The sequence below is a fragment of the Sprattus sprattus genome, assembly GCF_963457725.1.
Source record: "Sprattus sprattus genome assembly, chromosome: 8".
Taxonomy (NCBI): domain Eukaryota; kingdom Metazoa; phylum Chordata; class Actinopteri; order Clupeiformes; family Clupeidae; genus Sprattus; species Sprattus sprattus.
Window position 1 is genome coordinate 20248309 of NC_137927.1, and position 71639 is coordinate 20319947.

Below are 71639 nucleotides of genomic sequence, written 5' to 3' on the forward strand. Positions count from 1 at the left end.
TCGCTACCTGTCATAACTTCACTCTCCTATCCAAATAAAGGCTATAAAAAAAAGAAATATGTGTATATATATTTTTTTTTATGTTGCGTTAACTGCGTTAAAAAATGTTATTGCGTTTATCGTGGTCGCATTTATTGCATAGATTAACGCGTTAACGTTGACAGCCCTAGTTTGTATCCCTAGGTGTGCCTTGCCCTGGGTGTTAGCGCCCCCTGGAGTGGAGAAGGGGTCAAAGCACTTTTTGGGGTATAGCCCACCTCTAGGAGACACATTGACCAATCACATTATGATTAATTTGTGGAGTGGCGCCACCTAGTGAATAATTGTCAATGGCAATGGTACAATTGTTATGTAAAGGTTCAATTATCACGAAAATTGTCACCCTGCATCAGTACCACATTTACGGCAAATAAGATTTCATTCATGGGGGGAATTTTAATGTCATTTTGTGGGCTCATTCATAATGTATTCACTTCACGTATTATTTACAACATTCAAATGGTCCTCTTTTAACAGCTGAAGCTATCAAATCATTCAATCTGACGATACTTAGGGCCTGATTTACTAACAGGATTGCGCCCATTTCTGGCGTAAAATAGCGGTCGTAAACATAAAACGGTATTTACTAAGGGGCCGCATTTGAGTAGAGTCGCATATTAATGCTTTGAGGGTGTGTACCTGCAAACAGGTGGGATGGTTCGGAAACGTGGGTGGTAACGTAGGCGTGAAGCGCTATTTAATGGGAGGAGTGCGCCTAATGATGAACTGCGTGGTATTTACTACACTGCCCGGCGAGTGCACATCTCTGATTTGCAGGCTAATTCTCCGCCTCATAAAAGCACGTCTTAAAGGTGCATTAAGGATTAATAGCTATTCGCTAAAGGTATGCTAGCAGCTAAAACTAACGAAATCTCTTGAAATGTGCTGACTTTGACATTATGACAAACTAATTACTCAACGACTGTCCTTACACAGTCAAACATCAATCATGTGCAACACAAGACTTAGCAAGACGGCAAATAAGCTACTTACTAGATCGGCAGAAGGTAATCAAAGTCAGGTCGGCGGGCATCGGCAGGCAAAACTACAGAAGGCAGTTATATGCCTATCGACCCTGCTATGCCATTGGCACGGACGCAATTCTCCATATTAAAAGTCATTGTAGCGCCCCAATTTTTTTTAAGCTGTTATTTTAAGGTTAAACTGCTTATCCTAACCCTAATCCTGAAGCATAATTGTTGCATATTGTGCCTTTAACCAGGAAGCGCATTTCCACTGAGTCTGAAAACGTTGATATGGCAGCAGGAAGGCAAAGACATAGACAGAGACAGCGAACAGAAATATTTTTTTCAACTCGTATAATTTATATATTTATATATATATGAAATTAAACTTTCCGAACGTAATTGGAGAAATTGATCGCACCCACATGCAAACAGTCCCACCTTCAATCCACGAACACGTTTACCGAAACAGAAAGCACACATATTCAATGAATGTCCAGGTCATATGTGATGCCAACATGACCATTACTTACGTGGTAGTGGTCTGTCCATAACAGTTCTATCTTCCGGAATAGTGCCATCTATCCATGATTGAGCAACGGTGATTTTGGAGAGGCCTGGCTACTGGTAAATGTATTTGTTTCAGTGGGGATATATTGTAGTGAACCCATGTCCCTTGTAGAACGTATTAATCTCGCCATGTACACATCTATATTGTTATAATAGACAGTTTATGCATTAATGCCACCAATAGCATAATATTTATAATCGTGTTCTTTTAAACATCTCGCTGTAGGTGATGGCGGGCAAAACAACAATATAACCCATTGAATCAGGTTCAGTGATTGAGCGAACGTGAACCAATATATCTATCTCGCTATCTATTCGCTGAACCTTAGTTTTTTCTTCCTCGAATCTCCATGGTGGCAGTAACTTGCTGGCAAGTTCTCCAGTCTTTTAACGGTGCGCTAAATAATGATTGCCCAGCGCGTATCTGGCTTGATAAATATCACAGAAAATGCGGGGAATCACTGTGCGTTAATGTGCGCCTCGCAAAGGCGCAGATTAAGATGCGTTCGCAAATCAATCTTAGTAAATCAGGGCCCAGTTTCCCGAACGCTAAAAAGGACTTGAAATCGGTCGTAAGAGGGATATTGCAGAGCGGTTTCCCGACGCCGCACTTACGGCAATGATGAGTCTATGATGTCGGCAAAATCCACGTAGGCCGTTAAGATACGTCGTTATCGGGAAACTAGGCCCAGGCTCTTTAAAGCAGGGGTCTCCAACCTTTTTTGCACCACGGACCGGTTTAATGTAGGGAATTTTTTCACGGACCGGCTTCAAGGTGTCATTTTACACCACTTATTAGTCACGTCATCCATTCACATTGATGTGAGGCAAGCACGAGTTTGATACAATGAAGCCCGGTCTGCTCATATACAAAAGCTAACATTAACGTTAGGTTGACCAACACCATTGTATTACGAACGTTAAGTGCATGAAAAATACAACTCACCATAACTCTGAATCAGTGCTTGGTCTCCATGTGCCGAAGCAGTTTTGAAGGCTTCATTGGCTCGTTTGTTAGCTTGTCGCCACATATTAAACAGAGCGGACTTGGTGCTTGAGAATCACCTGTTGCAATAAACCCGTATTTTAAAGTAGCCTATGGCTCCTGGTATTGTCTGTTAAAAGAAGCTTTCTTTTTTTGAGGTCGTAGGCTCCTCTTCTGGCTCCTTAGTTGACCTTTTCACCTTTGCAAAGAAGCTCTCCAAAGATGTTTGTTTTATTACTAATTTTCGCTAGTTTGCAGGCTTTTTTTTTTGAGTGACATATCACGTGAACGAGACAAGCGTTTTTCAAATAAAACACCTTTCAGACTCCAATAATTAATACAGCGGAAATTATATAAATTATTTATTCTTTCTGTGCGGCCCGGTAACAAATGCCTCACGGACCGGTACCGGGCCGCGGCCCGGTGGTTGGGGACCACTGCTTTAAAGGGCGGAGTAAGCACAGTTTGCCCAGCGCAGATCTGGCTCGATAAATACCACGGAAAATGCGCAAAAACACTGTGCGTTAATATGCGAACGCAGATTAAGCAGCGCTTGCATATTAGTAAATCAGGCCCTTAGCGTGATAGTGTATACCCCTATCCGGTTCGAAATGGTCGATTCTTGTAGGCCTATATGTGGCATAACCTCTACATTTAGTATTGTATTTAAGTACACTCTTGCCATCAGCTAATAATTTTACATTTTAAATGTACATGCATAGTTTTAAAACAGTAGTACAAAGAATATTCATGTATTGTTGCTTATTTATACATGTTAATATCTCAAAATACTCAAATTTAGCACCAATACATCTGTTACAGCTGATACATCCACAAAATACAGCTCCTTAAATGTCTAGTCAGAATAAGCATACAAAATACATTTTAGTCTATTGTTGCCCAAAGCATAATCATTCAAGACGCACCTCTCCTGGAATATAATATAAAATATTTATTTCATACATGAAATTAATTTCACCTAAATATTAGCTTTTGGCTCTCAAGTAGTAGCTAATCTGAGCTTGTCTCACTTTCTCTGACAAATACATATAGTCCATGTATAGTTTAGAAGTATGCATTCTAGCCTTATTTGTTTAGCGTAAAAAAAAAATGTGTTTTAAAATATGTATCCATTAAAAATATGCAACAATGAATGTGTGCCTTCCACTGAAAGAGATAACATCCCATTTTACTTTAGGTGGATTTCCGCTACAAGAGCACTTTTCATTATTGCCAGGATTTGTCCTGGAGCTCCTGTTTAAGTGGAAACTGTGGAAGTCAGGCCAGCCTGGAAAGAGGACTGATACATAACACTGGTGGAAAGTATCCTTCCAGTTATAATTGGTGCCAAAAAGAAGGTGTTATGACAAGACGCCTTTTGAGTGATAAGCCTTTTGAACTCACGTAAGTCTGTCCACTTTGGCAGATATTTTCAAGAGACAGAACTAGAACTGGTACCTTTGTGACACCCAATTCAAATGTGGTTATCCAGTGGAACCTAAATGATCACAATTATTATATTATTATGATCAAAACATTTTTAACCATCCACAGGTTTAGCTTCACGGAACATCCATAATGACTACACAATATATAGACATTAATTTGGCTTCTAAGATTTGAGAAACAGTTGAAACAGTATGTTTTAGGCAATTATTTTCACAAACTTTACTCAAATGTGCAAAGGAAGTGATCTTTGTCTGGTATGAAAAAAATCAGTTACATCTAGAGACATACATTCTTTTTGTCATATAACATGATATTGTTTGTATCTGATTTTTGCAAGGCATAAGAAGAGTGGGTACCCACCACTTATAAGATTATGTTAGCTAGTATAACCAGCTCAGGTTAAATGTCACTTACCTTCCAAAGATGCATTTGTGATTTGAACTTAACATTTTGGAAACGTTTCAAACTGTGACAAGCAATATTATGGCTATTACTGCAAAACATATCTGAATTTGCTACATTTCAAAACCATTAGAGAGAAGACAGTTGTCATGTTGCATGTTTCTGCTGGCTTTTTTTTGCATGTTTAATATAGATGGCTTGTAAGGGAATGGAAGACAACATTTGAAATGGATTGTTTGCTAAAGTCAAGCCTTCCAAGACCTTTACAGAGCTAACCACCTCAAAAAATAAGAAACTAAACATCTTTACCAACAATGAACTGTTACTGCTTGGTAATCATCACATCGCTTCTTTTTATAGTGCATATAGCTGCTGTTGGGTGAGTTTGAGAAACTCTTTGGGATCTTGGAACCTTCCAATCCTAGTAGATCTTGGACTTCGATCTGACACAAATGAAGCAAACCGTTCTCCAGTCACAACCATCATATCATTTGTCCGGTATAGCCTTGTCCTTTTTATATTCATTGTCTTTTATATATCTTTCATAACTTATGATTTGTTTGATGTCACACAGGCCATGATATTGTACGTGAAACTCCATCAAATTGAAAGTTGTTGGACTATAGCTCACCCAAATCTCCTTTAGTGTACCACAGAACTGTCCTCGCACATACAACTTGATCGCTTTTGATCCAGATGATGATCACGTCAGATGTAGAAGCAACAGAGTTTTACCCTCAGGGTTCCACCTTGATCAAGTAAGAGTCACCCTGAAGAATGACACACTAACATGCACGTGTGTGCTCACTTACACTCACACACACACAATTTCATGAAGCATTTGTCAGGAGAAAAAGTGACATTTCCTTTTGATGTCTGTTTGTCCTAGGATTCTTGCGCTTTACACTATGTCAGCGCCAGCACTGGATCCTATGGTTTTGAAATGGTTTTAGAGGACTTCCCCAATCAGAGCATCATGCTTACCTACAATGACAAGACTACTGCTTTCAAGGGTCCAATCCATGCAGGCTGGCCATTGGTGCATTCTCCCTCAACACCTGGTCCTTCCATAAATAGTCCAACTGTGCAATCTCCCACACCTGGTCTTACCACAAGTAGTCCTACGGTACATTCTCCTTTAACACCTACTCTAACCATGCATACTTCCGCATTGCCTCATCTAAACACAAGTAGTCCAACGGTGCATTCTCTCTCAGCACCTGGTCTAGCCACAAGTAGTCCAACGGTGCATTCTCTCTCAGCACCTGGTCTAGCCACAAGTAGTCCAACTGTGCATTCTCCCTCAGCACCTGGTCTAGCCACAAGTAGTCCAACGGTGCATTCTCCCTCAGCACCTGGTCTAGCCACAAGTAGTCCAACGGTGCATTCTCTCTCAGCACCTGGTCTAGCCACAAGTAGTCCAACAGTACCATCTCCAACCCAAATGGCCTTTGAGTCCTCTACCCCTTGGTCACAGAACAGCACTCCTTTGAGCAAACTTCCACTGCAATTTGTAGTAGTGGGTAAGTGTTTAAAATATATAGATTGTGATTTATTTTTCAGTCAAAGAATCACAAATGAATCAGTCATCAATATTCTGTTGCCATTTCAGTTGACTCCCCAGCACCATCTTGCAGTGAGGGAGTGTACTTGCCCCAGTTCCTGCCCCCCACTCCACACAACGGAGAACGGCTCCATTCTGCCATCAACCAGGAGCTAGAAATCAGAATTCAGGCAAAAGCTTCTCACACAATGCAAGTAAACCTGTAATTCAAACTTGAATATATGACTGTGCATGTGCAAGTTTGTGTGTGGTTGTTTTTGTGTGTGAATGTTTGGTCACGTGAATAAACTCTTAAAGTACCTTGAATGATGACATAATGTTTGTTCTGTCCTGAAGGGTTAGTGATATCATAATAAGTGGACCCCTGAACATCACGAAGGACAAGGTCACATCTGGAGAGTTTGTCCTCAGATGGACACCCAGGAGTGATGACCTTGGCCAACATTTTCCCATCTGTTTCATTGCTGAGAGCTCAGTGAATAATACGTACGTTTTTCCCAGTGGCATCAGCTTATAAATGCTTGAATTGCTTAAAGTTGTGTTAATGATAGTTTTCTGTTGCCTACAGACACGATTTTTTATATATGATGTTATATGGTGTTTCATGATTTACATATTCGATCTCTGAATTGCATGTGATTACCATGGAGACTGTCAAGTGACTTAAACTTGGACGAATTACATTTTAGAGCCCTATTTAAAGGGCGATAAAGGCTGGCAGAAACGAAAATGTAAATTAAGTCTCAAACCAAAAGTGTAAAACACAACGAGGACAGAGGGTGCATCCATCTTGGTGTTTAGGCAGTCGGATGTTCCAGTCCCCACTGGAACATTCCACAGACTGTACGAAACGGCAACGCAAGAGTCAAGAGCAGAAAGAGAACGTCCATGGTGAAAACCCCAGTCTCTTATAGTCCGGCCCATTATCTGCACTCAGCACTCAGCACTCTGCAGGAGAGACAAACAGGCAACAATGTAGCACAGAGGGGCAGAGTCCCATGCCGGATTAGTAGGGTGGTAACAGTAAGATGTTCTGGGTTCTGGACAGTTTTACCAGGAATAAAGGCATCTGTTGTGTCAAACAAAAAGATTTGTTGAGATGTAATTGTAGTTTGTCAGACCTATTTGAAAATGCTCTAACACATCCCTTCGGACTGACTTTTATATTGTTAAACATGATAGGCTTTGTGATTTTAAAAGTATAACTCGTTTTCCTCTTTTAGATTTCATGACATCCCAACGTTATTTGTATTGAGATCAATAGCTGTACATTATTGAGAAATTATTTCAGAATAAAATGTAAAATGTTCAAACACCTGCGACAAGTGATAGGTTACATATTACATTTAATAATCTAATATACATTTAATGGAACACATTTGCAACTTCGGAACTTGGTATTGAAACGAAAATGTAGAGCTTACATCTCTGCTGAAATGTTTCAGCTGACATTTTGGCACTTGCTGCGATAGAACTTGTTGGAGCAGAAGAGGTATATTTTCTATGGACATGAACGTTTCGGATGGATATCTGGTTAGTTACTACTTTCAGTAATATCCCCAATAGCAGATGCTACTGTGTGGTGATGCCGAAGAACGATCTTAAACTCTATAGGCTACTGCAACAGCATATTATTTTCGCCTCTGGTAACTTATTTGAAGTTAATTAAATTAACATTTGATCCATTATCCTTTATTTGATACATTTACATTATATTATTCTGGGAACAATAGGCTATTTAATGCAGTTGGTGAATTCAGAACCCCAGCAGAACCGAACAGGTGGGAGGAAAACCTGTTTAGCTGACCAAGCTGGAGAGTGAGACAGTGGACATAGAGGCTGTCTATTCATTTGTTGGTGACTATATGTGTAGGTGTACTAACGATATGGGATATTCCAGAGGCAGGGGAATAACCATATGCGTACAACGCAAGAGTCAGTGAAGAATATTTTGCCACGGCCATATTTAAAAATTCAGAATCGGCGTAGAATATTATTTATCACAGGATTATAACACGGGTAGATGAAATCAAGCATTCTGATTGGTTGAGAGTGAGTCACGGGGTGTGCTTTATTGAGCGACAAAGGTACTGTACGACCTGTTTACATTTACCTGAGCGTTCCATATCAGTGCGCACTCAAAAATAACAGTAGATTCGAAATCGAACCAAGATGGCGGCGTGTTGGGAGCCTGTTAGTGGCAAATATTTTATGTGAATTAAGCTATCTACACGACTTTTTATATGTCTACATTGACTCGGTTAGTTGTTTATGTGCTACACGAATGTTGCAGAGTATTGTAGGTCTTAACTGAAGCTCTCGAATATTATTTGTAGGTTGCTGCTAACGCTTAGACCAAAAATCCATTGAAACACATAGTAGCTAGCTAGCCTCGCTGCTAATAAGTATAACGTTGCTCTCACACGCCTCCCTCATTGAGGCAGAGTTAGTGGCGCTATCCAAATCAATATAAACAAATATTAACAAAGTTGAAAGTGTCCCATTGTCGTTTTTGTTATTTTAATGGCAACTTTATAAAATGAGCAATGTGAATGAATAAAATGGTGCGAGATCAATATCGATCTCCTAGCTAATCATCAACAAACTTTTGGTTCTAGGCTAACAGACGTGACGTTCCCAATGCTGTTTGTCTGTTGCATAGCAACGGCCACACAAAGGGGGACTATTTTCTTTAGGCTACTGAAATCCGATACACAATGTTTGGTGGCTACAACTTTTTTGTGCTGGAAGGCAGCTTACTATTTATAATTTAATTGTTCTTAATAATTATAATGTCGCTGGCAACCGTGTTATCCCGCGGGTGGGTTGTCTACACTTAAGCAATAAGGTTCGAGAGGCATTACTGTATCGTCAATAATGTACTTGTAACAACACCTTCGAACAATTGCATTACCGTATCGTCAATAATGTACTTGTAACAACACCTACATTATTGACGATACAGTACTGCCTCTCAAACCTTATTGCTTAAGTGTAGACAACCCACCCGCGGGAGAAATTTGTCGTTTCCGCCAGCCGTCCTCAAAATAGGAGCCCTTTCATATCAGTTTCACTCTTTAGGAAAGTTGTTATTTCTTCAATAGTATACTGTAATACCAAACCATGTATTATTCAAAATATAGATCTCAACAATCAGTACACTCTGTTGTAGTAATTGACCGATCGCCAGGGCTCCGCCCCCTAGTTATTGTTGCTACGTCCGACACAATTCACGGAACTGTCCACCTGAAAGCCATGGCGAGTACGGGTACAAACGCTATAACTGTCAGTATGAGTGATGGTTTTTGGAGTAATACCTCCGCGATATCCTCCAGATCAAGCCAAAAGGGACTGCAATATGCAGTGGAAGGATATATTCAAAATATTAAGATCAACAACGAAGTGGACACAACAATAATTGAAGCAAAGGCATACAGGTTTCAATAAAAAAAATAAAAAATTGAAACCCTACGACCTCTTCATTGAAATGCAACCAGTACAACCTTGTAGACTAGTCATGTTATTTCACCACTGGGTAAGATCTGTATATGGTATTTCAAGCTAGCTAATAACCTCCAAAAGATTATTTATTCTTATTATGTATTCCGTCTCTGGCGAGAGACTGGAGGTATGTAGCTAGCTAGGATGGTGACTATTAGCTAGCGATGTTGATGTTACCGTCAGTAAAACCTTTTTTTAAATTGCACTCTGAGCTATCAAAGATGGCGATTGCGAACGCCAGCAGCATACATACATAAGTGTTCGTTAAAAGTTCTGTTCAATGTTGTATCAAGCATAAATACAAAGTGTTTGTTAAAAGTTCGGTTCAATGCTGGCGTTTGCTTTCGATAGCTACGACAGCTCTGCCTGCAATTACACAGACAGTACATTGACATTTAGACGGTCACATACATGAACATTTAAATGTTTAACATGAACACTTTAGTTGGAGAGACTAGTTTAAGTTCTTTTACTGGTAATAATACAAGTATTCATGAACCATAACGGTTTGGGGATTTTCTCTCTCAACTAGATGGTTAGCCATCAAACCTACCGATAGCTGGCTGCCAGCAAGCAGCTTAATTTACTTTGGAGCCGACATATGTGTATTTTGCGATATATTGAGTTGGGCGTGGGGTGACCACACTGTTTAATACACAGCTGGCACCTTTGCGCCTGTGTTTTGTGCTTTGGGGAAGCGGGGAAAAACGACATATCCCTCTTAATCTCTCAGGGTACCTTATGTCATACCACAAGTCCCGTAGGCACACTGTTTAACCATGCTGCTCAGACCTCAAAGTTGTCGGACTCTCTTCTCTTAGTAGCGGTTGCTAAGGTATAATTGGACAAGGGCCGTTCTAGGGAGGAGTTTCGCGATCGGTCAATTGTAAATTCAGATTCAGTAAGTCAATATTCTAAAGCTGTGCTGAACACTCCAAATTCCTCCATTAACTTGCATGGGCATTAACCAGTAAACATACTGTACTTACTTTCAGTTCCACCTTCTATCAGTCTGACATGAGATGTGTCATTGTTCATGTTGGACTTGATCATGTTGGACCTCACCAGGGTTTGTGTTTTCCATTTTCCCAAGCATTGAATAAATGGTAAAGGATACAAGTTTGTTTTCATATAATTAACTATAAATAACATCCACAGTTGCTTCAGCTAAAGTGATTTGCTCTGAGAATTTTATGGCGGTTGAAGTGGACAAATCACTATCAGACAGCATCCGACTAAATGAGGATCACCTACGACTCACCGACCCATCCTGCACACTCTACTCCAATGGCAGTCATGTCTTTGCCAACATGTCTCTCAACACCTGTGGCACTGAGATGGAGGTGAATAACCATATCAAGCCCTACCAAATATATGTCAAATCTATCTTCAGAAAAAGTATATACTATAAAATATATTAATTCCATTTCTTTTTAAAAGGAAGATGAAAACAATCTCATCTTCAGGAATGAAATTGTGTCATTTGATAACCCAAATGACATAATAACAAGAGACCAACAGGTGGAGCTGAGGTTCTTCTGCAAGTACCCTAAAGAAAGCCGTGTGTCCTTAGAGTTTGATGCTCACAGAGGCCCTAATGTATTCATACAAAAAGGATTTGGAACTTTCAGCTTTGAGTTTGAATTCTTCCAATCAAGTCAATTTCATAATCGTAAGGACCCCAACTCCTATCCTCTGGAGTATGATCTTGGTGAGATGATGTACCTGCAGATTGAAGCCGTCTCTCCAGTCAACAACACAGAGCTCTTTGTGGAGTCATGCACTGCCAGTCCCAGTGATCACTCTCAAGCCCATGTTTCCTATGCAATCATTCAAAATGGGTAAGCTTGACACATATTGTAGATACTGGGAATGTCTGTCATGTTATGTTCTAAACATGTCATGTTCTACACATAGGTGCAAGGAAGATGAAACAGTGCAATTCTACTCGAGCCATACTAATAAAGTCCAGTTTGGAATGAAGGCATTTAAATTCATTGGATGGCAGGACCAGGTAACAGATGGTGGAATCACAGACTTCTCTCTGAATGAACAAGCCTCATTTATGTTTAGATAGTATGTTCTGTATTCAATTGGTTTCTCTCCCAAAAGGTTTACATCACTTGCTCAGTCATACTGTGTGAGGCTGGCCATCCCAACACCAGATGTTCTCAGGGCTGCACCAATGCCACTGCCCCACCTGCAGTGCATCACCATCACAGGAGAGAGGTGACCATTCAGACCACCAGTCACTCCATCTCCCAGGGGCCAGTGCGGCTCAGCAGGAGTGCCGACATCAAGAGTGCTCCAAGCACAGGTGACTATCCTCCTGTGTACCTCCCAGTGTCTCTTGGGCACTCCCAAAATGCACTCAATAAATCACAGTTTGATGCAATAGTATTTCCTTTTGGCTAAGTTCTCTTACATGTACATACCAGTCCCATGCAGTGTGTAACTGTGACTATTTCTTCTGCTACTATTTTCTTTCAGTGATAAATGATGGATTGAACATGAATCTTGTTTTCCTCACTGGATGCCTGCTGGCAGTTGTTGCCATGGTGTGTGGTGTACTGATCTACACAAGGCGACCTAGGATTGAATATCAGTTACTACCTTCTTCCAACTAGGTAGCCTTCATGCATAGCACATATACAGAGACTTGTCTTGAAACAAACTATATACACTCCTGGGTTGTGTTTAAAAATGATTAGATAGATGCACATTATTTCCATATGAAATAATTACATATTTCTTTTATTGTTTAGGTTGTGTTTAAAAATGGCTTAAACATCTGATTAGATAGATACACATTATAGTTCCATGTGAAATAGTTACATATTACTTTTATTTTTTGGGTTGTGATTAAAAAAGGCTAAAAACAGCTGATTAGATAAATTGACATTATTTCCATGTGAAATAATAACATATTACTTTTATTTTTTTGGGTTGTGTTTGAAAATGGCTTAAACTGCTGATTAGATAGATACACATTATTTCCATGTGAAATAATTACTTATTTCTTTTATTTTTTGAGTTGTGTTTAAAAATGGCTTAAACAGCTGGTTAGATAGATTCACATTATTTCCATGTGAAATAATTACATATTACTTTTATTTCTTAGAAAATGTAACTGTTGGTTTTAAATGCATGTTTTTACCAAATTATGACTATATGATTCGTGTGTATAGTCAAGCTTATATACTTAGGTTTAGTTAGGATCACTACCCTTACTGCGGCTATTTTCTAGTAAATGTTCCATTATCTTCTCCACAAAAAACGGTCTAAACATGTATGGTATGGTAATAAAGGTTTCTTAAACTGGTTTAATAAAGTAAATAAACTCTCTATTTGAAAGACTGGCTGAAGAAGATCATGTCTAAAGACACTAAGGATAGCTATGTGTGGATCATCCTGTCTAGCATAGTACATTTGGTTTGCTGAAATAAATTCAAAAACACTTATGCCACCTTTCAAATGTACTTTTGGCGGGATTGACATCTCCTGACATCTCCGTCATTATTCCTCTGTTTTACAGCACATGGACACACTTTGTTTAATTTGCCCTCTGCTGTTCCACCCCGGTCTGTTGTAGGTGCAGGAGAAGGCACGGGGTGGTTCACAGTGTCACGTTTGACCCTCTTGGACCCTGTGGAAATTCCATGAATTCCAGGCATTCTCTGTGTACCCTACATATTGTCTGCTGTGATTAGATGGCTGTTTTTTGTCAGCCTGATTAGAGACTCAGAAAAACTAGTTGGTGATGTTTGTCCTGACAGTGGCAATCTTAAACATTTTCAGTTCTGTTTCAAGTCCGCAGTGTTAAAAAGAAAGAGTGAGAAGTGAGTTAACAACAATGGAAAAGAAGAGAACAACGAAGAGAAACAGGGAAGGAAAATGAAAAGGGCATATTTCAGCATTCACACTGACGATAATTAATCAATGGTATTGGTTGGCAATTTCTTTCATTAAAAAAAATCCAGATGACTTTACTGTGTTACAAAGGAGAGTACATTAATTTAATAAAAAAAAATCAGTTATGACTGTAAAAACAGTATACCAAAACCGTTAATTCAACAAAAAGCTCATTCACATGTGGGCAATTGCACATGAATACAAAGGAGAAGAAACAAGCAAATCCCAAAGTCAGACTCTTCAACTAGTTGGCAGGTCAGTTACAGGACCCATGTGACTTATGACTCAAACTCTACACAAACCAGCATCAGACTTCTCTTTCTTTCATATACGTAATGCCACAAAGGAACAAACACTTGGATGTGTGTTTTCTCCCCCGGGAAGCAGGGATATTCTGTTTTAATGAAATCGGATTGGTTGGCTTTTGATGAAAATGTATGCTAATGCTTACAGTCTGCCAGACAAAGGGTGGCATAGTCCCCATGTCATTTCTCAGGAACAGGCTGAAGTAAGAGTGATCTAATTTTAGTTGCTGAAATGGGGACAAAAGTGAGTGGGCAGGGGGTTGGGGTCATGGGCCACATGACTCTCTTGGGGTGAAGAGACCAGAAGACCAGACAGTGGTAGGGAGACGTAACCAGAGAGGGTCTGAGGGATGAGGACAGAAAGTGGCTCTGTCAGATAATTCTAATCTTGTTCTGCTTAAAGCGGTGCTTAAAGTGTCAGGAGAGAGAAAGAGAAAATGTAACACTATATGAGTACAAAAACATCTTCTATGCAATATATTTTTTTATAATAAAATAATAACAATTACAGCAAAAATAATAAATGTTTTACAAGTTGTATAATGCTCTTAGCTCACCTAGAGAGTATATTTTTTGTTCATATTTTAATCTGCTGTGCCCCGCACTGGCCTATGGCTATTCGCGTTGAGGAAGGCTGGAGCTTCTCTGCGTGTTCTCCCCCGAGTCGAGCCACGTACTAACGTCACCAGCACGCATTGACTTTTCCGGAGAGCAGGAAACGGCAGATAACAGCACAGTGACTTCTCCGCCGACTGGGAGAGGGACGGCTTCCATCGAACAGGGTTTCGGGAAAACTGAGATTCAAACGCTGTCCTATGCTGGATTTAATTATTTCAAAGTGGGCGAAACCAAAATGATCGCGGATAACTACAGGTTTTCGCGGTGGATCTTGTATTTAGGACACAGATAAGTTTTCCTGGTCTCCGGGAGCTCCAAGGTTTCTCCTGGATCTAGCCGTCGGCTTTTATTTTGCTCCGCTCTACTTGGTGACGCGGCTCAACAGCAAAGAAGTGATATTGAAGAAATACATTTGGATGTTTACTTTTCACAACGTTGCCTTGAGTACTCATTTACTCGTTTGCTGGTCCACCGAACGCACTTTTGGTGCCTTACTTGTTTCCACACCAGAATATTGTTGAGTATTCCCTCGCCATCAAATGAGTTGGCTAATGTTAGCTTGTTAGCGTCATCGCTAGCCTTGTTCAGCTCTTTAGCTTGGTAGCTAGCTGGCTTACCAAGTGAGCCAGCTTGCTAGTTAGTGGGGCACGGGGTTTAGCGAAATCTAAGTTTAAATACATGGTTACAGAGCTTTAATTCCTGCCATAATTGTTTGGCAGAACATACGACATCAGGACTACAATGGCAAGCAGTACTAGAAGTTGATATATGTCACACACAACTGCCAGCACAGCAAAATCATGCAATACATCCACATATCCAGATAGCAAGCTAGCACTTGATTCAGATAATTGTCCAATGTTGGTGTGGTTTATGAGGCCTCTGGATTTTTTTCCCTTCCTGTGGCGAAAATTTCACAGACCGATTTTTTTCTCAGTTGATGGATTTTATGATTTTTGATGGCTTTGAGGATTATTACAACTTCACCGTTATATTCGAGGGCAAAACAACTGTAGGATAACCGGTGTCAGATTACATTTCAGATAACAAACTGTTCATGAAAACAAAAGAAAAGTGGACTTGACGGAAATCTAAACTGTGCGAAGGTAAAACTACATGTTGATATTTGATACCATACTTGACTTTAACTAATAGTAGTTATGTTATCCATGCATTTAGGACTTACATTTATGTTACATACATGTATTTAAGCTTAAGGTGATGACAGAGCGTTAGCGTTTGTTGAATTCATTCTAGTTCGGTTATGTCTGACGTTTTAATCTGGTTATCCCTCTTCCCATAATTATATGAAATGTTTACAGATTTGTTTTTCAGTTGTAGTCCTGTGGGTATGCCATATACTTTTGCTTGACTTCTCCCCTATTTTTCTAATTGAAGTGATGAGAACAATATGTATTTTAACTCATCCTCATCCTCGTCTGAAGTGGGTTAGGTAGCTGCCTTCAACACTAACCTTGTTGTTTGTTAGCCAGGCCTGCTAATTTCCCAGTTTATGTGTGGTAACGTTATTCATTCAAGCTAAATCCCAGCACACGTTAGAGAGAGCATTGTCATTTCTTCCTTTTGTGTATTTCTTTTAATTTTGGAAGATAAAGTGAATAATTTATAAGTGTCATCATTTGAAAGTGGAATGAATTGTTGCTAATAGCGAAAATAGTAGTTTTCACGTACGTTAGAAGATTGCCAAACTAGACAATTTGCTTGTTAGTGAGTTTAATTTTACCCTCCACGGGGGCAAATTTTGTTTTCGTTTGCTAAAAAACATGACGTTGTTCACGCAGAGCTTGACTTGGGGCAGAACGATTTTTACTTCGCTAATACACATATATTTTAGACAAACTAAACGCTTTTTATAAAAGCGTTACAGATATTTGTCTTGAGGGTATGGATGATGCACATGTTACAGTTGTTTACTCTGGCTAGGAGGCCTCCCAGACAGCACCTCAGTGGTAAAGGTTTAAAAATGAATTCTTCAGTTTTTCCACATTATTCAGTAACATCGCCGCATGAAGACAAATCGATGGTTCGCCTCATTTAAAATTTCGGGGCTACAGTAGGGCATGACAGAATCTCAGTTTGCAAGGGAAAGACAAGCATCCTCCTAGTGCCATCTGTCAATCTGTCTCGTGCGGCTGAAAGTATAGCCCCTCCCCCTTCAGTGATCTTCATTCTGATGCTTTCGTCGCTTGACCTCGTTATGAGAGTCCATTTGCCTAGTGAAATTAGGGTAACCCTTTTTTCTCTCCAGGATTTGTGATACCCAACTGCTAGTCCTGCTGGATTTGTCAAGTCGGTATGGGTGTTGTGTTGTTGTTTGGTAGTGGGGGTGGGGTGTGCTATTGCCATTGCCAGGGTAGTCTCCTCAGTACACGTTAAATGGATGCTACGGCTGGGTTTCAAGTGGGCACTGAAGTGAAACGATGTCTTTTGAACGTTATTGGCGTTGGGATTTTTTTTCTCGCCCTTTAGCAACTTTGAATGCATCCATGCTGATTTGTTGAACCTCTGTCAGGCTCTGGTCTGCAAGTCTTCTCACATGATCTCTGAATGTCTGGATAACCACTTCAAACTGTCCAGTGACATAATTAACCCCCCTCCTGTTAAAGGGGAGCTAGGATATGCTGTAGATTTAGATCTAATTCCACCATAGAGGTAGGCCAATAGTGTAGTGTGCCTTTGCACTCGTCCATGTGTGTGTGCGTGGAGACGGCACCCAAGCTCTTTGGAATGTTCTGTTTAGCTTTACAACATGGCCAGGCTGTCTACGCTTTTGTCTGAGAAAAAGATGTGCTTTTTGAGCTATTGATGTATTGTAGATCTGTCAATTAATACAGATTGAAGTCTTTTCTTACTGTTACATCCCATTATTATATTATAGAATTATTAATATTTGTTAAGTTGCCCTGGTGAGATAGATTGTGAATATCTTTTTTTTGGGGGGGGGGGGGGGGTACTAAATGTGGTGTAAGGTTCTAGAGCATAAAGAAATGTGATTTCTCACTTCAACAGAACAGAAAGCTGGTGCATAAATCCACACTTTGAGAACTGAAAAGTAGGCTCTACCGGTACAGTGCTTAAAGCCTAAGGGCAGTTTCTTCCCTTCACACCTGCAGTGACCGGGCAGTTTCTTCCCTTCACACCTGCAGTGACCGTGCCATTTGTTTGGGTTGTCAACATTCGGGGGCAGGCACATTTCAAGAAAAAAAGGAGAGTAGAAAGTGTTGTTAGTAGTTGTCACACTAGTATTTCTTTAGTTTATCCCGCCTTCAGGTAGATGTAGCTAATGATTGTGAATTACAGAATGTGTTTCAAGCTGTGATTGTTTCCTGCAGATGATGTGCGAGGTGATGCCCACTATCAGTGAGGCAGAGGTGGGCCATGGGAATGGCAACGGCAGGGGGTCCGGATCCCCGCTGCAGTCGGACTCCGAGGGCCACTTTGAGTCACTGATGGTGTCCATGCTGGAGGAGAGGGACCGGCTCCTGGAAACCCTGAGGGAGACCCAGGAGAACTTAGGCCTGACCCAGAGCAAGCTGCATGAAGTCAGCCACGAGAGAGACTCTCTCCAGAGGCAGCTCAACTCTGCTCTGCCCCAGGTAAGCACCCAGTCGACCCAGGTCGCAGCAGCAAGGACGGTATTCTATTCTGGATGGAGGAGATCCTTCTAGTGTGGGGTGTAAGAGCATTATCTGTTGCCAGCAGTACTGATGACGATGGACCTCTGATTTTTGCTAGTGGCTAGTGCATAGTTGCTTTTGTTATATAAATACCAAGCTTGCTTTTTGTAGCAGGCACCAGATAGAATATTTATATACAACTTAAAGTTTAGGATTTAAGTATTTAGTAGCATCTACACAGTTAAAAAACATTTCCAAATGTTTGAGTGTTTATGGGACTATGTGTTCCCCCTTAACCCTCTCTCTTGGATATATTCGGAGAAAACGCAAAGCATGCTACACCAATATTTACCATGGGCAGAGTTCAGGGAGATGGGGGAAGGGGTTATGAGGGGTATTTCAGTGGTTGGATCAAAGGCAGTATTTCAGGCCATCCTCTTCAGCAGATGGCCAAACTGATTTGAGACGCAACTGTGGACCTTGTAGATGGGGAGGCTAGAATTTCAGTCATTGTCTATTGGACATATCCCTTGGGATCTGATGGCTTCATGTTGGTAATATCTGTCTTTGTCTTTCCATGGTCTGCACGAAGCTGTAGAAATTCTAGAATGTCTATGAACAAAGCTCCCTCCTCAAAACTGCTTGTCAGATTTATCAATATTCTCAACATGATCTAAGAAACGGGTGAAGTGTTCCAAGTAGAACTTCTCCACCAATCAGTTACACAAGCCTTTTTGTCATCTCTGCTCACTTACATCATCGTGTCATCGTGAGATTAAAAGGGTGCTATCTTTCAAACACCTTTTAATCTCTGATCCACATGCCACAGGCCAGTTAGACATGACTGTGTCATGGTAGGTATTTATTTAAAGAACCCTAGATCTCAGCGTCAGGCTGTAGTGATTTGCCCCCTTGTTAAACTAGAGGAAAACCTTTAAAAGAAACCTGATGAGAATAGCACATGAGCTGTAACTCCAGTTTCTATGTGCCCAACAACGTCTGTTTATGTTTCCTGTGAGTGTTTCCTCACCATGTATATTTAGCTGTTGTGTTCAATTTGGATACATTGAAGGAGTTTCCTGTCAAACCTATTTTGGACCGTTTTGCACCACTGTACACAGCTTTTTTTTATTGGAGAGTGGAGTGCAGTTAGAATGATCTTCTCTTCAGTACTGAAGGTGAAATGATGGTTTGCAGTGCTAGGAAGGAATGTGTTGTGAAATGCTTTCATACTATATTACACTTTAACTTTCATCTGACAGCTAGGTTTTCTTTGATCGTGTGTGTGTGTGTGTGTGTGTGTGTGTGTGTGTGTGTTTGTGTTTGAGTTTGAGTGAGAGACAGAGAGAGAGGGAGACTGATGTAGACTACAGCATTCACCATCAGTGTTAATGAGGCTTTGTTTTTCAACGTGGAAAATATTCCCTTTTATCCACATTTGTCTGCACACCTGATTGTAAATGGTTTAGTCTCCGCTGCAAGTCCGTACTTGCATTCTGTGTTTTTCGTCTGTAGAAAGTAGGCGTGACAGACATGAGGTACCTTCTCCAGAACTGCATGATGCATGAAAAATTCTTCAGAGAAATGAAAGTTCATCTAGCCATGAGGCCGTTCATGGAGCAGCTCAAAAGTTCCAAACATTTGTCAGTTAATACCACCTTCTGTTTTAACAACTATGAGCGATTGTCATAGTTAAATATAAAAATTTGTGAAGTGCATCCTAATCATTTTAGTAATTTGGCTACATTCATGGATTAAGGCTGTTGAACATCATAAAATATTGCTCGCAAATGGCCCCCGAACTGGGCATATCTCTCCAATGGTTGCTGCTAAACCTACCGTGGCCCGTTTTTCAGTTGAGTTCATATAATGGCAATAATTTCTCATTTATCACTTGACTATCAGTTGGAACTATTTGGCACTGTCTTTTGAAGTGTGTGTGTGTGTGTGTGTGTGTGTGTGTGTGTGTGTGTGTGGCCTGTGGCAGTCCGCAATTCTAGCGAAATGTTGTCGATATTTGTCAACAGCCAATCAAATCACTTTATAGCCCAGCCCCAGTTCATAGCAACAGAAGATGAGATAGAGTCCACACAGAAACTCTTGTGATTGTGATCTCGAGCATTGGGCCACCTTGCCTGGTGGTTTGGATGTCTTGAGATTTCAGAGTGATCCTCTGAGGCCGTGTAGAGAGTTTTGGCTTCTGAAACACACAGAAAAGTGATGAACAGGGATTATGTCACATAGATTTAGATGCACGCCGAGAACTCTGCAGAATGGGTTAGGAGCAGTGTGTTTATTGAGGAACTCCGCAGAATGGGTTAGGAGCAGTGTGTTTATTGAGGAACTCCGCAGAATGGGTTAGGAGCAGTGTGTTTATTGAGGAACTCCACAGAATGGGTTAGGAGCAGTGTGTTTATTGAGGAACTCCGCAGAATGGGTTAGGAGCAGTGTGTTTATTGAGGAACTCCGCAGAATGGGTTAGGAGGAGCAGTGTGTTTATTGAGGGGCAAGGGCTAGAAGAGAAAGATTGCTCTGCATTTGAGCAAGTTATTTAATTTGTGATGAATGGCTGCATACTGCTAATTGATGGTTCTTCCACTATTGCAGAAAGAAAGGGCGTTTAGGCCTCTAAATCAGTTTTATTTAGAAGCACATGTACCCGTTGGACAAATCCCAAGGCAGGCGTGGTCTCTCTCTCTCCTTCCCTCCCACTTCTCTCTGCAGGGATGTTCTGGCCTTCACATAGAATAATAAATGGCACCACAGAGAGAGAGAGGGAGAGAGAGGAGAGAGCAGGAACGTATATGTGCTGAAGTAAAGGAGGTGCGGGTGGTGGACGAGTTGGCATTCTCAAGAGGGTTGGCAGACATGTGTAGCTCGGGGCCTCAGTGTAGCCGCCTGCTCGTCTCCAGCTGGTATTCCTGTTGTTTATGTTGATGAAACTGATTTATGAAAATGTGTTTGTGATGCTGCTGGCATTCAAAGCTTGACAGTGCAGAGTGAGGTAGGGAAGCCTAGACCAGTCTGACTTGATGTAACAGCAGCCTACATACAAGAATTGGTTGCTCGGACAACAAAAAGCTCTCAAATGAAATAAGACCAGACTTCTTTTCATGTTCAAGGCCATTGCTACCATGAATCAGAAACAACTGAAAAAACTTAGCCGAAATTGACACACAACTTTATGAAGGGTTATTCTTGTCTTTGTCCAGATTCTGCAATATGTCCTGTGATGGTTGAGGCGATTTCTCTTGTACCTAGTGGCCATGCTGACATTGTGTTCATTAATTGGAAGCAAGAGTAATGTCCCCATTCATTGTCTTTTCCAGTGAGTTATGAAAACCTGACCCACTTGGGTCAAGTACAAATCTGTGGTTTAAAGTGAATAATAGGATGGTACCCATTGGTGGAAGGCTTCAAATGGCTGCTCAGGTTATGTGAGTGTGGTTGTGTTGTCACCTTTCTTTGAAATTGCCTGCCTTTAATGTGGTGTCCCAGTAAAGTAGCCGGACATGGTGAGCTGTACCCTCAAGGAAAGTGTGTGTGTGTGTGTGTGTGTGTGTGTGTGTGTGTGTGTGTGTGTGTGTTGCAGCACATAAGAGAGGGGGTGTGAGTTTGCATAAACTCTTTACATCCTTCCTGTCCTGTCGTGAGAGCATTTTAAATAGATGGTTCCTTTGGCCTGGTTTTCCTGGAGACTGCCTGATAACCACTGCCTCAGACAACCAGCCCTCAAACCCACCAGCCCCCCTACTTGCCCTCTCTGCCCCCTCTTTGGTCCTCCAATGTCCTCCTGGAGAGCTTGACTAGTCGGGTGTGGAATGCACCAGCATTCCGAGGTGGCAGGGGCGCATGTATGGTGTGAGACTTAGAGGGTGTGATGCCTCCCGATCACGTCTCATGGCGACTTCTAGTCTATGTGTGTGTGGTCTGCCCTTCGCCTTTTTTTTTTTCTCCCTGCGAGCCGGGAGGCAGGATGGTTGTTTAGGGGTGCTACGGTATGTGAAAAGGTCACTCGTGCTTTTGGTGCATGCCGCGCTCCCCAGTGAAGCACAGCTCCCGGGGCTGCCAGCTAGGCGGCCAGCCGCGGGCTCCCATGGGCACGGAGCACAGCTGAGGGGGCTTTATTTGAAGCGATCTCCCTTTGATTGGGCTAATTGTGCCGCGCCAGTGCAAGCGCTGGAGTGTGTGGCTGGTTAAGTGTGCAGTTTGGTTGAAGTGGTGTCGTAGCTTAACCCTTTGCATCTCTCTTTCTCTCACCCTGGTTCTGTGAGAGCATTGGATCTGTAAATTAGGATGGCACAGAGGCGGCTTTGTGCTGCTGGGAGAGCACAGCCCACTTCACGTGACTTTTTTTTCTTTCCTTCTTTCTTTCTTTCTTTCTTCCTTCCTCGCTGTCTCTCTTTAAGTAATTGGGATGAGGGAAAACAAAGTGGGAGGGAATAAGGGAGCGTGTGAGTGAGTCTGAGAACTCGCTGGCTCGCTGTTGACTGGTCTTGTGATCCTCGTCCAGGAATGAAGGAAAGGTGAATCAAAATGAGAGGGGTGGAAGGAGAGTGAAAAACAAAAGGGTATAGGCCTAATGCTACACTGTCTCTCCTCTGGATCTTTTTTTTTTTTTCCTCCCCCAAACCATTTGCCTTCCAGTCGAAGGCTTTTCACCCCCGAGCTGTTACAGTGTGAGCTGTTACAGTGTGCTACTTCGTTTCCTTTGAGTTTATTCAGTGCCCATTAAAGGAGGGGTGGGTGGGGGGGCATTATTGATTTTCCTGCAGAATCCAGCCGGCTGTATGCTGTGTATCCATGGAAAGTCTGACAGTGAAATTCCATTCACGCTCGTATGAGTGTATGTATTAGAGAGAGAATGAGAGAGAGAGAGAGAGAGAGGGTCTCTTTTTTTTTTTTTTTTTTCCATGGAGTGAAAATATTCAGGAGCAGTGCCAGCCATGGCTCTGGCTGAAGTGAAGAACATTCTGGAGAAGGCTTTTGCCTCCAGGAAGGCCTACATAGACTCCTCAGTCCATTATTAAGACTCATGTCAAGCACGGTGCTCATTCTGTATTGAGACTACAGGCCTAACAGTCATGAGCTTTCTCAGTATCCCTCAGTCATCAACCGTTTATCATGGTCTTCCTCCATCGCTCTCATATGGCTTCTGTATCTATTGAACACGACAGAGTGGATAGGTTGCAGCGGCTTGGGTATTGGAGTGAAGTTATGAACCTGTGGCATCCTGTATGGAATGTAGCACTTCTTGGCTCAAAAGATGGGCTTTTGCCTGCACTCAACACCGCACAAGTTCTCCCAGTAGGTCCTGTGCGAGTAAGATCTTGCTTTTTGTTTCTCGCTGTTTACATAGCGTTGTTAGCCACAACAGAACTGTAGAGTGAGTGAGTGGCTGTTGTGTCAACAGATTTTTTTTTCTGCCCTTGGAGATAAAGGGTTCAGTGTCTCAACTAATCCTAAACCTCAACAAGACGCAGATCTGTGTAGATTAGAGGGTGGTCCATCCAGATAATCCAGTATTTCGAGGAGGGTGGGCAAACAGAGTTGGGTGTATAGTCTCTGTGTAGTCTCATAAGAGTCTGGAGTCAGGCCGCCTGTTCACTACCACACTTAAATGCTGTCCTCATGTCAGAGTGCCAATGTCTGATTGGGATCAGGTTCCTCAAACACGTGATTTGAGCTTTAGGCCAAAATATTGCATATACTGGTTGTACTTAGCTAGCAATGTGTACTTGCCAATCGACTGTAGGGTCAGTGGCCTTCTGTAGGGCAAAGTTCTTGCCTCTGATTGTGGCTTTTATTTGTTTTTATCCAGTTACGCAGTTAAACAGTATTTTTCTTTTGTGTGTGCTTTATGTGAGTGTGTGTTGCTTTAGCATGAGGGAAGAGGAAAATCTCCTTACCGCAGAGCTCAATCCTCACAAGGTCCTGTTGAATGGAGAACACAGGGCAGAAACACACACACGCACACACACACACACGCGCTCACGCACGCACACACACAGTACATTCCACAGCTCTGAGGCTTGCAAGAAATCTCTTTATATATCTGTGGCCTTCCAGAAAAGTAATTATGTTGGAATGCATTATGTACTGTAACAAACACAGCATTGCTTTAGATCCAAACATAGTTGGATGAAAGATACAGGAGGATTGCCAGCTTGCTCCTTTTATGTTCAGGAATTGGTGAAGAACATCATTTCATCTTCATCTTGCTTCTAGATGATCTAAAGAGGTGAGCAGGTACACAAACACAAGATGGTGAGTGACAGACAGACAGATAGTGAGGTTGAGAAGAAAGAATGGAGAGGGGGAGAAAAAGAAAAAGAGCAGGAGACATAGACAAATGCAAAAAGGAGAGAAAGGGAGAGAGAGACACAGACAGACAGACAGGCAAGCAGGCAGACAGACAGACAAAGGCTGTGTTGTTCCAAGCGCCGTGCAGTTTGCCAAGGCTGACTCGATGCCAGATGTGAGTTTAAATAGCTAGCTTAAAGAGACCCACGCGCATGTTTAAGCCACAGCAGTAGAACCAGCACAGGCTGCAGGAGCAAAGATGGCCACAGGCCCAGCTTAACTCAGGCCAACCCCCCCCCCCCCCCCCCCCCCTCACACACACACACACACACACACACACACACACACACACACACACACACACACACACACACTCACACACACTCTCTCTCTTACCCTCATACACGCACCCCAGACCCTCTCTGGGCCCCTCAGAGCACATGCACACACAGCCTGAGGCCTCTTCCAGCAAAGTCAAAGCCCTGCTCCACAGGAAGAGAGGAGGGATTATATAAGAAGCAAGGTAGGACCCAGTCTGCACTCAAGCAGAAGGAGGTTGCGCCACATCGCCGGGCAGCCCACGATTGTAAACATGGTGATTTTAAGATGGGGGTGGAAGTTCACACATCGCTAATGAGGTTGAGCAAATTCTTCTGCTCAAAGAGGAAATAGAGTTTCACTGGTTAATAAAGCTAGTGTGTGTTTTTTTTCTTTTTTTTTTTTTTTTTTTTTAGCAAGAAACATCTAGGAAAAATAAACAAGCAAATCAACAGCCTTGTCACCAGGGAGAGCATCTTGACAGCCTCACGCCGGGCACTCCCAGGACGACATGTCAAAACTCCACTCAACCATACTGCTTCACCATGTTGCTTTTGGCTGAGTGCCCTCTCCCCCGAGAGCTCAACTGTGGGCTTTTTTTTGTGAGTGACTATGTAGCAAGGCCCTGCATTGTGTGTGTCTGTGTGTGTGTGTGTGTGTGTGTGTGTGTGTGTTGCGTGAACCCTAGGCAGATAGGGTCTGAGTGACAGACAAGCTGCTCTTCTGTAACCTCATCCTCATGCTTTTACCTGCATAACATCTGCCTAGCGACAGGCAGCGGGAGCCCCAGCATGAGCCTTCCTCATTAGCACCCAGTCCTTCACTGTGCATATTTCATGAGTAGTTAAGGAGAAGCGTGTGTGTTTGTAATGTCTGAAATGCCTGCAGACTTATTACTGCTAGTGCCTATGGGGCCTACGTGGTTGCCTTTATCTACTTGCATTATTATGCCGTTGAATATGGGTTTCCTCTTGATTCTGATTGAGGGAAGACCCTGTCAAGCGGTTTGTGTGTGCCAGGCGGACGGCGCGCTCTGACCTGTAACATCCCCATCTGCCAGCAGGGTACATACCCCCCCACATACACACACCGTTTGTTGTGCCAAGGCCCTTTCCCAGTCCTCTCCACCTTCTCCACACCCCATGGGCCCTGAAAACGATCCGAGTCAGCTGCAGGGGTAACGGGAGAAGCACCCCCAGTGTCGCCTGCCGGCAGCAGCAATGACGCCTGGGCCTCCCTCTCTGTGTGCTTTCCCCGCAGCCGCCATGACGCCCGGTCCACCCTCTCCGTTTGCTTTCCTTGAAGCCCTGTAAAACCACAGAAGCGTCAGGCGCATTCTGAGCATAGACCAGTGGGGAGCTGAGGGGAAAGGGCAATGGGGTACTTGCATTTGAAAAAGCCAGCATGAGAAAGGAATGCCCTGTCAATGCTGAACTGTTTGAATGTCAAGCAAAGCCCAATACTTGTTTATATTCAGTGTTTTGAACGTGTCAAGCTGGTGCCTGTGTGTTGACATACAGAGATGAGAGTGGATGTTTTTACACTCCTCTTATTAGAGGAGGGGATTTATGTTTTATACTTGACCAGTAAGAAATAGTTTAAGCAATTTGTGATTTACTTAATGGGGGACCAATCTTTGTTTTCCATGGCAGATACGATAATGATTATCTCCGACAAAACCAGGACTATAACCAATATTTCAGGCTGATAATTGATTATCTGTAATATGAGCTGCAATGTGTGTGCAAGGGGGTGCACGACACGTTCATATAAAACGATGTACGAGAGAGAGATAGGACCTTCTCAAAGGGGGCTACTATTGACGTTGTGGTAAAATGTATTCATTCATTTATAAAAACCTTATTTTGGCTCTGCAACAGATGCCTAACACTATTTCAAAAACATTCAATTATCGGACAAACTATGGCAATCATTGCGTTATAAATGAAGCGAATTGATGCATCTTTTAGGTTGAATTTCAATCATAAACTTTGAAATATCAAACCTTTAAACTAGCCTGTGTGTCCACACTTTTTTATTTGAAATAGATATACAGTCCATCATGTTTGTTAAATGTGTTGTGTCAAACTGTTGCAACCTATTGCATAAGTGCCCCAATTAGTCCTTATTACAAGTCCTTATTTTCTTTTATACTCCTAACTTGTTTAGTAGCTAGGGGTAGCTAACACAGATTCCTAAAGGTCCAAATGGCCTAATGCATTTTGGTTTACCACAAGGGTTTGACCACGGCGACCCTTTTGCTTGATTCTTATCTTCCATTCTTGTTTCCGGCAGAAGGTCCGAGACCCAGCACCTCAACACCTGATAACAGCATTTCGTTGTTTTGGCCAATGAGGGAATTTTGTGGAAAGAATGTTAGCCATACCTATAGCATTTTTATCTAACAGAGGAGATGCATTGGGGTGGTACAAGCATTGGTTTTTAAAATGTAATTATTTTGTATTTATTTTTATGATAATCATACAATCATTTCAAACGTCTGCCCCAATGATCTAACAACCAGATAATCGGGCGACCCCTATTACATCATGCATAGGCACTTGCAAGCATAATCAACCAGTAGGAACTCTTGAGAAATACACAATTAATGTCATGTAATGTGATCTATAAGACTGATCCAGTCACATAAACCTGGCTGGCAAGAACACTAATGTTCCATTCCTCTCTTAGTAATACCCAACTCACTAGCAGTTATGTCACTGGTGAAAGGAATCATACGTTATTGGTTGCAACCTTATAGTCTGGTTTAGAAGGTCGGTAGCCTGCACCATCTGTTTTTACCAGTTTCAATGAACACACCCCGGAATGTGGCTTAATGCTTCCCAGAGGAATGTCTTGTCTGTGAGGATGTAACACAGAAGTAAAGTAGGATATTTAAACAGACCTCTCGTAACCAGCCTGTGAAACCTTGTTTTTATAGGTGTAAGAGACCTTTGAACTGTGCCTTTCTGAAAAGTAACTTGTTTGTTTCCACTTGTTTGTTTAGTCATGAACTAATCAAGAGTAATTATACTTAGGCAAAATTGGCAGAGTTCTCTCTCAACCTCCTCTGATTGGTTTACTGTTGTGTGATGTCACTGGGTGGTGGGCGACAGGCAGAGCGATTATAGAAATCTTTATCCTCCTCCATGCTTTATTCTGCTTAATCTTCCCCCTCTTTGTCATCATTCTCTGCTGTGCTATGGGACCGTGCCATTGGTTACTTCTTCTGTATTCACAGAATTTATCACCTCACAAATGCCACATTCCTGGCTGTTCCTGCCCTTTTTTCCTGTGGGTTAATGACCTGCAGAGCAACCTGTAACATGGTGTAATTTGATGATTGTGTGTGTGTGTACACATCTGTGTCTGTGTGTGTGTGTGTGTGTGTGTGTGTGAGAGTGTGAGTGTGTGTGTGCGCGCACACTCCTGTGAGATAAGCCTTCATGGGCAAATAGTTATTTTAATTAACTGGCCCTGCTTGTGCTTCTCTGTCTTGCGTAAAAAGCCACCCAGGAAGGATGAGTCACACACGATGATGGTCTAACACTAAGTGGTCCTCGTTTACCGTGTGCGTTTGAACAAACAGACGCCGTGCCACCTGTTTTTCCATGACTGATATTTGTCTAATGCCCTGACTGCATGTTCACGCCGTCCTGCTCACGTTGTTCTCGCTCTTCCGTCTCCCTGTCCGATTTATTTTGTTTGTCTTTCTCTTCTTGTTTCCTCTTTTCTCACTTTCTCTTTTCAACCTGCAGTTTTCTCATTAGCTTTTAAATCGATACACTCGTGTTTTTTTTATCTACCTTATCTCCTCATAAACAGTTGCTTTTGGCTCCTGTCAGTGTTTCATCTGTTTGACCTTAAACCCGTAGTTGGGCCCACCTTCCTCTGCCTCTGCTGTTTAGCCACTCATCCCATTACAGGCCGTCTGGCTGGCTGTCTGGTGGAGGGCTCAGCCCCCCCCCCCCCCCCCCCATTGCTGCTGACGTGAATAGAAGCCATTGTCTGCCACAATTAATTTCTCCAGGCCACTCACCGTTGACCGGCTCCTACCAGAGGGAGGCACCTGCTGTGGTGGTGTCTGATGTCAGTAGTGTGGGTTCTTTTTGGCAGAAAACTGTACACACGTACGCTGACCTCATAAATCCAGAAGGCAGTCATCGGCTGCCATATCTGGAGTTGGAAGGAAGTGTCAGTCATGAACCCAGCTGCATACTAGCGGGGTCTCTTGAAGAATTTGGCACTCAAATACAATTCCCCTTTAACTCGCCTTCCACCTTTTGCTTTAGGATTACTTGACATCAGAACCCACTTCCAAATCCAGTGTGCGAAGAGCTGTTTGCGTGTGTGTGTGTGTGTGTGTATGTGTGCAAGCGAGTGTGTTGAGTGTGTGATCCCTGGACTCCCATCTCCCAAGAGGAGGACAAGACACGAGGACTCTGGGTCAGATATGCAGAGGAGCAGAATTAAATATCCAAGCGCTCCTCAGCCTCAGCCCCTCCGTGTCGACCCTTAGCCTCACCTCACCGTTAGCCTCTGCAAAGCTAAGTGTTATGTTTCGGGAGCATGGTAGCATACCATCTGCAGCCCTGGTGTCAAATGTTATGCACAGATGATGTGTATTTGCTATATGACCTCATTCTGACTTGGCAGAAGCTTCGGTAGACTGCAGTGTTTCATTGCGTGGCGTCTTGGGCGGCCCTTCCCCCCATATCCAATTTCATGTCATTTCCCTGACGGAAGGCGCCCTGACACTGCAGAAGGAAGTGAAATCTCGTCACTGGGTGCTCCCTAAGGCAGCGAGGCAGTGATGAAAGGCGGTCGCTGAGTGCTTGTCGGTCACAGTTTACGCCTGTCTGAACACTCAGCACGGTGCTCAGAGCCTGCTCCGCAAAAGATGGCTGTCGATTGGCATCCAGTGTTGAATGTTGCATTGTTATGAAGAAAAAGGCAATAAAAGGCTTGTGTGCCTTTGTGTTGTTTATTGTTGGCTGCAAAACACAAGCTTTCCCACATTAGAAATATCCTTGGTTCCACTTGCATTTCTTCTGAAGTGGTGTGGCTGGCCGTAGGCTTGGACTTTGTCCTTGGGGCTAAAACGTGAGTCACACACATTCTTCATGAGCAATCATGCATTTAATCTGCAAAAACATATGCTGATCTAGTAACTAGATCACACTCGTAAGTAAGCTTTATGTGCAAAAAAAACAGGGTTTGTGGTTGGATAGAACAAAGATTGCAATCCATAGGTTTTGCTTGTGATTTTTGGCTGTGTCTACCATTAGATGCGTTGTTTTTGACTGGACAACAAAGTGCACGGTGATGACAAGTTCAATCTGTTTGGGTGGGACTGCTTATGTTAGACTGCATTCTGGGACGGATTTCTTGTGTTGCTGCTGTGGCCTAACGGGATGGTGTTGTTGTTGTTGTTGTTGTTGTTGTTGTTGTTGTTGGTTGTTGAGTGGCCTAACGGGATGGTGGTGTGTTGTTGTGTGCAGGAGTTTGCAGCGCTGACCAAGGAGGTGAACATGTGCCGCGAGCAGCTCCTTGAGAGGGAGGAGGAGATCGCCGAGCTGAAGGCTGAGCGCAACAATACACGGGTAAGAGAAGACTTACACACACACACACACACACACACACACACACACACACACTCCCAAACAGTATGCAGGCAGTATGCTTTCGCATAGGTGTTCTGTAATGGAAAATACTGTCTTGCACAACAATTCCAGCATCTGAGTGAGGTTGTCCAAAACAATGTCAATGTGGACCTTTGAGCTGCAGATTGTGGCCCTGTCTGACCTCTAATGACTGTCAGGTTTAGATAGGATACCTGGATTGGTTTATGCATGGGTAAGCAATCCTGCAGAGCAGTAAATGATACAAGCAGTAACCCCCGTGGTGCAGACTGTAATATGGGCCACTGGCAGCAGTGTGCGCCCCTCAGGCCATAGGGGTTTTCACAGTCACACTAGTCACACTACACACGTCTCTGCATTGTATTCTGAGTTGGAGGCAAAGTTTACATTGAATGGATGTCACTCAACGCCCCTGTTTCTGTGTGTGGGGTGCTAAAGGTATGTGAATATGGGTTTGCTCAGAGGTATGACTGACTGTGCTTTTTGATGAGTGAGAGAGTGTTTTTAGGGAAGACTGTGGCCCCCTCTGGTATTTGCTATGTGGATTAGGAGGCTTTACTAACGAGAGGGACGGAGCACACTGCAGGGTCACAGACGTGGGCCGCCATAGGTTAATCCCCTCGCCATGTTATCCACGCTTCCTCCTAGCCCAGGGCTGCTATACGTCAGCCTGAGAAAGGGGAGGCCCATGTTTAGGTGGGGGCTTAATCCAAGTGTGGCTTGCTGCTGCCTGACACACTTGGCAGGGACCCAGCTCAACAGAGTAGTGAGTGAGAGAGAGGGAGAGAGGGAGGAGAGAGGGATTAGAGGGAGCCACAGAGGGGATGAGTTTGGGCTTTGTCATCCTAACGGGCCTGATGGGATCCCACTGTGCTGCACAGCACAACTGAGTGACAGGATTGTGTGTGTGTGTGTGTTTGTACGTGCACATGTTTTTGTGTGTCCCAAAACCAGTCAATATGCAGCATTCTGCCTTGCACACAACTCTCTGCAACGCTCTATGTACTCCTACAAAGTGCGTTCACAGACAGCCACATCCACAATGGCACTGACATTCATCCTTGGGTGCGTTCCCTTGGACGAAATTGTCCCACAGTGTGGTCACATTAGATGTGTAATTCGATTGAAGCCCATTTGTTTGTGTGTTTGTTTGTTTGTAATGCACCTTCACTGTATTTCATAATGACTTATTCATTCCTACTGACTTCTCTCTCCTTCTCTGACTGTAGTTGTTGCTGGAGCATCTGGAGTGTCTGGTGTCTCGACACGAGCGCTCTCTGAGGATGACTGTGGTGAAGAGGCAGGCCCAGTCTCCAGCTGGCGTGTCCAGTGAGGTGGAGGTGCTCAAGGCCCTCAAATCTCTGTTTGAGCACCACAAAGCCCTGGACGAGAAGGTGGGGAAGCAGGCCTGCTCATGACAGACCCCGTGAAACATTGAGCTTGATGTTTGCTGCCTCCATTGAGGACAATTAATACTGGTCTCAGATACATTCAGAAATCGTTTATATGTCAAAACAAAACTTCACCAAAAATCTTTGTGTGTTTGTGTATGTGTTGTCATTGAAATTTGCCTTAACTCAACATGTGTTTTTGTGTCTTCAGGTTCGGGAGAGGCTCCGGGTAGCACTTGAGCGGTGTAGTGCCTTGGAGGAACAGCTGACAAATACTAACAAGGAGGTACGACATAAACACACACACACTAATACACACACAAACACAGTAATACACACACACACACACATACACACACACTCAAACATGGCCAATTGTTCTCCACTCGGGCTGCGTTGCAGTCTTAGCCAGCCTTTGCCACACGGCTTCCCCTGAGGAATGTGGAGCACTGGTGTGTAATTTGTGCTGTAAGCACCTGCTTTGCCTCCATTAACGAATCCCTCACCAATGACCAAAAGCAGGCAACCTCATCAGGACCAACCAGTTTAGCAGACCTGGCACTGGAAAGAAGAAGTGCCGATGAGTCACTAACCTGCTGTCAGCTTTGTGTTATGTCTCACCAAACCACTCCCTGTTCATCAATAGTGAGCTCATGAATTACCCAGAAGTGCCAGAACATTCCCCCGAGTCAAGGTCTCTCAAGAACTGTCAGCATCAGCATGTCTTTATTAGAGGGCATGTTTCCGCGTCTTGTTTTTAGTTTAAATTGAAGGCAGCGCCAACAAATAGTTTAGGATAAAAGTAGGTTCTCTCTTGTTGTTGTTGTTGTTGTTGTCGTAAGACTACAAAATATTGTGCATTGCATTGTTCATCACAGCCCTCTGTAATCTTCTCTTTGCCCATTGTTCCGTTTTATACTCCTTCTCTTTGCTGCTCTCGCGGTCACTAGCCCTTGCCTCTGAGCGAGCCTGTGATGAGATTAACATTGACAAAAGGGAGCAGGGAGCATGATGGGAGAGTGGCCTAGATTTTTTTTCTCTCTGTTGTGCGTGCCCGTGCCCGTGCCCGTGATCTTGCCCGTGCTCTCATGTGTTTGTGTATTTGCCTTTGTATTGAAAATTCTGCAGAGGTGAATTACTCAACCAGAAATGACCCAGACGCACTCTGGAGGACTTGGATGGTACCACTCAAATATGCTCTCATACACACATGCACCCGCACACAGTCACACATATGCCCTCATTGACGCGTACATCCGCACTCACAGTATATTTGAGGTTTGAATAATTCTAAGAACTGCCTGTCTGTGCAGTTAGTCCTCTGTGGGGTGTCTGAGTTAAGCTTGTAATATCCACACACACACACTCACACACACTCACAAGCTAGTGTGTCAACATTAGTGGAGTCTCTGACAGTATCAGTGTTTAGCTGCTGGTGGTCTGCTGTTGCACTCAACAAATTTCTGCACTCAGCCAAAAAACCCTCCTAGCATACACACCATCTGCTCCACTTTCATGGCCTCTGTTTTTTCTGTGAATGTATTAAGTGAGAGCTCTCTCTCTCTCTCTCTCTCTCTCTCTCTCTCTCTCTCAGATCCACTTCCTACGCGAGCAGAACAATCAGAAGAAGGTGCTGCTTGACGGCATGAACGAAATCAACCACAACTCAGAGAACATGCCCAGCACAAATGGCAAGGTAGGCTCAACACCCGCACCCACCCCCCCCTCCACGTCCCTTTGCCCAGAGATACGGGCCTATCTGCGTCAGCGCCGAGCATAGCAGATGGTGCCGCCCTGCTTTCCACCAACCATTCTGTCCATCCGTTCATGCGCGTGCGGCGAAGCCCGCTACGTCTGGCGCTGGTCTCGCTCACGACATACATACCAACGGCCTGTATTTGGGATTCACTTCGACTTGAGCGTTCACCATTGTGTTTGTTCAAACAGGCTATTTAAATGAATAAATGATGTGTAGCCTGGCTGGATCAGATGGTGTAATATAAGTCATATGAGAGGGCCTAAAACAGGCGCTGGGCTTATTTGATTAAAGGGAGCGGGGGGGGGGGGGGGGGGTGGGGGTGGAGGGGGGGACTGTTGGGTGAGGCGCTGGGTGCTGTGTTGAAGCTTCTGCACAGCGGGGGGTTGGTGCTGATTTAAATTGCATTAGAAAACCCTGCCCCGCCCCGCCCCAACCTTTAGGGCCAGTTGAACTTGAGTCACCCCTGGGAACCCTTTATGTCGAGGACAAACTCGAATAGAAGCTCTGCACACACAGGCCCATTATCCCTGACGCAGCACCAAAACAGCTCTGAAAACAGTTCAGATGAGCTGAACACTATACCTGTTGTGTTTTTATTTGTAGTTTATATCCCCTGGACACATAAGAGCATAGAACGGCCTCTGAATTATCCTCTGATTATTAGAATTATCCCCTACTAAAAGCTAGATGTTGTGTATTCACTGTCAGACTCTATGATCTGGCACTAAGTAGCATTGAGCGTCCTTCTCCTGTAGCTTAACTGGTGAACTGGGATCTCAAGTGCCCCTGTTGTTACCACTTTAAAGTGGCCTTGCAGGGATTCTGGTTTGGTACGCTGATCTTTTGCTCTGCCTGTCCTTTGTTTGTCATGGAAGTCACCAGTTTACTCACTACTGTACACTCCTTTACTCAGTAACCGTTGCTAAATGTGTTTTTGTAATAACTTTGATCTTGATGTGTTTGCTGGCTGTGTGTGCAGCGCTCTTCGGACGGCTCGGAGGAGGACGTTGGGAGGGTGATGGAGCTGCAGGAGCTCCTGGACCGTCAGAGCAAGGAGGTGCTGCAGATGAAGGAGCGCATCGTGTGCCTGACGGGCCGTGTGGCCGAGCTGGAGGAGGACCTGGACACGGCCCGCAAGGACCTCATCAAGTCCGAGGACATGAGCACGCGTCTGCAGAGGGACATCCGAGAGGTGAGGAGGCATGGACACCACACGGGCGATGTTACTGGACAGGAGATAGAAATCAAACATCTTAATAAACAGAAGGGGGATAGCTGTACAAACATCAACTGTAGTAGTCATTGATATATTCCATGGAATCTGTAGTAATTCACAGAGTTGCACTGATTGAATTGATAAAAACATCAGGTAACTTGATACATGTTTTTGCACTGGTGTGTTCTTAAGCTTTTCCCTCTTGCCATATGTATATGTATTTGAAGGCTCCTCATAATTGGATTTGTTTCTCCCATGTCAGTCCATGGCCCAGAAAGAGGACATGGAGGAGCGCATCACCACACTGGAGAAGCGCTACCTGGCCGCTCAGAGGGAGGCCACATCGGTGCATGACCTCAACGACAAGCTGGAGAATGAGATTGCCAACAAGGAATCCCTCTTCCGCCAGGTGAGACACTGACAGGCTCAGCACTGCTGGCTCCTGGGGGCTCTCCCTCTGCTCCCTGTCCTGTCCTTGTGAGATTTAGGGCAGGGACAGACAGGACAAGTTGATTTAGGGCAGGGACAGACAGGACAAGTTGATTTGGGGCAGGGACAGACAGGACCAGTTGATTTGGGACAGGGACAGACAGGACCAGTTGATTTGGGACAGGGACAGACAGGACAAGTTGATTTAGGGCAGGGACAGACAGGACAAGTTGATTTAGGGCAGGGACAGACAGGACCAGTTGATTTAGGGCAGGGACAGACAGGACCAGTTGATTTAACCACACAGGTGAACCAGAACATTGCAGTTGTGCGGTTCTCCAGTCATCACATAATGGCTGTTTTGGCCATCTGGAGGATTTGAGTACAGGTTTAAATATCCCATATTGCATTATGTGCACTTCTATACACAACCCCATGATGGCAGAGCCATGTGGCTGAGTATGACGGAGAGCCGGTGATGGCAGAGCCATGTGGCTGAGTATGACGGAGAGCCGGTGATGGCAGAGCCATGTTGCTGAGTATGACGGAGAGCCGGTGATGGCAGAGCCATGTGGCTGAGTATGACGGAGAGCCGGTGATGGCAGAGCCATGTGGCTGCTGTTTCAGCGCTCCACTTTCCCAGTCGGCTCCTTCATGGTGGTCCAACGTAATGCACGTTTCCACACGGTGCTCTATTTCTAGCAGCGGCGGCCCTTCCCCTCCTCTTCACTTCCTGTCCCCTAGCCACTCTTTTGTCCCCTTTGTCCCTCTGTTCCTCTCCGCAGGCCGGTGGAGGGAGGGCTGTGTGTGTGTGTGTGTGTCTAGTGTGTGTGTCTAGTGTGTGTGTGTCTAGTGTGTGTGTCTAGTGTGTAGTGTGACGGGCACTCTTTTAGATGGCAGGAAGAGCCTGCAGTGCCCTGGCAACATTAGGACCCCTCTCAGTGCATTCACAGGCCACTCACCGCAGCAGGCACTGAATAGGACGCCTGCGAGTCATGTTAGTTTACGGAGATGCTCTCCAAAGAGTCAGGGACAGTGGTGTGGCTCCAAAGGGAATGTGCACACACACCAACTCACACATCAACAAACATGCACACACACACACACACACACACACACACACACACACACTCTTTTGCTCTTGCATGCACATACTAGTCCTCCCTCTGCTGTCGCTTGCTCTCTTTACTCTCTTCCCTGTCACTCTCCCTCTCTCTCTCTCTCTGTCTCTCTCTCTCATTTCCCTCTTTTAGTTTTTTCTCGCCATTATGTGCCCAGCTTGTTTTTTGCCCTTTCCCTTCCCTGTCTCCTCTTTTCCTCAGAGCTGACACGCTAAAACAATATTGGCTTAGCGCTGCTAACAGAGAAAGAGCAGAAACGTAGCTGCTCCCCCGCAGGGGATGCAAAGCATGAAGAGGGCCTCTTGTGTTCAGGAACAGCGCTGATAAGCATCTCTTTGCTTACTGTTTATTCACATCGCCAGTGGCCAGTGTTTCACACAGTGCGAGCTGGGCAATTCAGAAACAAAATGTATGACCAATCTGTGTTCCAGCTGATTTTACTCAGTAGCTCTCCCTCCTAGCATGAGAATTGTGTCTATTTGTAAATCAGTATTGTTGACTAAGAGACTTAGCACTTTGAGATCTGTATGATGTAAAGTGCAATACAAATAAAATGTATTATTATTATTATTATCTCTATAACAAACTTTTTATCAATCTTTACTAGCCAGTTTTAGCACAACTGTCCAACTGCTAGCACCTATGTCGGTCTGATTCAACTTTTTTTCAACAAAATTTCTGAATAGGTGGACCATTCCAATCTGGATAGTGTTTTCAGGCACTCATGGAGAGTAGCTTGTAATGCTCTTTAAGTTAGCTTGTTATGTTATTGTTGGGTTCTGAGCCAGTGCCATGTTCTGTGTTCCATGTTCTGTGTTCTGTGTTCCATGTCGACCGGCAGACGGAGGATAAGAACAGGCAGCTGCAGGAGCGTCTGGAGCTGGCAGAGCAGAAGCTTCAGCAGACCATCAGGAAGGCGGAGACGCTGCCAGAGGTGGAGGCGGAGCTAGCACAGAGAGTGGCTGCTCTCACCAAGGTAAGCCCCGCCCCACTTACTGATTCCTGACACTCCTCGTAGCAGAAGATCAGGAGTGCAACTGTGCCTAGCCCTGGATCCTGATTTTCTACACACACACGCACACACGCACACACATGCACATTTCCAGAACAATAAATAATTAATTTAGGTGTGAGGTATAATTTAGGGATAAATCTGGCATGTGTTGCTTGCAGGAGTGTAATAAACTAGCCCACTCTGGCTAAATAACATCTGCTAACTCACACTCCTCTAAGGTGTGATTATGGTTCAGTAAAATACAAATATAATTTTTCTATTCTTACAGTGAAGCTGTATTTTTTTGTATGAAAGAGATAAGATGTCAGACATTTTCTCACAGCAGATATCCCCAGATTTGCTGCACAGACTGCCATTTCAGCATTCAATAAGTGCAGTTTTAGTAACCCTGATATACAAACTACCACAAGGAACCGTTTGTAGACCTAACCACATTTACCTTGCAGCCACTTTTTCCAGCAAAGCTGATATTCACAGTTTCCTTGATTTTGTTTTCCCTCAAATGTTTGTCGGCTTCTTTATCTGCGACCTGGCGTGGGGAGCCTCTGGAGCTTTGAGTACCAACAGTTTGCTGCCTCATGTGCTTTCACACGTCTGTTTCCTGTCTTTGCCTTCTCTTGTTTGGTTCTTCTGTCATTTCATTTGGATAGAATTGACCCATTTTTTAGGAATTGATCTCTTAATAATGTTCATGGAATGACTGCCCTGTGTAGACTAAAACAGGCAGCCAAAGCTACACAGCCTCAGAGAGGGGAAACCCTTATTTCTCTCAGCTTGTCAGACAGACCAAACTCAACACTAAGCCACTTGGCCTCTACTACTGGCCCCACTGCTATTGTTTAGGAGCGAGTGCACTCTAAATTAAGGCCTGGAGCTATTTTTGAACAGTCTGGTCCTGTGTTTAGGACACAGCTGGACGGTCATTACTTCAACCAGTTGGACCAAATGGAGTGGACACCATAGGCCGAGACCTATAGTTTCTGATGGTGCTCCTTACTGAAAGACCAAACGAGCATTAAACCTTAATGTGGACCTCTTTAATGCAGTATATGCTGAAGCTTGGCAGCATGGTGTTTTGCCCCTGGGTGATAAACGTCATGTCTGAGAGGGAGAGATAGAAAGGGAGGAGAGACTGCTGTTTCAGCCTTTGGCAAGGACATCTTCTGTCTAATTACCATTAGCAGAATCCCCCACCCACCCCTCAGCTCAGTGCTGTCTGCACCCCACCCCACCGCTCAGCTCAGTGCTGTCTGATTGGTTACTGCTCTCCACACTCGGCATCCCCGCATCCTCTCAGTCCTGTCAAAACACATGTTCCATTTCAGCTCATGAGCTCAATTTTTTGGGCTGTTTAGGAGCCCAGTGTTTCTACATAGCTGTAGTGTTGACAGCTTGGCACGCTTGTGTTGCTTCAGTCCAATGGAATTGTCTCCCTTTCTTGGTTTCTATTATTGCTCAGGCATTTACCTGCACAATGTGATTGAGCTCCTTTTTGTTTTACTGGCCTAGTAATAAGGTTGAGTGTCAAGGTCTGAGCTTTCAGTTCATTGAAACTCTTCTTATCTAACCTTGAAATCTCCTTTGCATCACTTGCAGGCCCTTGTGTCTCTGTGACCCCTCACACCTCAGTGGTTAACTTCAGAAAACTGCCCTGCAGCTCACTCTGTTTGCTCACTGTCTGCAAACTCCTTACTGTGTCGGCTCACTGTGTCGGCTCACTGTGTCGGCTCACTGTGTCGGCTCACTGTGTCGGCTCACTGTGTCGGCTCACTGTGTCGGCTCACTGTGTCGGCTCACTCTGTCTGCTCACGCTGTCTGCTCACTCTGTCTGCTCACTCTGGGTAAGAACACACATGGGCGTCTTTTTAAAAACAGGACGCTAGAAAATGCATTGATTCCTATGGTATGGCGCGCTTTGCGTGTGCGCCTACGCAAAGCGCGCCGTACCATAAGAATCAATGCATTTTCTAGCGTCCCGTTTTTAAAAAGACGCCCATGTGTGTTCTTACCCTCTGTCTGCTCACTGTGTCTGCTCACTGTGTCTGCTCACTGTGTCTGCTCACTGTGTCAGCTCACTGTGTCTGCTCACTGTGTCGTCTCACTGTGTCAGCTCACTGTGTCAGCTCAAGCTGTGGTCTGGTAATCCCTGTGCTAGTGCTCCCAGATCCTAGTGGGGCACTCTCCCCAGCCTCAGTCCTCTTTCGCAGGATGCCATTGTCTTCCCATTGGCTCCTTTTGGCACCGTCTGTGGTCAGGCTGTGGTTGTCTGTACCACTGCCTCTCTTAAACATGCCCCTTTTCCTTGTCCCCATATTTGTACAGTGGAACAGCAAGCCATCTGCTCCCATAAGTGTTTGAAGTCCTCTCCTTTTGTCTGTCTGTGCCTGTGCTCTGCCCTTTTCTTGCTTCCCTTAGCCCTTTAATAGTCTCTCTCTCTGTCTCTCTCTCTCTCTCTCTCTCTCTCATAGTCTCCTTCGTTCTGTCTCTTTCTTTCTTTCTTTCCTCCTCCCTCTCTCCATCTCATCCCATCCTCGTTTTGCAGCAGTGTGGAACACTGTATTTTGTGCCTGTACTTAAGTCTGTACTTCCCTCCCTCTCCACTCATTCTTTCTCTCGCTTTCTCTTTCTCCCTCTCTCTCTCTTTTTTCTCTCCTTCTCTGATTCGTTCTCTCTTTCTCTCTGGTCCTCTGTCCCCTGTCTCTCCTCCCTGCTGTCTCTGGCTGTGTGTAGTCTGACTCTAAGGACTCAAAGGACTCTAAAGCTCAGAGGAAGGTACTCTGCAGTCTCATCCCCATCCCTCCTCCAAACCTCCTCCAGCATTCCCAGCTCTCTTCCTGCCCTCCGCCTGCCTGCTCAGTCTGTGCTCATCCATGCCTCCTCGGATCCCAACCCCCATTTCTAAAGTGCTGTAATCTAACCATAACAGGAAGCGTGCCAGTTCGCTTGGGCAGGAGGCTGCAGGAAAGGCTGGTGCCGCCCACATGGGGGCAGGGTGGGAGCGCGCCGAGGGGCGCTTGGCATTTCAGCTCCCAGCAGGCCTCAGGGCAGGGCTGCCTGACTGGGGTTTTGGAGGGCCACCTCTTCAAAGGGTTCTGGCTGTCCTTCCAACAGATTTGAAAAAATTGCTTTAAAAAGGCATTATTAAAGTAAAAATATATAAGGAACAACGTAAGCGTTATCTGAAGTAATGGATTTGTTCTGAACAGCTGTTGCAGGAAAAAAGCAGCAAACCCCTTTGCACACTGGCCCGTCAAAACCAGCTTCCAATTTGAGACGTTCATGACATTATTTCTTTGGTTTTTCATTTGGGAATTGAAGTGGGACAGTAGAACATGTAGCCCTGTGGGCACGTGAGATGTTTTACTGTTGACCCATGTCCGTCCCCAAACACATACTGGAGTTTATGTAAACTCTGGAGGAATTTTATCTTCACTAACCTCTGTGTTTACTGTGCCGCTCACCACGTGGCTAACTGCCTGGCTAACCGAGAAGGTCGTGTGTGTGTGTGTGTGTGTGTGTGTGTGTGTGTGTGTGTGTGTGTGTGTGTGTGTGTGTGTGTGTGTGTGTGTCGGATCTGTTTGTGTGCCCTGTCTGTGCTGTACGCTTTGGCTTGGCTTTGTACGTTCTTGTGCTTCCTGGAGCATGACGTGCGTGTGTGTGCTGGCTGTGCAGCTCTTCGTCAGGCTTCTGTCTGTTTCTGCTGTGTCCCTTTGGGGTTTGTGGGACAAGCTATTTTAGTTTTGTTCTCTTTGCCATTGTGCATTTTCATTTATAGGTTTGAGGTTTCTTTTTTTTAATCACAGTTGTGTCTTTGATAAACCTCTTCTCAGTTCTTCATTGGTCTCTTTTGAACCCCCCAATCAGGCGGAGGAACGCCATGGCAACGTGGAGGAGCGGCTGAAACAGTTGGAAGCACAGCTGGAAGAGAAAAACCAGGAGCTGCTCAGGGTGAGGGGTCAAAGTTCACCACTCACATGTCATTTCCTGTCAATCATTTTGGACTCCGTGCTCCTGGCAAGATCTATTGGCATATGTACTTGTTTCTGTCCCAGCTTTCGCACAGACATCACTTCTTTTGTCACCTAATGTAAACACAACCTTTCCTCCTCATCAGTTGGATTCAATATTTGTGTGTTTGTTTATATGCGTATTTGTTTGCCAAAGGCTCGCCAGCGAGAGAAGATGAATGAAGAGCACAACAAGCGTCTGTCGGAGACCGTGGACAAGCTCCTGTCGGAGTCCAACGAGAGGCTACAGCTCCACCTAAAGGAGAGGATGTCCGCTCTGGAGGAGAAGGTACTGCTGGACCTCTGGGCTCTGGGCTCGGCCTGGCCAAGTTCAGCCCTACCACTGCTAGCCTGCAACCTGGAATGAGTTCAAATGATTATAAATGAACCAACGTGTTTTCCTGTTCTCTTTTTCAGAACACCCTCATTCGTGATCTGGAGCACACCAAGAAGCTGATTGAGGAAGCTCACCATGAAAAGGTCTGTAGTGCAAGTGCAGGAATAGTTCAGCTCTTAAGGCAGTTCATGCTGCATAGTGTAGGGTGCATCCTGATTCGTGTGTGTGTGTGTGTGTGTGTGTCAACCCTCAGGAGCAGCTTCTGATCCAGATTGAGACCATGAGGGCTGAGAACGAACAGGGCCGCAGTCGGAGTAACTCCTTGTTGCATGGGTAAGCACGGGCACAATCACCTTCCTTCCTATCCTCTGTGGTCTTTTCCCCATGCATCCCTTCTCATCCACTCACTGGCTGGTTGGTGTGCTTGGGCAGGCGGTCTCATTTGGGCAGCACCCCAGACTTCAGGTACCCAGTGTCGGCGTCCTCCATGATGGACAGCCACTCTGACCACTACAACAGTGCGCTCGTGCTGCGGCGACCCCAGAAAGGGCGGGTGGCTGCCCTGCGAGATGAACCCTCCAAGGTGCGTCCTTAACCTTTGACCTTTTCTGCATCCTTACAAGCCAGAAGTTCTACAAAGATAGTGTTGCTTCAGATATTCATTTCTGATTTCACCGTGTTAAGGTGTCATGTCAGGCCATGTGACTGCTGTTTTTTCTATTTGAGTTGAAATTACATGTTAGTTAATTGCAAATGAGAGCAAATTTCTCTTAAAGAGTTCCTTTGATGTTATTGATATAACACAAAAGTGGGGGAGATGTCGTATACGGTAGTCTCATGCCCTTGCGCATATACTTAGGGTTTGGTTATGCGTGAGTGTACACATATGTATGTTTGTTCTATCTGACGGTGTTTTGATAAAATTAGCGAAAGCTAAATATAGCCTACATCGCCATGTAATTGAGTGACCACTTACAAACATTTTAATTAAGAAGCGGTGTCATTGGTGTATTTAATGAGCTTGTATAAAAACGCACTGGGTTCCTTAAAATTTCCACAGCACACTTGACTTTGCTTCTCGACACACCACAGGTTGAGAACCGTTGCTCTAATGTGTTCTGATTTCCTGATTTTCTGTTTGTGACTCTCCTTCCTCTTCTCTGCTTCTCTTTCTGCTTCCTCTCTGGACTACAGAGGCATGTAAGTGGTGTGATGGTGGTAGCTCTCTTCTCTTTGCACTAGGTAGATTTTGTGATGATGTGGTGCTCTGTCCCCATTGCTTCTCAGCAGCAGTGCATGAGTTTGGCTGCTGAGTGTCTCTGAAACCTAAACAAATACTTGTCTGGGGTCTCCTAGCAGAGCATGGTGTATGTGTGTACCCGCTCCTGAATAGCTCTCTGACATGTTTAGCTCATCAGGAAGTTCTCTTATGAGAAGTAGCTCATCCTCTAGTCGAGTGTTCCAAACCAGGTACGTCAGAAGACCTAGAACCCTAAGGCATGCAGTGCATGGAGGAGCCCTACGTTAAGGCACGGATTGAGTCCGTTTTTGTTGGGGTTGTTCCCGTCAGGTCCAGACGCTTAATGAACAGGAGTGGGAGCGCGTGCAGCAGGCCAACGTGCTGGCCAACGTGGCGCACGCCTTCGAGAGTGACATGGACGCGTCCGACCTGGAGGACGACCGCGAGACCATCTTCAGCTCGGTGGACCTGCTGTCCCCTGCCGGACAGGCCGACGCCCAGACGCTCGCCCTCATGCTGCAGGAACAGCTCGATGCTATCAACAATGAGATCAGGTGTGTGTGTGTGTGTGTGTGTGTGTGTGTGTGTGTGTGTGTGTGTGTGTGTGTGTGTGTGTGTGTGTGTGTGTGTGTGTGTGTGTGTGTGTGTGTGTGTTTTCTGCATCATGTAAACTTTATACAAACTTTAGTTTCAGCGGTGGAATGTTAGAGTAAATCATCACGTGTCGTTGGTTTATGGAAAAACTTTCTCATTTTTCATTCCAACCCTTTCTGTATTCTCTGCTGTCAAAGCTTTCAACAGCCTTGCAGGTGTCTGTGTGTGTCTTTGTAGTTGCACACGTAACAGACTGTGTTCATTGTGTTCCATGTATGTGTTGGTTTCCCTCCTCAGGATGATCCAGGAGGAGAAGGAGAACACTGCACAGCGGGCTGAGGAGATCGAGTCTCGGGTGGGCAGCGGGGACAGCCTAGGGGGGCGTTTCCGCTCCATGAGCTCGCTGCAGCCCTCCCTACTGGCCCCTGGCCATGCCGGCTCCTCCCCGCCCGGCTCGGGCCACTCCACGCCCCGCAGGGCCCCACGCAGCCCCAACCGGGAGGTGGACCGCATGGGGGTCATGACGCTGGTGAGCCCCCTGCTCCCCCTACACCAACCACAACCACACCTAAAACGCTCTACACGTCATAAAAGTACCCTGCCAAGACAATAATGATGCACTCATTCTCATATCATCCTCTCACCTGCCACGTGGTTTAACCGGGTGATCATCATCAACTGTGCTCATCCTGTTGGTAGTCCATGTTCAGAATGGAAACACAGAGCACTGTTTACTTGTACACTGTGTTGTTCATACCAGTGATTTCACTCACTTATCTTCAGTAAGCTCAACTAGCTTTCAGTTTGTGTTCAGTAAATTAGATGGTTGAAACATGGAAGGACCTTAATTCTGTGCCTGGACTGCCTGTGTATCCATTCATTCATTCATTCATTCATTCATTCATTCATTCATTCATTCATTGTTAGCATCTTGTGTTAATGGCGTCCTGTGTTGTCTTGCCTTGGTGCTAAGCTTTAAGGGTTGTAATGGTGTTCTGTGTCTGTGTTGTCCCAGCACTACTGCTATGACCCATATGTCATCCAGAGCTCGCTCTCGCATCAGACCGTAGCTTACCTGCCCTTCCCCACTAACACCGCCCCCCTGTACAGCTACCCATGCTACATCCAGGTACACACACAGGCTCGTCCTCAGGGGCATGTGTCTCTCTCTCTCTCTCTCTGCTCTGTGGTTGTGTTCATGATGGTTAAACTGACAGAGATCTGAGTCGTGCACTTTCTTATCTCACCTCTCTGGAGCTCGGCTCGTGTTTAAAGACCCATCTCCCCAGCCTTACAGCTCAACATGTGAGGGCGCTCATGAAAGAGCCTCCTGGAAATCTCCCCGCCTCGCCCTCCATTTCTCCTGAGCTTTTCCTAATCTTTCTTCCTGCCTGTCGGTGCTCTGCTGGGTGCTTTTTTCTTCTCTCTCTCTCTCTCTCTCTCCTTCTCTCTCTCTGTCTTTCTTACCCTCTCTCTCCCTATCTTTCGCTCTTTCTCTCTCTCTCTTTCTCTCTCTCGCTCTCTCTCTCTATCTCTCTCACTTTCTATCTTTCTTTCTTTCTTTCTTTCTTTCTTTCTTTCTTTCTCTCTCTTTTCTTCCCCCTCTGGGATCAAAGGAGGACATGAGTGATTAGGACTGCCCGAGGGGAGGGAAAAAAGTGCCACAGCAAACCAGCACTTACCCTGGAAATGCCAGAGGTGAAAGGCATGCAGGAAGAGAATAGAAAAAAAAACAGAAGCCCATCCTGAGTAGACTGTGATTAAACTGAGGAGAGTGTGCGAGTTGGTGCTTATTTGTCCGCCCCTGTAGATAGTGCATCTCCACGGCTCAACACGTCAAGCCCTGTTCTAATGGGCGAATGCAGGGGCCTCTGTGTTTTGGCCCCGTGGAACCTCTGAGTGGAGAGAGAGAAACAGCAGGGCCCCGGGGATGAGCCTTCCCATCCGCCCCCAGACCCTCCACCCAGCCTGCCTGTGTGCCGTGCTTCTGCTCTGCTTCACACTCAGCATGATTCACTGACCGCCCACTCACTTTGTGTGTGTGTGTGTGTGTGTGTGTGTGTGTGTGTGTGTGTGTGCATATTTGTGTTATCAGTTAGTGTATGTCTGTGCCTGTGAGAACAAGTATCTGTCAGCCTAGCGGTAAGTTGTGAGAGTGCCCCGTGAATCCGAGGCTTAGCTAATGGGGAGTGTGTGTGTGTTTATGCGCAACAGGGATAGTGTGTGTTTGTGTCGGATGTATCCTGTACTAAAGATTGTTTGCGTCTTTGTCTGTGTGTGTTTCTGCTCTTGAGTCCCTCGATCTCCCTCTGGTGTGCCGTGCCCTCTTTCTTTGTCTCTCACCCTCTTTATTCTTTCTCTTCATTCTCTCCCTCCCTCTGGCCCCTGTCTCTCTTTCCCCCTCACATCGTTTTGCCTTTTCCCTCCCTTGTTCTCTCTGGTCCTCTGCTTCTCACGTTCACGGTGCCACTAATTTGCTTTTTTGTCTCCTCCTCTCTGCTTCTCATGCTTCCGACAGCCTAGCGACTTGCGGAAGCACCGCAGGAAGGTAATTTAGTGGAAATGCTTCTGGGCTCCCAGCCCGTGCACACTTAATCAGCCGCGCCGCGCGCCCCCACACTCACACACAACCCTGCAAACCTAAACTCTGTCACACACAAGCACATACACTCACACACACACACTCTCACAGTAACACGGCTTGCTATTTATAGGGCTGGTATTAAATGGGAAATATGGTACTATATTCAGAGGCTGCCCTTTGTTTGAACTTTTAATAGTTTCGTCAAAATCCATATATGCCTAGCGTTTGGTATTTTCATTCAGCTTTATTAGGTACAGAACAAATTGCAGTTTGTCTGTGTCTCTTACAATTGAACATGAAGAGAAACCATAGTTAACAGGACCACCATGAACGTATAGCTTTAATTACATATTAAATCTCTAGTACATCTTTTGAAGACACTGATTAATTACATGTGTTTCAACTTTAAAAGTTTGTGGTTGGAGATGGTGTTTTACCACAATCTTTCAAAGGCCGTCTCTTTTTAACTGCAAATGTTCTCCATGGGCAATCTCAGGGACAATCCATATTGCTACCACTACTGATATTGCTAACTGAGCAGAAGTACTGACTTACTGGGGCTTTCTTTTCATTTGACTTCAGTCTGAGCAGGACGACAAAGCCACCATCAGGTGTGAAACATCTCCGCCCACCACCCCGCGCTCAATGCGTCTCCACAAAGGGGCCATCCACGCCGCCAGTCACGAGGACATCCGAGACATCCGAGGGTAAGTCTCTGACGTTAGCTGTAAGCCCTGCTGTGTGTGTGTGTGTGTGTGTGTGTGTGTGTGTGTGTGTGTGTGTGTGTGTGTATCCGAGACATCCGATGGTGAATCCCTGACGTTGGTCAGAGGAGATGGATAGAGCATCAGTCATGCAGCCACCATTCAGGCATACTCAGACCCCTTGGAATCTGGTGCATTGACATGCCTCAAGCGTTATACTCACCATTAATGGGCTTCTCTCTTTGTTTTATTTATTTTCTGTGTGTGTGTTTACATATCTCTGCATGTGTGTCAGACTATATGTCTTCATCTGTGTGCATAATGTGTGTACTGTGTGTGTGTGTGTCTCTGACTGAACATATGCCTGTGTGATGCATTTCCATCTGTAGTATCGCTGGACTGCAGGACGGTCAGGGCAGCGACCCTAGCAGCAGTAACAGCAGCCAGGACTCGCTCAACAAGGCTGCCAAGAAGAAGAGCATCAAGTCCTCCATCGGGCGTCTGTTCGGCAAGAAGGAGAAGGGCCGGCCCTCTCCTTCCAGCAAAGACTCCAGCCTGGGTAAGAACCGCTAGGCTTCTCCCTTTCACTTTCAGCTCAGAATCTCTCTTCTGGTCTAGTCCCTGTCAGCCCGAGCCATAGTGGGCGTCCACCCAATTTTTCTGGAAACATTCTCCTCTGTAAAGTCAAATTAACGTCATACTTTTAGAAATGTGTTTCAGTTGATCAAGACACATTATGAGTATATCTCGGCGACTCCACAGTATACATCGGCATCACAGTGACATCGTTTGCAGCCCAATACTACAGCAGTGCACATCCAGGAGGAATGGACTGTGTTAGTGGCCTATATCCTGAGTGCCTGCTCCTTGTCCACACTAGTGCTGCTAAGCTCCCTAACTCTGTGACCCCCACCCCCATCTCTTCACACAGCCGGGACCCCAGAGGGAGAGGGCTCTCCAGACGGACTGGGGATCAGCAAGCTGGGCGGCCCATCGGAGAAGAACAGGAAGATGCAGAAGAAGTAGGTGTTTCACTTCCTCTGCTGCAGACTCGCTTTAGCAGAGTGATTTGTTACAGTAGGCCCCCCCCCCCCCTCAGTTCAGGAATGAGCTGTGTGCGCTTCCACATCGGATGTGGTCATGCCGCAGTGCTAAACGCAGAACTGGTGACAATAGAAAAAGTTGTGTGTGTGTATATTTGTGTGTGTGTGTTTGTGGTGGTTTAGTAGCCACATCGAGGCAGTAGTAACACTGGGTAACCACACTGCTGAGAGGGGCCGCAAAAGCAGTCCGTCACCACACCTCCATCCAGTTCCCTTTGTACGTTGCTTTAAACAAAAGTGTCTGCTAAATGACTAAATGTAAATGTTCACTGTCTGCCTCCCAGCCCGAACCCCCAGCTCTCTCCACACTGCTCTTCATATGTGGCCCCAGGCTCTCACTTTAGCTTCACAGCATAGGCCGGACAGCCAAGGGCTAACATGTGCTTGATTTCAGATAATTCGTGCCATAGCATGAACTCCTGACCCATGTTTAGTAAGCACAGGTTTTAGCTCTTGGCTTGATGGTTATCTAGAACCTTCTCTGACCCGTCTGTAGTGTTCCTTTGCAGCGCAGTATCATTTATGTCAGTCCTTTCAGTTTCATTCATGCAGTTCATTTGATTACTTGTCATTTCTGCTTAACATCAGTGTGTGGCTATTAAATGCAGCTAGTCAAATCTCTGTAAATACTTTTCATGTTGCTCTAATCTAGATGTTGCCGCGTAATTTGCTTCAGATCACATTTTCCTTTGTTATCATTTGTTGTGCGATTGCTGATTCTGGATTATTCCCTCTCTTATTCCATCCTGTGTGTGTCATGTAAATTTGTAGTCCCAAAACAGGGTAAGTGGCTCCATTTGGCCTTTTACTTTGGCTCTCTCTGCCACTCGTCTTTTTTTTCCCCGTCTGCTTCAGAGTGTGGTTGGCATGGCTTCCCTTTGAATAACTCCCAACGGCTGTCCTCCCAGATGCCTGAATATGCACATACAGTGCATTTCTTCCTTTCCAAACTACTAACTCAAAATGTGCCTCAACCTCAGAGACTGGCATTGTATTCATTCAAGTGTGGGTTTATTACTCTTGTCATTGCAGTGATATTCTTCATGCCATGCTGTGTGCAGTCTTGTTGTCTCTGGACTGGGCCATGTTATTAGGCTGAATTGCTATGAGGTTTTTCACTGCTGTCATAGTAAAAATGTGGAGCAGCGCCCTCTAGTGGTGCAACCAGCTCTGCACGCCACATTTGTGCAGTAATCAAATGTTTGTTTTGCAAGGGTATTACTTAACAAGGTTTAAACACATTCAGCATGCACCATATACAAATCAACTATTAAATCTACCTTTCAGACAATGGTGTTATGTAGTGGATGTGCTAGTTGACTAACACTGGTCTTGTTGTGCCTGCCTTTGTTTATGAATTCTCTCTCTCAGTACTGTAGTTTCACCACCACGTCAGCCACAGACATGTCTTGGATTATTTTTACATAATTATCATATAATTATATTTTAAAATTTCTTAACTTTTCCTCCGAGGTATCATGATTGACAGCTTCTTGGATGCTCATGTGGTGGTTGCAGTCATACTTTAGCCTTAAACTCCCCCTCCCCCTCTCCTTGTAATGCTGTTTGGTACCCGTCTGGGAAATGTCGGTCTCCTCTCAGGCCTGTTTGTGTTCTTAAGCCCTGTTAGTATGGCTGCCAAAGGATCTTTCTCATGTGTTTACCGCTGTGATGGGCTTTTCCAGTGCATTGGCATTTTTCCCTGTCAGAATTCAAGCATGAGGAGTGTGTGTGTGTGTCTGTCTTTCGTTTGCCACCGGTGTCTTCCTCTCAAGCCTGGGACTAACTCTTGTTATGTTGGACTGTAGGCATGAGCTCCTGGGTGAAGTGTGCGGTGGGCCTGTGTGTGTTTGTCTTGACTCTGTGTGTGTATTTGTGTAACAGCGTGAGTGTGACCTGCTTGTGTGTATTCCACAGGCATGAGCTCCTGGAGGAAGCTCGTCGGCTGGGCCTGCCCTTCGCCCAGTGGGATGGGCCCACCGTAGTGGTCTGGCTGGAGGTACGAGCACACTTGAATACGAACGAACCTTCAGCCACTAGAACTGGGAAAATACAGTCACCTACCTAGTAACTTATTCTCTTAATGCAAGCATATCTGCACTCATGCAGGATCCTTCTGCTGCCATTTGTTTTTTTTAACTAAGTTAAAACCGTGCCTCTGGGCTATGAAATGAAGTAATTTTGTGCTCTCTCGCTCTCTGAAACCCTCCAGTTGTGGGTCGGGATGCCCGCCTGGTATGTGGCGGCGTGTCGTGCCAACGTGAAGAGTGGCGCCATCATGTCCGCGCTGTCTGACACGGAGATCCAGCGGGAGATCGGCATCAGCAACCCGTTGCACCGCCTCAAGCTGCGGCTGGCCATCCAGGAGATCATGTCCCTCACCAGCCCCTCGGCACCACCCACCTCCAGAACGGTACCCACACAACTGGACATACAAATGTGCATACACACAGTCACACACAAATAAACCTCTTGTACAAATACATATATACATATATATTCTTTTCACAAACATTAATACTCTCATAAATACATACACTAAAGTAGTAGTTCTCAACTGGTCTGGCCCTGGGACCCAAGTTGCAACCCATCAAATAAACAGAAAATATATAAACAATACATTTTTATGCATTAAAAACAAATTCATCTTTTATTCTTCATCAAATTAGCTTGTTGTACAATCATACAAGTTGACTTCTTTATCACACACAAAACTGCTCATAGCATAGCTAATCTCAATCACATGCTAATAGCGCATTACGAGATAAGACGCGACCAGCAGTATAATTACAGTGATTAGCTAAAGGTTTTCTTTCTGTAACATAATTATGAACTCTAACACAAAGAGTGGCATCCCTATAGACAGCTAATAAGTCAAAGCGTTCCAGTGCTACTCTAACTGGCTCTTCAGACTCTCATACAGTAGGCTATGCATCTGCTGCTCATGCAAAACTTTGTCCATCTTTATCCAACGGCTCCTATTTCCTTTGTGATTGAGGCATGAGAACAGCAAAGACTCCGCTTTTTCCTTTCAAAATAAAAGCTACTGTTCACATATAACCTCAACAAAAGTCATGTTCTGAAGGAACACAGATATTCTGCGACAGTTCACGACCCCACCAGTTGAGAAACACTGCACTAATGTCCTCATATGTGTCTGCAGACCTGCACTCTAGAATAAATGATGAAGGATTGGCTTAGTGGTTAAAAGTGAACGACACTGCAGCTGGAGGTACACTGTGGTCCTGTCGAGGCTCTCACATTTCAGCACAATGTTCACACCAAGCAGTGAAAATCCAGATTCAGAATGTGTGACTGTCAGCCCACTGCCTTTAGTCAGCCATCTGAATGAGCTCATTAGCGTAGCCCTGAGCCAGAGCCAGAGGGAGAGGTCATATGGGGAAATCAGCTGCTTCAGAGCAAGGGTGGGGCAAATCTGTGGCAGAACTTTAACTCTCTGAGCCTGGAATTCCACTCCTGGTCTACCCTGTAGTTCACATTGAGAGCTTAGAGCTCAGCGTGGTTTTTCCAGAGCTAATTCTTTCAATATGAAGGGTGTTTTCAATGAACTGCAAAATAATAGATTAGAATCAACAGAGGAGTGATTTGCCTCTGTATAAATGAGTGAGTGCTTTCCAGCACTGAGAGTCCCAGGATCAACAAACATTACAGCTATTTTACTGTCGTTGATTATCAATCTTAAGTGCCTTCTCTTCTTTTAAACAAAGAGTTCCATAACCTGTAGGCCATCAATGATTTACATGGTAGATGACCAACTCTTTCTTCTTGATTGGGGCATGCCTTTCTTCCTTCACACTAACATTTGAGGCCAACAGTCTGACTGCACGGTGCACTCCAAGGACTGTTAACCAATGACTGATTTTGTTTTCTTCTTCATTTGATAATTGGTTCCTAATATGCCTGCTACTCATTAACATTCCTGTGCTGTGATGTTCTTTCCTCCTCTCCTCTCCTCTCCTCTCACAATGCTCTCACTCTCTCACTGGACTGTGCTTGTCACTCACTGGGGTCACTCGATTGGGGGTGGTGGCGGTTGGTCCGTCGTGTCACTGCTCATGTGATTTAGTCCACGGGAAACGTGTGGGTGACGCATGAAGAGATGGAGAGCCTGGCGGCCACACCTCCCACGGTTAGTCACCTGATTGGTCAGATCCTTGTGGTCGGCTCCACCCACCCCACCCTAACCCCAACGGCTGTGTGAGTGGTGTGGGCACGGGAGCGCACACGAATGTCTCTAGAGTACATCTATGTAGTCTATAGAAGTCCTTTTTTAAACTTGCATCTGGAAGTGTGTGTGTGTGTGTGTGTGTGTGTGTGTGTCTTTTCTAGATTAAGTGTATAGTAGAGCATGTGGCGGCTAATTCATAGTCGTCTAACTGTTGCTGGCTAACAAACCTCTTTTGCTTTTTTCCACGCTAACGCTAACCATGCTAACCTCAGGAGGATGACGAGGGCACCTGGGCCCAGGTTTGCACTTGTCTCTCTCTGTGTGTCTGATATTAAACTTTTAATTGGCGTGCCTCTGCCAAATCTCATGTTTTCAGTTTGATTGTGTATTTCTGTCATACTTGACTTGGTTTGTCAAGGGTGTGCCCAGTCCTTTTTTCAACATATTATCTATCAACAACACTTTGATAGTCATAGCCTTACTCTAATACATCCAACATCAGAATTCCACCTAACCTCTGTTTGTTCTAAAAGGATAATTTGCCAGCGAGGACAGCCCTGCCATGATGTGGGTTGCATAGCCTCATAACCACCCATGAAAGCTTTGCCAGAGGAATATTACATTACTGACATACAATCCAAATGACAAAGACTAGAAATAGCAGGCCCACCTTCATAATGCAGCCAAACCGTTTAAGAAGAAGACACTGTCTGTTGTCTAGCTCTTGTTGTGTTACACTGAATAAGGGACCTATTGTGGGATCCCACCACAAAAAAAAGAATATTAATTACATTTTTTTGACAAAAGCTTCCATTCAAGACTGTATGAATAATAAATGTAGACCTCTTCTAGACCATCCATATTAGCTCTGTTGTAGACATCTTGATGTCATATGAGTATAGCGGAAGGGTAGGAGTTTTGTGCTGATGACTAAGCAGTAACGAGTGTAAGATAGTGTTGAGTCATTTACTTCACTAAATGTCATAGCTAGTAGGTGGTAAATAGCTAGGTGGTAAATAGCTAGGTGGTGCAGGTTGGTTCTCATTGTATAAACTGTTTTACCCAAACAAGGTTTCCCTAGAGATCTTTGTGTTGATGGTTTATTTCAGTTCTTGTATAGTACAGTCTAGTATAGCTCACTGTTGTGACCATCATTAGTATTCATCACCACCTCTCTTGAGAGCACTGGACACCGTGCTCGCTTTGTGCTGTTGCTCATTAGTTGACTTGTAGTAGCTGTGGGTGAGGCATGTGTGTGGGACTTCTCTTCCCCTGTAGAAGTGGTAGTGGTGGTAGTAGATGGCACAGTTGTGGTTAGATACCTGACTGAGTGTGTGGGTGTCCATTCAGACCCTGGCGTACGGCGACATGAACCACGAGTGGATCGGCAATGAGTGGCTGCCCAGCCTGGGCCTGCCCCAGTACCGCAGCTACTTCATGGAGTCGCTGGTGGACGCACGCATGCTGGACCACCTCACCAAGAAGGACCTCCGGGGACAGCTCAAGATGGTGGACAGCTTCCACAGGTTGGCTACTCCATCATCTCATGCCTCATCTTGCAAGTCGCTCCTTTATTTTAATTAGGGGCTGATTGAATTTGCAGCCGATACAAGCATCTAGTGGTTTCTGCTGTGTGGATGCTCAGTGTCGCCCCCTTGTGTGCGTGCCTTTACAGGAACAGCTTCCAGTGTGGGGTGATGTCCTTGAGGCGGCTCAACTACGACAGGAAAGAGCTGGAGAGGCGACGAGAGGATGCTCAGCTAGAGATTAAAGGTAGAGCCCCAGGCGTCTGAATGCATTGTGACTACATGCATATATGTGCTGCATGCTGACTCTAGTGGTGGTTGTGGTAGCCATTAATCTTTTTTCCTCTGAACTTTTTGTTTTGTTTTGTTTGTGTCACAATTACCTCCTGTAATGGTTTGTTTTGTGTTTTGTGTTGTTTTGTGGACCAACTGAAAAGCATTTCATGTACCAAGTGGCTGCATATTTCATCTTAACTGCCACTTTGAGGTTTCCAACCGTTTCTGTTTGTTTACGAGTTACCAAGTGGCTTAATCACTGTCATCTCATGTTTACTCTTTCATTTCATCTGGCTCAGAAATGCCATTCTTGCCACCAGCAGTAATGCCTCTAAGTCCCTCTGGCTGTTTTCCGGTGAAAGCCAGCGTGTCTGGTCTGGGTGTGTGTGTGTTTCAGACGTGCTGTTGTGGAGTTGTGTGTGTGTGTGTGTGTGTGTGTGTGTGTGTGTGTGTGTGTGTGTGTGTGTGTGTGTGTCAGACGTGCTGGTGTGGAGTAAGGAGTGTGTGTGTGTGTGTGTGTGTGTGTTTCAGACGTGCTGGTGTGGAGTAAGGAGTGTGTGTGTGTGTTTCAGACAAAGTCAAAGTAGCTTTATTGTGAACTACTTCACATGTGAAGACATACAAAGCAGTCGAAAGAACGTTTCCCACTCTCCCCACAGTGAAACATATAAAGTGCACAGGCACAACAGATAAAAAAATACGTACTGGTGTGGAGTAATAAGCGTGTGTGTGTGTGTTTCAGACGTACTCGTGTGGAGCAATGAGCGGGTGATCAGCTGGGTGCAGGCCATCGGGCTGAAGGAGTACGCCAACAACCTGCTGGAGATCGGAGTCCACGGTGCGCTCCTCGCCCTGGACGAGACCTTCGACCACAACACCATGGCCCTGCTGCTGCAGATCCCCACGCAAAACACACAGGTGCCCACTTCACTTCACACACACACACACACACACACACACACACACACACACACACGCTCCAGGCTATCTAGTGTTTACAGCCTGTAGCAGTGAAGTAAGGTGAGCATGTGTATTGGACTCAGTGTCCCTGTGTGTTTCTGTGCAGGCCCGAACTATGCTGGAGCGAGAGTACAACAGTCTCCTGGCTGTTGGGACGGAAAGAAAGATGGAGGAGGTGAGCTGCCCTGCGAGACCCTCACATGCACACAGGCATAATCAGTGGCAACCTTATTCCCCCTCTCCTCTGAGCGTCCCCTCTCCTCTCTCTCTCACTCCTCTGTCAGGACGATGACAAGAACTTCCGGCGGGCCCCCTCCTGGAGGAAGAAGTTCCGTCCCAAAGACGTCAGGGGCATGAACATCGGCGCGGCCGACACACTCCCCGCCAACTTCAGGATGACCAACAGCAGCGCCTCCTCCCCCGCCATGCAGCCAAAGAAACTCCAGATGGACGGTACGTGCGGGCCAGATGAGGAGGTCTCAGAGGAGGAGGAGGAGGGGGGTGGGTGGAACCATGAACATCACCAGTGATAGTTCTGCACATGATGCGCTCTACACACTAATAGAATGTGTGCTTATTGCCAATGCCATGCTTTGAGTGTGTTTGCTTGTGTGTGTGTGTGTGTGTGTGTGTGTGTGTGTGTGTCCTAACTGTTTTGGTCTGTGACTAACTGCACGTCCTGTCCTGCTGCATGTTGTCGTCCTGATTGGGCCCCACAGGAGCGCAGAGGCTGGACTCTGCCACCATCAGGACCTACTCGTGCTAACCAGGCCTGTGAGCCCGGCGCAGTCTGACAACACAGCACCATGGTAAGTGTGAGCTGCGGCAGCACAGGCCGTAAACCCTAACCCTAACATGGCTGCCTCCTTTATTATCAAATGATCTCGGTTCAATTACTTTACTTATGACTATAATAAGTTATGTATTACTTCTAATGACTTGTGTCTAGTGAATGAATAGTTGCTTGATGTGAAAGGTTGCTGCTAACATGCTGTGCTCTGTCAGAGCTGTATTTGGGAGAGATGTGTGTAATGGCCTGGGCATGCCTGCGGCCAATAAGTGCTGAGTGGGAGTTTGGGAGTAGCAGTAGCAGTGCCGTGTCAGCACCAACGACTTGACAGAATAACAAGCAAATGGCGGCTCCTCTGCTATGCTTACATTTAAATGGCTGATTGTTTGGCTGAAGAAATCTTGGCAGTAATGCATCTCTGTCCTCTGCTTCTCTCTCTCTCTCTCTCTCTGCGCTCTAATTCTCTTTCCCTCTCACCCCACCTCCATTTTTCTCTTTCCCCCCCTTCTTTTTTTTTTTAAACCTTGATTAATTCTTTCACTTTCTGTCCATCCATCTCTCCCCCTCTTTGCATATTGGTCTGTCTGTCTTTCTCTGTGTCTTTCTCCATCTCCATACTCGTCCCATACTTTTCCTTTCCTTCTATCTCACTCTCTTCTCCCTGTTTATCACCCCCTTTCATTTTCCCTTTCTTTCTCTCAGTTTATGCTCATTATCTCTATAGGTGATGATCTTGCCGAAGAGGTGGACCTCTCACCGAGCTGAGCTCTAAATGGACGAGGACTCTTAAGATACTATATCATGGAAGATCGCATTTGCAAATCTCCCCCGATAGCCTGGAGAACATATTTTAGATGTAATGATTATTATATTTATCTAAACCAATGGGACATTTCATTTATGTAGTTCTGTTCTGTTTGTCTGTAAAAATATATATTTTTGTTTGTCGTCCCCCCCCCCACACACATAATTTCTCCTGTTCTTCGTCTTTATCATGCTTAACTCTTTCAGATGTAACTGAATGTATCATGAGTCTGAAGTTTGTATATTTATCTTACAAACGTTATCTAATCGTTTTATTCTCACCTTGTTATCATCCAGATGTACTTTTGCTCCTCTCTGCCCGTCTTTGTTTTTAATCAAACTTAAGCTCAAGTGACTTTATCGTGTGATTTTAACTTAATTTCTGTCACCCTTTTAGTTGTTATGGAGCATATTGGTGTTGATCATTTCTGTTTTTTGGTCTTTAAATGCGGCTCTTTAGGTCAACTGTATTATGTGAATATCAGAACAGGTGCAAACCATAGACTGAACCTTCCTCCTCAAACTGATGAAGTGTGGATGCTTGACAGTGGAGCATGACACAGACCCTTCCCCTTTACTCCTCGGAACCCTGTGGGACATTCGTGTGAAACGGTTCATCCCCCTCTTTCTACTTTTCCTGCTAAACCAAAACGGAACTCTTGAATAAGCCATAAACGGTAGCGACAATGAGGGCTACTTTTTTTCGGAGGCATCCTTTTTTTGGACAGAGGTGTTCCTACCGAAAAAGCCAGGTTATCCGGTGATCCTTGTGTGCTGAAACTCTCCATTCCTACACTCTCCCTCTGCACAAGAGACACGTGCGAAGGCAAAAGCATCAGTATGAGTGCGCCCGTGTGTGTGTGTGTGTGTGTGTGTGTGTGTGTGTGTGTGTGTGTGTGTGTGTGTGTGTGTGTGTGTGTGTGTGTGTGTTGCGCTGAATGCTTCTCTGACAGGACCAACCCCACTGTGGCCTCAACTCAAACCACGTGCTCCACTCTCCAAAAGAGAGCTGCATGTCCCCACCATCTTTAATCCGCTGTACTCATCCTTGAATCAAGCCTTATTGTTCTCTGTATCTCTCTTCTCTTGTTTGTGTTCTTTTTTTCTATTCACTCTCCATCCTTATGTGTGCTTCTTTCTGTCATCTTGTAGGCCTATTTAGAAGTTGCCATTTGTTATTGCTCTTTCTCTTTTGGATCATCTTAAAGGCTGGATGATTTTTGTTTTCCAACAAGGAAGTTAATATTGTGATAAGGTCCCTCTGAACTTCTATGAGCAAATAATGTAGAGGAACTGAAGCTATCCCTTACCCTCCCAGAAAGTGCTGACATGTTGGTAGTTTTGTCATTGTTATTTGTGCTTTAGGCATTTATGCACACTTCAAATCATGTTAGTGTCCTGTTTTTAAATTGTCTCCCATATCACGGTTTAAAAATCTCTTGTAACAGAAATGATGTACAGTCTGAGTACTTATGAACTATTTTTATCACAGTATTATTTATTGCTTCCTTTCAATAAAATACTGAAACTTATTTTCCACTGCCAATAAAAAGACTAAGTCTTTGTGTTAAAAACAACTCTGGTTCTGCTTCTCCTTTATCTGGTTCCATGTTGACTTTAATCTCATGGAAGCAAGAAAAGAATCTTGGTAAGGTTTCAACACACAAAGTTCTTCCATGCCCTACCATTCAGTCAGATATTGAAACTACTTGAAGGATATCTGTAGAAGCTTTTTTTTTTCATTTTTCTTACAGGCATGTGCCTACAAACAAGCCTTTAGGCTATCGTTGCTCTCCATAGCATGTTCCTTTCAGAATGAGCCTGCATTCTAGGTCTGCGCAGAGCTGTGTCTCACTCTGCTCCCTGGAGAACCAAGGTGTCAAAGAAACCGGACATTCTTCTTCGGTCACTTTGTAAGAGCTTATATATGGGGAAATAGAAAAGGTCCTGAAATGTGAAGCTCAAAAGCAACCTGCTGCTCACCCAGTAATACTTGGTGGCGGGTAAACACCTTCCTTCCCCCTTTGGCCCAGAACGCGAAACATTGCGCAAACGATGATGCTGTGACCTCTAAACGACGAATGTAAGAGGATTGGCCCAATCAGCAGCTAAACAGCCATGAATTAATACCCAAGAGGTTTCCAAACTGCGTGTAGAGTGGTGAACACCTGTGGCAAGCTTACACCTTTTGTTTGGTGGGAGGCCTTAAAAGCCTGCACAATCCAATGTAAAAGACACCTTAGAATTCTTTGTGGTGAACTGAGTGCATAAAGGGCTCACTGAAAGTGTGTGCAGTTCCCCACTCATTTAGCTTAGAGCCAAAAGCAGAGACACTTTATATGAGAGGAATTTAATATCCACTTAGTGAAAGGGCTCAGAAAGGTGATTACAGAGAGCATCTGTCACCAGGAGGCATTGTGGGAATATGAACTTGTAGTGAAAGATACTCGAAACCCCTGAATAGTTGCTATAACAGCTGGATTGAGACCTTCAGTTTATCTGCTTCAGGAAAAAAAAACACTGATACCACAGCCTTTTCTGGGAAGAAAAATCTCTCCTTTCGCCTGAGTAGGACCTGTGATAATTTCCCCATACTTATAGCATTATAGTTTATAGTATTATCACTAAGATATGTGATTAAGGGGTTACGCTCTGCAACCATCATCATACAAAGTATACCAGAAATGGAAGGGTTAACCAGAGTTATTAAGCAGAGGTCTAAATAATAATAGTTGAAGGCCAAAATGTTCTTTCACTGGTAGGCCACTGTGACAAGTGATGAAGTGAAACTAGTAGCAGACTTGGAGGTATAAAATGATGCCCTGAATGATCATTTCAGACACTTCATGAACCTGCTCCCCTCTGTTTACATGATGTAAATAAAGGGTACACCCCTCAACAAACTCATGAGAGTCCTGAACGGAGATTTTTGACGACCTACATTTTGATGAGACCATTCTGAGGAACGCGAATTACCCTGTGACAGGAGATCCGCCCCCTGGTTCAGACACCCAGACACATATGTTGTTCTCAGGGACAGAAAGTGCTAATTGCTCCACAACAGCAGAGACTTTTTCTGTCCAACCTGTCAGCAGTCAACCTGTCAGGTTTCCCCAGGTACGGCTGGTCATGGACTATGCACTACAGCACCGGTTTGGACAAACAGACAGGAGTGTGTTTGCCACACTGGACTCCCATACGGACATCAACGCCTATGCCTCATCTGTACTGGACTTTATCAACACCAGCATCAACAGTGTCATCAGCCTCAAACAAATCTCCACATTCCCTAATCAGAAGCCATGGATGAACAGGGAGGTCCGCCTTTTGCTGAAGGCACGCAATATTGCTTTCAGATCAGGTGACACCCAGGCCTACAGTTCATCCAGGGCCGACCTGAAGAGGGGAATCAAAAAGGCCAAGCACAGCTTGGCACTTCAGAAACAACTCCTACCCCCGACGTATGTGGCAAGGCATCTAGGCCATAACGGACTATAAACCCATCAACACCTCCCCCCGAACCGGCGAAGCATCATTCCCTTATGAGCTTAACAGCTTTTATGCACACTTCGACAGGGACAAACAGGAACCGGCCATCAAGGCTGTGCTCACTGCAGACAACCAGCCCCTCACACTCTCCTCCACCGACGTTTGTGCTGCACTGAGCAGGACGAATGCACGAAATGCTACTGTCCCTGAGGTTATCCCTGGACGCGTGCTCAGGGCCTGTGCTGGGCAGCTGACTGAGGTCTTGACTGACAAATTCAACCTGTCACTGGCCCAAGCAGCTGTCCCCACGTGCTTCAAATCCACCTCCATCGTGCCGGTGCCAAAGTACTCCAAGGCAGAGAGTCTTAATGACTTTCACCCAGTTGCACTCACTCCAACCATCATGAAGTGCTTCGAGAGGCTAGTCCTTGCTCATCTCAAAACATGTCTACCATCCACACTGGACCCCCTTCAATTCGCCTACCGCCTGAATAGGAGCACGGAGGATGCCATCTCCACAGCATTACACTCCGCCCTTTCCCACCTGGACAACAGTAAGACCTACGCAAGACTGCTGTTCATAGACTTCAGCTCTGCATTTAACACCAGTAGCCCCCTCAGTAGCTGGATTATGGACTTCCTAACCAACAGACCCAAGTCTGTCAGGTAAGACAACAACACCCCCTCAACCCTCACCCTGAACACTGGTGTCCCACAGGGCTGCGTGCTGAGCCCTCTCCTCTACTCCCTCTTCACCTACGACTGCACAGCTGTACATGGTTCTAATACCATTGTAAAGTTTGCAGACGACACAACGTGATTGGCCTCATCACCAACAACGATGAGTCGGCCTACAGGGAAGAGGTCCAGCACCTGGCAGAGTGGTGTGCCAACAACAACCTGGCTCTCAACACCATGAAGACCAAAATTGCTAATTGTGCTTCCATGAGATTAAAGTGTCTGTATCAACGTGTCGCCAACTTTAAATTCCTGCGTGTCCACATGTCAGAGGACCTCTCTTGGACCCTCAACACCTCAACCTTAGTCAAGAAGAATCACCAGCGTCTCTTCTTCCTGAAGAGTTTGAAGAAGGCCCATCTGTCTCCTCAGATTCTGGTGAACTTCTACAGCTGCACCATAGAGAGCATCCTCACCAACTGCATCTCAGTCTGGTATGGCAATGCTCTGTTGCGGATGGCAAAACACTCCAGAGGGTAGTGAAAACTGCCTAACGCATCACTGGTTCCCCACTCCCCACCATCGACGCTGTCCAGTGCAAAATATGTCTGTGGAAGGTGCGCAGCATCGAGAAGGACAGAGTCCATCCCAACCACAGAGTGTTTGCCCTCCTCCCATCAGGGAGGCGCTACAGGGCCCTCCGTTCCCGGACCAGCAGACTCAGGAACAGCTTCTTCCCTGCAGCTGTCACCCTGCTGAACTCTGCTCCACGGTGATAGCCCCCCTGGCTACCCCCTCATACTCCTTCTTACAGTGACTGTATTCCCCCCTCTACCCTGGCCTGACTGCCACACACCTCCCTCCACCCACTGAACTTTTGCACTAAAATTGTTCATTTGTCTATATCTATTTATTTAAAATGGTTGTCCATATCCATATTCATCGTATTTATATCTTATCATGTCTCCTACCTCATCTATAACCTCTACTGCCACCTTCACCTGTACTTCACCTGCACTTTACATATATCTATATCACATCTGCACTAAACACCACTATTGCTGCTCATGTCCTTACTGTTCATACCACTTATAGCTATCATATCTGTTATATATCCTATTTATTTATTTTTATATTAACATTATACATATGCACTCTTCTGTTTTTTGCACTTCTGGTTAGATGCTAACTGCATTTAGTTGCCCCAGTACGTACTCTGTGCAATGACAATAAAGTTGAATCTAATCTGATCATGAATGCCACAGTGGGGCTGAAAAGGCTAAGCTGTGGCCTGACTCGTTTGTGACTCAATGGCGCTCTCTAGGGAGAAAGAGCTGGCCACCATGTTCAGAGTAACTGGGCTCATATTTAGTGTATACATTGAATGTGGAGGCAAAGCATTGAGGCCAATTACATGGACACAGTGTTTTAGGCTCTTGCTGAGTGGGAGGCACAGCTATAGATTCCTAACCCTAACCCTAACCCAGAAAAACAGTCATTACAACATTCCAGAGAGGAATGTAAGCCTCCAACATTGGGACAGGTAAGCCGCAGTAACGTGGAGTCCTGGTAAGTTAGGTACAATAACAGAAAATAGTAAGCTTGCTTGAAAGAGTAAAACCACGAGTTCTGAAACAATTAGTAATGAGGGGTTCAAAGATGGGCAGTGGGTTATATAGCGCTGCCTGCCTAAAGGCTTGATCGTAGGTGTATTATCGACTTAGGCTACATTTACTCTGGTGGGTCTCATCTCCAAGATCGATGAGACCCACTACAGGAGAGAGGTCAACCTTTTGACCAAGTGGTGCAGAGACAACAACCTCTTGCTGAATGTCATCAAAACAAAGGAGATTTTGGATGACTTCAGGAAAAGCCACACTGAACACCCACCACTGACTGCTGTGGAGCGAGTGAGCAGGACCAAATTCCTGGGGGTGCACATCAGTGAGGACCTCTCCTGGGTAACCAACTCTGCATCACTTGCGAAGAAAGCCCAGCGGCGCCTCTAGTTTCTTCCGCAAGCTCAAGAGAGCGAAAGCTCCCATATCCATCCTGAACACATTCTACCGGGGCACCATTGAAAGCATCTTGTCCAGATGCATCACTGTGTGGGGCAGTAGTAGCTGCACTGAACACAGCAATGAAGCACTGCAACGCATAGTGAACACAGCTGGTAAGATCATTGGTGCCCCACTCCCTTCCTTGCAAGACATATACACCACCTGCCTCACCCGGAAAGCTACCTCGATTGCGAATGACACCAGCCATGGCCATGGCACACAGTATGCTCGGCCTCCTACCCTCTGGAAGAAGGTATAGGAGCCTCCGTTGCCGCACCATAAGACTCAGAAATGGCTTCATACACCAAGCTGTCAGGAAGCTAAATTCTCTCCCCTCACTCCCCTCACCCATATCCTCCAGTCTGACAGTAAGCCGATAACCAAACTCTCTTGTATGCACACGTGGTGATTCAAGTGTTAAGCATTTAAAGCAGGTATTGGACACAAGTTACTTTTAAAAGTAGATATAAACAGGCGGTCAAAACAAGTCGGAAATAGGCAGAAAATCGGTACTTGGCATCAAGACCTGTAGTGTAAACACAGCCTTCGACCCCATTCACACCTTGTCTTCACATGGGTCTTTGGGGATCCAATCACAACTGGACAGCTCTAAATAGCCTACAGGTGTGAACGCACTAAAGACGCTTTAAGATCTGATCACTCAGACCACATTCAGAGGTGGACTGGGACCTTTTAGCAGTGTGAACAAGAATGTGTCCTGGGCCACATTGAAGGACTCAACTCATGTCCTCTGCATAAGGGGAAGTATGTAGGCCACTTATCACGCGAATGCGCAAACATGGTTCTTCTTTAAATTTCAAAAAGCCCATGGAGATGCTCTCTCCCTTAGCTACATTCCCCAAATTACCTTTATGTTTCAGCTGTACACACCTGCTAGACTTCTCATATCATTGGAGACAAATGTGTTGGTAATCCCTACTGTCAGAACTAAACATGGTGAATCAGTATTTAGGTTCTATGCTGCTCAACTGTGGAACCAACTTCCTGATGACATCCAAAGGGCTCCAACTGTAGACAGTTTCAAGTCTAGACAGGTCTCAGACTAACGGTTAAGCCCTTTTGGTAGGCCTCTATTCAGGCTCTATTCTCAGGCTAAGCTCTATCCTGGGCCTTCGCCTTTGCCTTTTATTGCTCTATTTGGGGTATTTTTGGGCCTTTTTCCTAAAACAGCTCAATCGGACTCTATTGCAGGTTCTATGGCAGGTTCTGTTTGGGCTATTGCTCCCTGGTTCCTATATTCAGTGTTCTGAAAGAGATTATTCTACGTTAAGGCTCTAGTCTCGGGCTAAGCTCTGTATGGGGCTTACATCTGAAGACAGCTATCAGGCTCTGATGGGCTCTATGACAGATTCTATTCGGTCTATTACTCTATTATGTTCACTATTTAGTGTTCCAAGGGATAAACACACGGTTGGGGCTACTTCCACAATGTTTTTAATTCTATGTTATGTACTTTGTACATTCTTTTAATTATGTTTGTATTATCTTTTATGTACTTAGTATGTTCTTTTAATTATGTTCTTTACTTTTTCTTTTATCATATTTTTATCTTTCAATTATCTTTATCTATGTTCTGCCCCTATTTATGTCGATCATGCCCTCTGAATTGCCTCTGTGTATGAAATGTGCTGTATAAATAAACCTGCCTTGCCTCAATTGCAACCCAAGCGACATTTCCTCTTTTTGAAGTACAGGTGGAGCTGTTGTACCCAAAGCAGGAAGAGGGAATGGTAGAGTGGGAGAGCCGGAAGAGTGGAGGCAAGGAATATTCCATTAGGCAAGGACTGTCAACGCTAGCACCGTAGGACACCCTGTTTTCTTATTTTTAAACGAATTTGACAAAGAAACGTGCCAGCGGCGAAGGTATGTATGTGCAAACCTTCGATGCATAATTATTGAAGGAACATTCAGTGTTATCCTGCGACAAAATGCGAGATGGAGAAAAAGCTGAGAGCACCTACACTAAATCATTGACGTTAGCTAGCAGGCTCTCAAGGACCGAGAAACTAGAACAGGAAATACCTCAGCGATGGTTTCTCTGCCTTTATAATTAGCTGGGATACACCCCTTGTGTTTAATGTTTGCCAACAATTGAATGTGTATTTTAATAGGTAGTGATTTCATCGCTAGGGAACACGGATGGTCATTTATTTATAAACAAAGAAAGCCCGTCAGTGTTGCTTAACTATAGCTAACTTAGTTAATCAGCACCTTAAGACATGGCACGATTTTCTATAGAGAAATATCTATATATTTTCGCATCACAGAAATTGGGTAGCATATACTTTGATTCAGGAGCTGCATTGTTGTTGAGTGAATTCACGCCTGAATTAACAAATGCGATGTGCGATAAAGCTGTGCCATTTGAAAAGAAATCGTTTCCTGGGCTGGTCCGAATTGGCCTACTTTTCACGATTAAGGTCTGTAGATCAGTGGTGCGTTGTGACTCTTAGCTATTTAGTTACACCTGTGGCAGCAAAACAGGGAATTATGATGTATGTTTGTCAACCAGGGCTACAGTGGAGTGAAATAAGCTACAATGTATCTGTCTGGAATGTTTTGGTCGTTCGTACAGTCCAGCGTTGAAGCTAGAGATCACAAGTTGGCCTCGACATGCCCATACTGCAGGCATAGACCTAACCTGTGTTCATGAACAACATTCCTCTGTCCTGTTTTGTTCAGAAACCGTAGCATTTAAGATGCTAAGCAGTTAATTGGGTGTGGTACAGCTGCTGGAAGTTGGTCTTCTCTATTAGCGATAGTATCAGTAGTATCAATCTGTAAGCTGATAAGTAGGCTATATGTATACTGTAGCCCAAGTATAGTAGCCCTAGTATCAGTCTGTAAGCTCGGTATGCCTAACCTTCTCATAAATTGCTGAAATGGCCGGTCGTTGCCTATAATAACAGCTGTTTCATCCTTTGCAACATATTCATGAAGATAGGGCCACGTCAGATGGCTGCCAGCATAGTCCGTTATTAAACACAGATGCGCCAGGGAGTTAGGGTCGTGAAACTCGCTTCTCTCAGTGCCCAGTAACCACTTCACAAGTAGCCAACTCCCAAACAGCACTTAAGACTGATATTTTATTTTGCTTAAGAAATACAGTTTTTTAGGGGCTCAGATGTTGTTACCCAAGTGTATTCTTTTAATTCTTCTAAATCTGATTGTTGGGTGGAAAGGACCCCCAAGAGTAGGCTACCTGTTGAAATAGTTAAATTGAAGTGTGGATATTTCATTTGTAGATGTGGAAGGCAGCAGCTGGTCAGTCTGTAAACGTGGCGGTTGATGATGGCGGTGATGACTGGGAGACTGACCCTGACTTTGAGGTGAGCCATGCACTGTAACTTAAGATTGAATCATTGTGTTTCAAAGGTCCATGCCTTTGTAGTACTTTCAGTTGTGTCTTGGTCGCGCTGTTAATCATCATAGTGTCAACTTCCTTCCTCCCAGTACCTCAGAATTCTCACTTCTCTCTGATATGTTCTGTTTCCTTGGTAACAGAATGATGTGTCCGAGAAAGAGCAGCGATGGGGTGCCAAGACTGTAGAAGGTTCAGGACATCAAGAACACATCAAGTGAGTCCACCATGTGCATCATACAGTTTTTAGCACTCTGGGTGTTTAGATTCTTCACTAGCTTGCAGTTCAAAACACTTGCCAAAACATAATGGCCTATGAGGGAAGAATGTCTGTGAGTTTGTGTCATCACAGTGTCCACTAGGATGGGTGCTGGTTCAAAAACATCTGACAAAGTTGAAAAATTGATAGATCCGCGTACCAAATAGCTCCCGTTATATAATTTTACCTGCACGTAAATAATATAATATACCAGGAGTTATTTTGTGGGTGGATCTATCAATTTTTCTACAGTCCCAGATAAAAAATGTCATGTGGAACATTGGGGAAATTCATTTTAGAGTATGACATATATGTGTCTGGATGAAATGGATGAAGAGGAATGTTCAGTATAATGCAATGCCATAAGAGGCGTAGGGAGTAGCCGACACAAAGACTGTGTAGACTATATGGGCTGTGCTGCCAGCCTCCTCTGAGACAGACACAAAGAGTGTGTAGACTATATGAGATGTGCTGCCAGCCTCCTCTGAGACAGACACAAAGAGTGTGTAGACTATATGAGATGTGCTGCCAGCCTCCTCTGAGACAAACTGGCCATTAGTGATGCTCCCTGTCCTGCCTCCTCCTCCTCCTTCCACAGCATCCACGACCTGCGCAATACGGTGTCTTCGGAGCACACCAACCGGAAGCAGAAGGAATTGGACGACATGCCCAAGGCTTCACATGGGTATGGGGGCAAATTTGGCATCCAGGAGGACCGCATGGACAATGTGAGTTGAACATCCTGTCTCATCTTTCTCTGTCCTCCCACACACACCAAGTAGTGGGTCAGTTTAGTGTATGATAGTGATGATAATCCATTATAATTTGTCTTTCAGAAAACCACTTTTAGAAAGGCTTGTTGTACATATATTGTTTGTGGCAAATGCTATGTAATGTGAAAAGGACATTGACCCTCAAAATTATTATGAAATTTGGAATGTAGGAATTTCAATTTTGTATGCCTTTTTCATAACGCACAACCAATCACAGCCCAACATATCACATTCAATTGTACATTATTTTGTTTAGAAGGGATTGTATTGGTACATTTTAATTACTCATGGACCCACACAGGAAGTCCTTAGCTCTGCTCAGTCGTAGTCAGGGGTGCACGGGTTAGACACTGATCCCGAAGCTGTTTGTGACCCATTGTGTCTCCATGTCTCTGGCAGTGACTGCTGCCTTTATCTGAGTGGAAGAAGCCATTCTGGTTTGTGCTCCTTAGTCAATTGTGTGTGTGCGTGTGTCTACCAAAGTGGTAATGTGTGAACAGGCTGTGGCAGGAGCTGGCTGACACAAGCCTCTGTGTCCTCTCCCCTCCACTGATGACTGTGTGTGTGTGTGTGTGTGTGTGTGTGTGTGTGTGTGTGTGTGTGTGTGTGTGAGGTCGGAAACGTGCTGACCCAGCCTTGTTCCACTGAGCCAGAGAGGCTGGGTTTTACCTAGCACCGCAGGAGAGGGATTAAGTGAAATACACACACACACACACACATGCTCTTTCGACCTGTGTGCCCCTGATGTACTGACAGTTGTTAAGCCTCTGTAGTATCCTAACATTGCTTTAAACTTGAAGCAGAGTGTTTGTCAGATTGTTGAGGCTGTCAATCAAAATCGAGTCTGCTCTCTGACCTACCACAACTTTTTCCCATCTCTTCCCCCACCCCCAGTCGGCTGTTGGGCATGACTACCAGAGCAAGCTGTCCAAGCACTGCTCCCAGACAGACACCTCCAAAGGCTTTGGTGGCAAGTTTGGAGTGCAGGCTGATCGCGTTGACCAGGTACAGTCCCAGCAAACAAGTTTGTGTTGAACTTAAAGGAGCATGCAGCACAGCAGGTTTATTACAACAAAATATGTGTGACAGAAAATATGCTGACATCAAGATAAAGATGTGAACTAGGACACTTTGTTTTTTTTGCAGTCTGCTATGGGTTTCGAGTATGCTGGGAAGACAGAAAAGCATGCCTCACAGAAAGGTAATGAGATTACTCTATGATCATGTGGAAATCACAGTCTAGTTCACACTTGGCATCTAAAAACGATGACTGGTTCATCTTGCAATTAAGACGAAGCACATTTATGCATGTCCTCAAATGTTCCTGGCATTTGTTATTGCTAAGAGGGATGATTCAGCCCATCCAAATGTCTGTGCTCAGAGAAGATGGAGTAATGTATCACTGTAATGTGCATAATAAGGACGATTGGTGGAATTCAAATCACTGCACTTCCCCAGAGATCTGACCACATTGCGTGCCCAAGTATGTTGGGATCAGGACCAGGACAGGATTCTAACCAGTTTTATGTACATGTGGATGTGGCCTACAGACCAGATAGAAGACCCATTTGATTGCCAAGTGTGAGTAGGGCCTACATGTAGGAGAAAGAGCTATGCACAGTAGAGGCTTAATAGATTAATCAGCAACAGCCCTCACCAATTCTAATTCTAATTCCACCAATGGTATTTCTGGGAAGTTTCTATCCTGCGTGACAAACAGATGATATATTGATATATTGCCACAAAGCCCCAGGTTTTGCAAGGCAAATTTTCCTTAGCACATTTTGAATGGAGCACAGAGATTGTATCATTTAGGGAAGTGTAAGTGTTTTGTTTCAGGAAGTAGATTTGGGATCTGAACCAAGAGCCCTGTTCACTGTATTGGGAAGTGCTGTTGACCTGTTTGATATTTTGCTGTGGCGTAGAACAGCTTAATGCTTCATGCCCTCTTTAGCCAAGCACACACACGCACACACGCACGCACGCGCACACACACACACACACACACACAGACACACACACACACACACACACACACACTAGCTTAAGCTCATTCTCAATACCCATGACTCACTTGTTGTCCTGTAGCATTTAGCAAACCTTCCATTCATAGGAGGCATTTTAATTGATTTACTGAATTGTTACAACGCATATGTGCAAATCACTGTTCTAGTATCAGTATGAATTAGTTAGCAATGAAACTAACTCATTTCCATTTATATTCCTTGGGCAGGTTAAAATAGCACAGCAATACACAAGGGACTTTGACAAATTATATATATATATGGCAGGGTGTTCATCATCTTCTTAGGAACTACTATGGTACAGTAGCCATGTAGCAATACTTTGAGACATTGTGCAATTATCTAAATGGGTATTCGCTGTCTGTATGACTAAGTGGTTTGTCAGTCATGGTCCTTTTAAAGGGCATATGTATTATCACATATTCTGCTTCCATAGTCTCTTGAAACAGGAAGTACATCTTCTCATCTTACACAAAGACCAGTGTGCCGTTATATAGCTGTACATAGCCTAACACACACACACACCCTCCTCATTACCAGCAGCCTTTACCAGCTCTGCTGCTTTCTGCTCAAGTTTCCTTTTGCTAAGAGCGTCCCTTCTCTCCATCTATTTATGCATCCATCCCTCCGTCCTCCCTCCATGCTCCGCTGCCTTGCTTGACCCTGCTGTGCTGTGTTGCCTCACCCAGACCACTCCGTAGGGTTTGGGGGGCGCTACGGGGTGCAGACTGACCGGGTGGACCAAAGTGCCTTGGGCTTTGATTACCAGGGCAAAACCGACAAGCATGACTCTCAGAAAGGTTTGTTTGACCCGCTTTTTTTAACCTCAGATCCCCCTACCTGCAAAGGTGCACACACATAGTCCACACACTCACACTCACACAGAGAGAGAGACCCACACACACACTGTGTGTCCCATCTCCAGACAGCACAAAGGTGTGTAAAGAGCCAGTCTGCACTGTGAGTCAGCATGCTTTTAGCCCAAATGGTGTTTTTGTGTGTGTGTGTAAGATTTTCATTGCTTTGTTTTGTTGCATTAGTTGCTAATCTATAGTCGTATATCAAGAGTCATATGTGTTTAGTTCACTCCTCTGGAAGTTGTGAAGTAGTGTTGCCACCTATCTATTTCCATTGTGTTCACAGAAGGTTGGAATCCCTCTATTAGCATTTGTTTGGCACAGGTGTTTCCCTAAAGAATGTACACCAGCATATCACTGAACGCGTCTGAATCAGCTCATACCATAGTTTAATACAGAAACTGAGCTTGTAGGCTAGCATCCAATGGCTACACCAAATGCTAGACAGCTGTTAACCTGAATTGCCAAAAGAGGAGGCACAACATAGTTTCTGTTGTACAAAACTGAATTTAAGAGATTTAGGCTGGCAACACAAGGCTTCAGTGTAATGTGATCCTTTGTATTCTCTGCAAATGTCTGTTGTTTTTAACACCGCCACTGCGGCTGAATCGCTCCAGACTACTCTAAAGGCTTCGGTGGGAAGTTCGGTGTGGAGACCGACAAGGTGGACAAGAGTGCTGTTGGATTTGAGTACCAGGGGAAAACTGAAAAACACGAGTCACAGAAAGGTTTGTTTTCGCTACAACTTTGAACAGTGTTTAAAAGATCATTTAACAGTATTACCACATCACAGGTTGGTAATGTAATGTAACATATAAAGTCACCGTCAAACTTGTTATGTATGACGGACTGCAGCATAAATGGACACAGAGTTCTCAGTAACAAACTTAAAGTTTATTCAAAGAAATGAAAGGGACATAAGGCCTCTGAAGAATAAATACCACAAACCCCCCCCCCCCCCTCCAAAAAAGAATGTGGAGATTCGGCCATTTCCTTCTCTTCCTCACGTCTTCCTAGGAGTGGGCATTCTCCACAGCACAGCACACCACAGCCCCTGCGCTGCCAGTGCATTTCAAGGGCAGAACTGTGATCCATGCTAATATAAGCTGCATACAGCCTCTCTTGTGAAAGGCCCACTAATGGATAGTGAATAAAGTGGGTCTAAAGGCCGACAAACCTCCTCAAAGGTCTCTGAACAGGCCCTGCCTTTCTCCACACCACAGCTAAAGCAAACACAGGCTTGCTGTTTGGAGCAACATAACCAGCAGCAGTAGTAATACTATCAGGGGAATGCCATTCATTCCTTTTGGACATTGTCCCAACTTGTCTTCCTCGTGGGAGATGGTGTACTGTATATGAGAGTGAATGGCCCCCACAGCAGATTCCCTGCTGACTCATTTGGCAGACAGGCCTGCTTGACCTCCTACCCCACTGTGTTCTCTCTGAATGGAGGCTTGGAGAAGATGACTTTGTAAATGTAGGCCGTGCCAGTGCTGTGCTGTGCTGGGAGCTTCATTCGGTTATCAAGGGCCTTTTACAGGTCAGTTCAGTGTTCCGTCAGCAGTGGAGAAGTTCTGCTTTGAAAAGGAGAAGGGGTTAATATTAGGTTTTATTAAACATGCTTTAGTCTTGCTATACTTTGCAAAATGCGACAAGTATGTATGGAGAATTGCCAAAATCTATACAAAACTGGCAATCCAACTCGGTACATTGTAATCTGATTCATACATCTTTTAACGGAACAGCTTAAACATTAAATGTGTGTGTGTGTGGTGTGTGTACAGACTATGTGAAGGGTTTCGGTGGAAAGTTTGGAGTGCAGTCTGACCGTCAGGACAAGTCTGCCGTGGGATGGGACCAT

General features: G+C 44.8%; 3 protein-coding genes across 5 annotated transcripts in view; all 3 read left to right on the forward strand.

Annotated features, from left to right (window-relative positions):
- Nucleotides 1-10492: 10492 nt before the first annotated feature.
- LOC308369681 (ZP domain-containing protein-like) lies at nt 10493-12102 on the forward strand (the record flags this gene model as incomplete). The annotated part of the gene is made up of 6 exons (XM_080844188.1): nt 10493-10544; nt 10634-10818; nt 10916-11316; nt 11393-11489; nt 11588-11792; nt 11966-12102. The coding sequence occupies 6 exons, from the start codon at nt 10493-10495 to the stop codon at nt 12100-12102; spliced, it is 1077 nt and encodes a 358-aa protein (XP_080700314.1).
- Nucleotides 12103-14455: 2353 nt separating this feature from the next.
- ppfia1 (PTPRF interacting protein alpha 1) lies at nt 14456-57794 on the forward strand. The gene is made up of 29 exons (XM_080843844.1): nt 14456-15416; nt 17664-17927; nt 30071-30172; nt 31441-31605; nt 31814-31888; nt 33197-33298; nt 34341-34553; nt 34840-34986; nt 36969-37103; nt 41007-41090; nt 41307-41438; nt 41567-41629; nt 41740-41819; nt 41919-42069; nt 43057-43280; nt 43618-43849; nt 46487-46611; nt 46998-47167; nt 47540-47630; nt 48483-48494; nt 49629-49710; nt 49924-50124; nt 51799-51861; nt 53251-53426; nt 53576-53673; nt 54445-54620; nt 54769-54837; nt 54947-55115; nt 56177-57794. The coding sequence occupies exons 2-29, from the start codon at nt 17664-17666 to the stop codon at nt 56215-56217; spliced, it is 3642 nt and encodes a 1213-aa protein (XP_080699970.1). The 5' UTR covers nt 14456-15416; the 3' UTR covers nt 56218-57794.
- Nucleotides 57795-64250: 6456 nt separating this feature from the next.
- Nucleotides 64251-71639, forward strand: part of cttn (cortactin) — a 14589-nt gene continuing 7200 nt past the window's right edge. For 2 of the 3 annotated variants that reach the window (XM_080843841.1, XM_080843842.1), the window contains exons 1-9: nt 64251-64367; nt 65750-65833; nt 66009-66082; nt 66723-66852; nt 67792-67902; nt 68044-68098; nt 69611-69721; nt 70396-70506; nt 71563-71639. The exon at nt 71563-71639 is cut by the window's right edge and continues 34 nt beyond it. In XM_080843841.1, the coding sequence (XP_080699967.1) occupies nt 65750-65833; nt 66009-66082; nt 66723-66852; nt 67792-67902; nt 68044-68098; nt 69611-69721; nt 70396-70506; nt 71563-71639 (753 nt within the window). In that variant the 5' untranslated portion in view covers nt 64251-64367. The remainder of the gene's footprint in view (nt 64368-65749; nt 65834-66008; nt 66083-66722; nt 66853-67791; nt 67903-68043; nt 68099-69610; nt 69722-70395; nt 70507-71562) is intronic. The other variant, XM_080843843.1, reaches the window with a different exon arrangement.

Coding starts and splice junctions, on each gene's coding strand:
- ppfia1 (XM_080843844.1), top strand. CDS start 17,664: ATGATGTGCGAGGTGATGCCCACTATCAGTGAGGCAGAGGTGGGCCAT. Junction 41,439..41,566: donor TGTCCGCTCTGGAGGAGAAG/GTACTGCTGGAC, acceptor TCTCTTTTTCAG/AACACCCTCATTCGTGATCT. Junction 43,281..43,617: donor GCTATCAACAATGAGATCAG/GTGTGTGTGTGT, acceptor TTCCCTCCTCAG/GATGATCCAGGAGGAGAAGG.